The sequence below is a fragment of the Caretta caretta genome, chromosome 4 (assembly GCF_965140235.1).
Source record: "Caretta caretta isolate rCarCar2 chromosome 4, rCarCar1.hap1, whole genome shotgun sequence".
NCBI classification, from domain to species: Eukaryota; Metazoa; Chordata; order Testudines; family Cheloniidae; genus Caretta; species Caretta caretta.
The window spans coordinates 4,920,355-4,992,443 of NC_134209.1; positions in this window are offsets into that span (position 1 = coordinate 4,920,355).

Genomic DNA, 72,089 nt, shown 5'->3' on the forward strand with positions numbered 1-72,089 from the left:
TAAGAAATGCCAGCTCTCAGGGAAGTTGCCAATGAGCATCAGCAAAGTAGGGTGGGGTTGTGCTGTGGAAAACTACCCTGCTTGAAGGTTTTGTTCTTCTCATTTGGGTTCCTGCCCTTTCTCCCTCTTCCAGACATCGAGAGGCCAAGAGGAGCCAATTGAGCCCACCACTGATCCCATCTCTTGTGAGATGGCAAAGCAGCTTTGCATGGGAAGGAGGAGACAGAAGAGGCCGAGCAGCATGTGCCGGGCTGAACCAGCCACACAGAACCCCATAGTCTAGGTGGAGAAAGCCAAGCCCCGCCCCAGCCCTGCCGGACATGCTCCAACTGGAGCACCAGTGTGTAAGCGAGCAGCTCAGACCGCTGAAAATGGAGGATGCACACTGTAGGCTCCAGACCAGAAACAGCTCAAGCCCCTGACTGCAGAGCTCTGAGGCGCCGAGACCCAGCCACGTCCCTGGGGGCCTGCAGACATGCAAGGGAGTTCGGAGACTCTGGGAGTTTCCCACGCCGGGAACCCAGAGACCCCCAGCCCATGGCCTAGAGACATCTCCAAGGAAGTAACCTGGGTGAACTAGCCATTGTCATCCGCAGTGCTGGATCCCCACTGACTCAATGGCAAACACATTGGCCACGGACGAGGCCCTGGGCGAGGAGCCGGTGGAGTAACGAGGGCCTGGGTCCACCTGCCCTGGCTGCCATCCATCCTTTGGTGGCTGCCCACGTCCCCATTGACCCACTAGACTGCACAGCCCCAAGAGGAGGGGCAACCATCTTGCCTCTGAACTCTCAGCCAAACAGCCCTGCAGTGAAGGGCAGCTACACTGACTCCGGCCGTTGGGCCACACAGCATTGAGGGAGAGAGTAACCATATTGTCCGTTGCTATCGGACCACACGGGCATAAGAGACAGGATAGACATATGGACTCTAAGCGTTGAGCCACACAGCCCCGACGGAGCGGGCGGCCGCACGGACTCTGGTCGCTGGGCCACACAGCCCCGATGGAGCGGGCGGCCGCACGGACTCTGGTCGCTGGGCCACACAGCCCCGACGGAGAGGGCGGCCGCACGGACTCTGGTCGCTGGGCCACACAGCCCCGACGGAGCGGGCGGCCGCACGGACTCTGGTCGCTGGGCCACACAGCCCCGACGGAGAGGGCGGCCGCACGGACTTTGGTCGCTGAGCCACACAGCCCCGATGGAGCGGGCGGCCGCACGGACTCTGGTCGCTGGGCCACACAGCCCCGACGGAGAGGGCGGCCGCACGGACTTTGGTCGCTGGGCCACACAGCCCCGATGGAGCGGGCGGCTGCACGGACTCTGGTCGCTGGGCGACACAGCCCCGATGGAGCAGGCGGCCGCACGGACTCTGGTCGCTGGGCCACACAGCCCCGACGGAGAGGGCGGCCGCACGGACTCTGGTCGCTGGGACACACAGCCCCGACGGAGCGGGCGGCCGCACGGACTTTGGTTGCTGGGCCACACAGCCCTGACAGAGCGGGCGGCCGCACGGACTCTGGTCGCTGGGCCACACAGCCCCGATGGAGAGGGCGGCCGCACGGACTTTGGTCGCTGGGCTACACAGCCCCGACGGAGCGGGCGGCCGCACGGACTTTGGTTGCTGGGCCACACAGCCCTGACAGAGCGGGCGGCCGCACGGACTCTGGTCGCTGGGCCACACAGCCCCGATGGAGAGGGCGGCCGCACGGACTTTGGTTGCTGGGCCACACAGCCCTGACAGAGCGGGCGGCCGCACGGACTCTGGTCGCTGGGCCACACAGCCCCGATGGAGCGGGCGGCCGCACGGACTCTGGTTGCTGGGCCACACAGCCCCGACGGAGCGGGCGGCCGCACGGACTTTGGTCGCTGGGCCACACAGCCCCAATGGAGCGGGCGGCTGCACGGACTCTGGTCGCTGGGCCACACAGCCCCGATGGAGCAGGCAGCCGCACGGACTCTGGTCGCTGGGCCACACAGCCCCGATGGAGCGGGCGGCCGCACGGACTTTGGTCGCTGGGCTACACAGCCCCGACGGAGCGGGCGGCCGCACGGACTCTGGTTGCTGGGCCACAGAGCCCCGACGGAGCGGGCGGCCGCACGGACTCTGGTCGCTGGGCCACACAGCCCTGGACAGAGAGGGCGGCCGCACGGACTCTGGTCGCTGGGCCACACAGCCCCGACGGAGAGGGCGGCCGCACGGACTCTGGTCGCTGGGCCACACAGCCCCGACGGAGAGGGCGGCCACACGGACTTTGGTCGCTGGGCCACACAGCCCCGATGGAGCGGGCGGCCGCACGGACTCTGGTCGCTGGGCCACAGAGCCCCGACGGAGAGGGCGGCCGCACGGACTTTGGTCGCTGGGCCACACAGCCCCGATGGAGCGGGCGGCGGCACGGACTCTGGTCGCTGGGCGACACAGCACCGATGGAGCAGGCGGCCGCACGGACTCTGGTCGCTGGGCCACACAGCCCCGACGGAGAGGGCGGCCGCACGGACTCTGGTCGCTGGGACACACAGCCCCGACGGAGCGGGCGGCCGCACGGACTTTGGTTGCGGGGCCACACAGCCCTGACAGAGCGGGCGGCCGCACGGACTCTGGTCGCTGGGACACACAGCCCCGACGGAGAGGGCGGCCGCACGGACTTTGGTCGCTGGGCCACACAGCCCCGACGGAGCGGGCGGCCGCACGGACTCTGGTCGCTGGGCCACACAGCCCCGACGGAGCGGGCGGCCGCACAGACTTTGGTCGCTGGGCCACACAGCCCCGATGGAGCGGGCGGCCGCACGGACTCTGGTTGCTGGGCCACACAGCCCCGACGGAGCGGGCGGCCGCACGGACTTTGGTCGCTGGGCCACACAGCCCCAATGGAGCAGGCGGCTGCACGGACTCTGGTCGCTGGGCCACACAGCCCCGACGGAGCAGGCAGCCGCACGGACTCTGGTCGCTGGGCCACACAGCCCCGACTGAGAGGGCGGCCGCACGGACTCTGGTCGCTGGGCCACACAGCCCCGACAGAGCGGGCGGCCGCACGGACTTTGGTCGCTGGGCTACACAGCCCCGACGGAGCGGGCGGCCGCACGGACTCTGGTTGCTGGGCCACACAGCCCCGACGGAGAGGGCGGCCGCACGGGCTCTGGGTGTTGGGACACACACACTGCGTGGGAGGGCAGCCATTTTGACAATGGGCATTTGGCCAAACTACCCTGAGGCTTAGGGAAGTTATTTGATGTCAGCCATGGGACCTTGCCCCTTCACTCCTCAGACATCGCTCATCTGTCACCATGAGACCGACCCCATGACAGAAGACTTTTGGGGTCAAGATGCAAACGGGAGTCGAAACAAGGAGTTGCATGTGACCCCTCTAAGAGATCCTCCCACTCCTTTACCAATCTGGGGGTGTTTTATCTCCATGCACCTGCCTCAGGAATGGATTTGAGCAATTGGGGAATGTTCTGGGGCAGAGTGACCCATTCGGAAGTGGGTCACGTGACCCTCCAAGAGCTCCTCCCACTTGGGGTGGGCCTCAGCCCCTTAGGACCCACCAGAGAGGGGATTTCACCAAACAGGGTAAGTGCCATGGTGGGGTGACCTGCCCGCAAGAGGGGTCCATCACCCCTCCATGAAATCCCCGCACCGTCCTCTGCTAATCAGTCAGGGTTTCGCACACACGCTTTAGGCCATCCCAGAAGGGAAACATAACAATCAGACTAGGCAGTGCCCGAAGGTCTAGGCCACAAGGCGCCGATCTCTGGAGCTCCATGTTTGCGAGGCTGGCAGCATCGTCCGGGAAGTCGCAACACAACACTGCGGGGAAGAGCCCGTCTCGTTCCAAGGATGTCTTTTGAAGAAACCGTGGCCTAGACCTTCGGACTATACCTGTTCTGGATTGGTACACATTTCCCTTCTGAGATGGCCTAAGGTGGGAGTGAAACCCTCGCCAACTGCTAGAGGGTGGTGTGGGGACATTTTAGAGGGACCACAGGATCCTGTTGCGGGCAGGTCACTCCACTGCAGCACTTCCCTTATTTGGTCAAATCCCCTCTCGGGGTGGTCCTACGGGGCTGACGCCCACTTCAATTGGTAGAGGACACAGGGAGGAGTTCTCAGAGGGGATATACAACCCCCTTCTGCGTGGGTCACCCTGCCCCGCAACGTTCCCTGATTGGTCAAATCCAGTCTCCGGGTGTGTAAAATGCTGGTTGCCCCTGCCAAATTTTCCTAAAAGAAGGGAACAAAGGCATGTACCTTTTGGGTTATCTGTCAGGTGGCCATCTTGGACTTGGGAAAAGAAGCTGGTGACCTTTAGCCATTTCCTCTATTAGTTTGGGTTGGGGAGCACACTCCCACGCACGGATTGAATCCGCGTAGATAGGGTCTAACATCCAGGCAGAGTCGACGCAAAGAGGGATAGGGAGGGTTTTTAGTTAGGTCTACTCACCCGTTCCTGTGTCCATCATGGAGTCCCTCCCTGACGTCCAATGTCAAGAGAGCAGCAGCCGTCCATCGCTGTCCCTGCAAGAGAAGGGAGAGAGAACATCAACCTGACCTCCTGGGTGTAATTGTTTGGGAGACTGGAGCACTTCCAGAGTTCAAGTTTTGTTAATCCACCCCTTCTCTAGCCTAGCCTAGTCCTTTTCCCTCTCGTAAATAAAGTCTTGTTTGTGTGCTTACCACTGCCTGGCGTTATTTTCTTGTGCTAAGGCAAGTTCTGACAGACTGGCTTTACAAAGGGGACCATGTGGGAAGAATTTACTGTAAGATTCCCTGCATCTTCTGAATGGGGTTTGGGTTCTGCCCTTTTGAAAGGAAGGAAAAATCTTTCCAGGTGATCCTAGGGGGCTGAAACCCCCTGGGATTACTTAGTAATCTGTCCTCTTCACTACCATGTTTGTGACCCTCTGTGTCATAGGGAAGTAGCCCATGGCTCATTATGCATCTTTGGATTTAAAATGGACACGTGTGGTGTACAGACGAAGAAGGACAACTTTTCAAGTCCACTGTGCACAGAAATGGGATGGACACTTCAAGGATTGAATACAATGCTTTGATCTTCCATCTGTTCATTAAAGAAAGACAAAGGTGCAGATTTGGGAGGCTCGGCACTGACTTCCCCAGGATCATTCCTCTCTGCGTAATTCCCATGATAAATCTCCTCTCAAGGAAGAGCCTGAGGAAGTGTGATCAGGGGAACTACCCAGAGCACCAGATAAATCAGGGCCCTGAGCTGAGAAAAACCAAGCCTTGGAAAGAGGCCCAAGCAGCTCAGCCGTCTTGTCCTCTGCCGTCTTGTGTGTGTGTGCGACGTGCTGTGTGTTCCACGTGCAACGTGTCAGTGTCGTGTGTGTGTGTCTCAATGTCATGTGTGCCATTTTGTGTCATGTGCCATTTTGTATCATGTGTCATGTGGTGTGCGTCATGTGTGTGTGACATGTAGTGTGTGCGTGCGTGTGACGTGTTGTGCGAGTGCATGTGCGTTGTGTGACATCTGCGTGACATGATACGTGAGACATGCAACAAACTGTGTGCGACTTTGTGTGTGTGTGACGTACGTGCAACGTGCTGTGTGTCATTCAGTGTGTGTGACACGTGTTGTCGGTCGTGTTGTGTGTCGTGTTGAGTGTGAGACGTGTTGTGTGTCATGTTGAGTGTGTGAGTGTGACATGTTTCGGGTCGTGTTGTGTTGAGTGTGTATGACATGTTGTGCGTCGTGTGTGTGATGTTTTGTGTGTGACGCTTTCCATGTCTTGTGTGTGTGTCTGTGTGGTGTGTTATTTTTGTGTGTCGTGTTGTGTGCCGTTTTGTGTCATCGTGTGTGTGTGACGTGTGTGCGTCCACGCGTTCGACGTATTGTGCGTGTCCGTGTGGGAAGTGCGAAGTGGGATGGGTCAACTTGCCGCCCCCTTCCCCAACACTTTAGCCCCCTGTCGTAAACATGACCCTACCCCCTCCCCAGGGTGCTACTGACACTAAAACGACCTAAAAGACCCCCGACTTATCACTATTGGCTGCACCCCATTGCCACCCGCACTTCTATGCTGCTGCTGGCCAAACCCTCCCCCCAAAATCTAAACCCCACCCCCTACCCGTAACCCAACTGGAACCCTGACCCCATAACCTGCCCCCCAACTCGAAACCCCTGAACCAAAACTGTAGCCCAACCCTCACCCCAACCCTCACCTCCAGCTCTGAACCCAGCCCCCCGAAGCCTGACACCGCTTTAAGCCAGAGCCCAGTTCCCCATTCCCACCCTGGGCAACAACAGTGCAAACCACACCCTCCTGCCCCCCGCCCAGGAATCCTGCTTCTTACCACCCCTTCTTTGGAAATGAACCTTTTCTTCACTTGCATCCCACACACCTTCATTCTCCTTTGAGGGCTTATTTAGTGACAGGGGTCTACACAAGGCAACTCTTTGCTATCACAGCGTAACAGGACACAGAGAAGTGAAAACAGTGCAAACAACATTCCACGAGTTTTCAGGAGGTTTAAACACCCAATACAGTTGAACATTTAACAGTCGCTTTGATCTCTACTAACACACACATCCATTGGCCTGAATACACTCTGACACAAGCTGCTCTTTCAGCGTCACGCCTTGTACAAACATTACTGCAACAGCGTGTAGGGCAGCGTGACCCCCGGGGGTCTGTGAGCTGGTTTCAGGGCGTCCGCAGGACCCCGCAGCTTGGCCTCCCCGCCTGTTCCACCCACCGCCTGTGCTTCCCCGGAGGGATCTCCAGACTGTCAATGCTGCCCGGAGCTTCCCTTCCCTGCCAGGCCTGAGCAACCAGCGCTTGTAACCAGGCCACTCACAGCCTCCCCGCGGGGAGCGTATGGACACAAACCGGCTGGAGAGCAGTTAGGGCAGGAATCCCTGGAGACTCGGGGAGCACCTTCAGCGGATGAGGGTGACACACCCCGCAGGAGCTGAATTTCCCACTCGGGTCTAAGTCGTGCCCTGTGGATGGGGCAGCATGGTTGGGAGGCTCTGTTTGCTGCGGTGGATCCACTGGGGGTTGATGTCGTGGGGGTCGAGTGAAGACCCACTAAATTGACAGCAGAGCACTCTCCGGTCACCGTTGGGACTGCGCCGGGAACGGCAGGAGGAAGGTAAGTCGACCGAAGAGCATCTCCCGTCGACCCAGCCCAGTGTAGACACAGCAGTAAGTCGACCGAAGCGACGTCAAATCCAGCTATGTTATTCACGCAGCAGGAGCAGCGTAACTTAGGACGACTTCCTGCGGTAGGATAGAGTCATAAATAGAAAGGGAAGGCTAACCACCTTTAAATCCCTCCTGGCCAGAGGAAAAATCCTCTCACCTGTAAAGAGTTAAGAAGCTAGGAGAACCTCGCTGGCACCTGACCAAAATGACCAATGAGGAAACAAGATACTTCAAAAGCTGGCGGGAGGGAGAAACAAAGGGTCTGTGTCTGTCTGTGTGATGCTTTTGCCGGGGACAGAACAGGAATGGCGTCTTAGAACTTAGTAAGTAATCAAGCTAGATATGCGTTAGATTCTGATTCCTTTTAATGGGTGAGAAAATAAGCTGTGCTGAATGGAATGGATATTCCTGTTTTTGTATCTTTTTGTAACTTAAGGTTTTGCCTAGAGGGATTCTAGGTGTTTTGAATCTCATTACCCTGTAAGGTATCTACCATCCTGATTTTACAGAGGTGATTCTTTTTACTTTTTCTTCTATTAAAATTCTTCTTTTAAGAAACTGAATGCAAATTGATGAGGATTTTCACAAAACCTTCCCCAGGAAGAGGGGTGCGATGTTTTGGTGAGGATTTTTGGGGGAAAGACGTTTCCAAACGGCTCTTTCCTAATAAAAAACCCGGTTAGACTTTTGGTGGTAGCAGCGAAAGTCCAAGGGCAAAAGGTAAAATAATTTGTACCTTGGGGAAATTTTAACCTAAGCGGGTAAAAGTAAGCTGAGGAGGTTTTCATGCAGGTCCCCACATCTGTACCCAGCGTTCAGAGTGGGGAAGGAACCTTGACAGATAGACACAGTGTGAGGCCTGAGTTTCCCCTGCAGTCTGGATGCTCAAACACTGGCTTGGCAACACAAGTCAGCAAGCCCAGGCCACATAGAGACAGGCTCAGTGTGCAGTGTGGACAGACCCGCAGACAGCCCCAGTATTGTCAAAAGAGGAAATCCTGCCTGTGTTTTGACTTGCTGGTAGAAGAGCCGAGTGACCTTGGAGCTCACCGAGCTTCACTGACCAACGCAGCGCTCCAGCACCTGAGCTCTCGGGCTCCCTGCTGAAAGAAAAGCTGAAGGAGCGACCAAGGTCAAAGAGAGGTGCTCGTCTTTGGCCCAGGGCAGGGAGTCCCACCCTCAAAGCGAGAACATTTCTCTCTTTGTCTGTCTGAGTTGGGGCAGGAGTGATAACACGTCCTCTTGCATTGGCTGTTTCAGAGAGTAGTTTCTGACTGTCTTCTCAAAGACAGGGTGCGAAACAGGCCTCAAACCTGACTGAGTGGAAACAAGAACGATGCAGCTCGACTGAGCCAGCTGAGAATTGAGATGTGCCCCTGTGCTCGAGTGAGGGAATGACCTGTGAGGGGACTGGAAACCTGACCGGCCAATTCTTAACTTGCACTCTCTCCGCATCTTTCCTCTGAGTGCCGTCACGGTAGCTTCAATACTCCAGCACCGGGCGCCCTGCCAGCTCTGGGCCCGACAAGCTTTCCTTGGGATTGGATTCTGGAGAGCAGGGGGGCAGGGAAGCAACAGGTGCATGTGGCTCCGTGGTGAGGTTTTCCTTGCAAGATGTGTGTGTGAGTCTGTGTGTGTCGGAAGCACTGAGTGTGGCAATGAGTGAGGCTTCCAATCCTCTGGCTCTGCCGGGAGAAGGGGCAATTCAGGCCGTCACTGAGCTGAGGGAGGGAGATGATTTTCTGACAGGGAGGGACGCCTCCTCCTAAAGGTGCTTGGCAGGCAGCCCTCCTTCCCAGGTGCGTCCTGACAACACCCAGTTGAAAAGGGGCCCTCCCCAGCCCTCCTCAGCGTGGTGACAATGAGCGAGTGAGGGAGCGTGGGGGAGAGGGAGCGACGGAGGGGAGGGAGATGGCGTGAGCGGGCCGGGACCTCGGCGAAGGGGGACGCAAGGGTGTTCAGTTTTGTTGGGTGTGAAAGTTGGCAACTCAAGATCCAGGGGCAACAACTCCAACCTCCAAAGAGGCTGGGCAGGGGCAAGTCATCAGCTTGGAGGGGAGGGGTGGGTGGGGCAGTGACATCCCCAAGGCCTTTTGCAGGAACTCAGCCCATTGGGCAAAGGTGGTGGGGAGGGGGTGACCTCACCGAGAGACCCCGACATCAGCCGGGCAGGGCCGAGGTGCAGGGCCAGGGCAGTCTCGGAGACCCCCCCCCCGGCTTTGCAGCCGCACGTCTCCTTCTCCAGGTCTCCCCTCGAGGACGGGGAGAGAATTAGGATTCCCATCTGTGAGCGTGAGGAGGAGCCTCTGTGGAGTTTTCTCCTTTCCTACCCCTGGTTGTGCCAGAAAACGAACGTCCCTTGGACAAGGGCAGAGGCTCCGAGAGGTTTGGAACCTGTTGGGTCTGATGCACCTGCTGCAGGCAGAATTCTCGGCACAGAAAACACTGGCTTAAGGGGGCAGAATTTGATTTCCTACCTCGGACTGTGACCCTTGGAATCACTGGGGACCTGGGGGTTTATCCTTTTTGGTTTCCCTTTTGCTCTTTTCTCCTCTTCTCTTGCTTCTTTTCCCCCTTTTCCCTGCTTCCCTCCCCCGTCCAAGGAGGGGGTGTGGAGGCGTTGCTCTCATTGTGGGGGATCCTCCCAAAGAGGTGGGTGTGGATCTGAGAGTGATCCCCTCTGGAGATGGTGATGGGGCAGAGGGTTGGGGTGGGGGGTGGGGGTTAGGGCTCCGTCTGGGGGTGTGGGGTTCAGGGTGTGGTTGGGCATGAGGGGTTTGGGGTGCAGGTTGCCCCAGGGAGAGAGGACTCACCCCCACCCGAGCCCTCTCTTACCACAGCAGCTCAGGGCCAGGGGCGAGGCACCTCTCTCCTGGCCGCAGCACCTCCTGTGGGGCTGGTTTGGGGCTGAGGGAGGGGACAGGATTTATTTTTCCTAAGTCAAATGGGGGAAGGGAAGGAGTTACGCTTCATTTTTTACCGTGGAAATTGAGGTCCCATCTAATCTCCAAGACGCTATGGAAATAAGACACCATATCACATGGGGACCTCCCAAGAGCAGAGGGTGCGAGAACTCCAGCAACTGAGAGGGCAAGGGATTTACCGTCAGATTGTTTCAAATGCTGCATTCGTTGGCTGACATTTAACAGCAACGCTCAGCTAACATCGTGGAGAAAGGAATTCTCTGCTAAGGATTCAACATACCCCTTTGGCCAACTCCACCCCCTCCCTGAACGGAGTGTGCTCAGAACAACCCCCGCCCCGCCCCCCCCCCCCCACACACACACACAAAGCAAGGGAGGGGCTTGCTTGGCTTGTTTTACTTTTTATTTGGCAGCAGGTTTTTCAAAAAGCATTTCCTGCCCCTGTTCCCCATGGGAAGGAAGCGGATGGTTGTGGGGAAGGGAACCTCAGCATGGTAGAGCTGGGATTTGGGGAGAGGCAGAGGGAGGGGAGCGGGGGAGGGGGTGAAGGGCAGTTGCAGGGGAGGGAGGCTAAAGGGGGTCAGGTGGGGCAGCTGGGTGAAGGGTTCGGGGGGAAAGCTGAAGGAGGGCAGTTGGTTGTAGGGGGGGAAGACTGAAAGGGCAGCTGGGGAGGAGCCTGGGAAGGGGGGGAAGGTTGAGGGGACGATGAGGGGAGGGGGACTGGGGCAGTTGGGGGAGGCTGAAGGGAGTGATGGGGGGCTGAAAAGGTGATGGGAGGAAGGGAATATTTGGAGGGAGGCTGAAGGGGTGATGAGGAGAAGGAGAACTGGGGCAGAGAGACAGTTGGGGGGGGGCTGCTCATCCCCATGGGAGGGGAGTAGGAAGAGGAGCTGCCCTGGTATCAGAAGCTGTTTCTTTATTAGAACTTGGTACTTCCCTGTTCCTGAGCAGGGTCCTGGGATCAAAAGGTTCGACAGGGAACTAGAGAGATTCCTGGTGACTCGGTCCATCGATGGCGATTAGCCAGGATGGGCAGGGATGGTGTCCCTAACCTCTGTTTGTCAGAAGCTGGGAATGGGGCGACAAGGGATGGATCCCGGCATGATTCCTGTCTGTTCATTCCCTCTGGGGCACCTGGCACTGGCCACTGTCGGCAGACGGACACTGGGCTAGATGGACCTTTGGTCTGACCCCGTCTGGCCGTTCTTTGCTCTTCTGTTCTTATCACATGCTCAGTGACATCTGCAAGTTGCTGCCCTCACTCACCACCAGCATTTGCTCCCTGCAACCAAAGGCAAGGAAAATCCCCCTGAAGGGGGGAAATTGGAGGGGAGGGATGGGCAGAGGGACAAAACTGGGAGTGGATCAGGGTTTCAGACAGGGGAGCTGCCCTGCCAGATAGGTGCAGAAGAGAAAATCCCCAGATAGAGGGTGGCAGAGGGGATAACAGTTCCCACAGATGGGGTGAGCCATCAGCAGCCGTTCCAAAAGAGGGTGTGGTGGATGGTAGAAGGACTTGTGTTCCTCACTGGATGGTCCCTCTCAGCACCCCGTCCCCAGGGCTGTGGTGTGAAAGGCCCCGGGGAGCTCAATGCCCAGGGACCGCAGCTCTTCTCTCGCTGACATGGTGGACTGAGCTGCCAGTGGAAACTTGATTCAGGGAAATAGTTTACACCCTCCCCCCAAACCCCCTCAGCATAACGCAAACAGATACTTTGATAAGTGTTAACCCAGTTTCCAAGAATTCCTGGCCAGTTTCCGTCTCTATAACGTGTCTGCTTGGAGCCTCATAGGAGCTCCAAATGTGTCCTATCTGCTGTTCTGATTGCCTGAATTGGTCTCCCTGTCCTGAAACCCCTGGATTTCTGTTGTTCTGCATCTTTTCAGGACTGATTTCTAACAATGTTATTTGGATGACACTGTCCAGTGGAGCAGGAACCCACCGGAGGGGTCGGAATTCGGAAACCCCGGTGATCCAATCCCCTGGCCCGAGCTCTTTCATTATTTAGCCTCAGGGAACCAACTTCCACAGGAGCGCGGGAGACAGCCCCACCACACCACCGTGCTTCACACACTGACCTGAAACATGGGGACCCTGGTTCAATCCTTCCTCCCCTGCAGACAGTGGGGGGTGATGCTGGCAGCACCAGGTCCTGCTCAGGCCTCCCTGAGCCACAGATCGAGCCCAAAGGCAGGCTTGCCTCGGTGGCAGGACAGAGCAGAGGGCCCAAGGGGAGTGTCTGGGACTCCCTCTTCAGGCTGTTGCCCTGCCTGGGGAGTTGGCTCTTGGTGGGGGAAAGCAAACTATCGAGCTCCCAATCCCCATGGGGTGTGCCCTGGTGTGTAACACTCTGCCCTGAGGTTGGTACTCACACCCCGAGCTACGCGAGGCAGCTGGACACAGCCCAGGTGAGTGCTGTGAGAGAAGGGTCGGGCTCGGACACCTCCCCCTCCTCAGTCTCTCCCATTCAAGGGCTTGGCTGGCTCCCTGCCCAGTGAGCTGGATTTCATGTGTTGTATTGTACGGTGCCTGTGTGGCCCATGCACTGTACAGGGAGTTTTGGCACCTAACTCCGCTGTGTGGATCCGTGTTGTTCCTGTGATTTTCTAGCTGTCTAAACGCATGGCCTGTGACGCTCAGCATTGCCACACCTCCGTCCCGTCCTGGGCTGCGCCCTGTGTCACCAGTCAGCTCTCTGCAGAGCACAGCTGAGCGATTCCTGATTGACAGGGGTGTGTCCAGGACAAGAGACAGAGCACAGACTGGAAAGTGACACCTCTCAGCAAAGCCCAAATGCTCCTCCTAGAGGCTCGCTATTGCCTGTGGGTGCTGGAGGGGGACAATGTGATGGGATCCCCGTGAGGTGCAGCCTGGGACCAAGGGACCGCTGTGCCCCCTGAACCCTCTCCAGCCTGGGCTGTCTCTCCCAATGCCCTGCTAGTGACCAGCAGCACCCCCGCCAGGTGCTGTTATCACCCAGCTTGATCGCATGAATGCTCCCCGAGCCACTCCTGAGTCACACAGGGCAGGCACCAGCCGGATCCCCCCAGCTCCCAGCCCTGTATCCAAGGAGTAGGCTCTCTATAGTATGAATTGTTTCCCCACTTCGTCAGTGAAAAGTGGCTCGACACCAGCCTTTAATAACTGAGGAATTTGCCATCCACTTCAGGGAAACTCACTGGTCAAGTTGAACAGGTCAACACGTTTATTGGCAACAAAATAGAGATTTTAAGTGGTATGAAGTGAACGGCAAAAAATCCAAGTAAGTTACCAAAGGAAATAAACACCTAAGTGCACAGTCTGAACTCTCAACCCTCCTAGACTGGGCAACAACGAGACGAAGCCGTTTTTCTCCCCCTCCTGGATTTTGCAGTCCCTAGCACCCAGATTTCTCCCTTGGAATCTGGGCCAGTCCCCTCAGTTGGAGTCTCAAGTCTTCAGTGTCTTTCTTGCTTGCAGTGTCAGTGGGGGAAGGAGAAAGGCCACGCGTGGGCCCCTGGGTTTGGGTTTGGTTTTTGTATCCTCAGTCCATGTGCTTGGGAAGCCCCAGTCCAGGCATGTCTGGGGTGGGGGCTGGGCATTGCTCAATCTCCCAGCAAGGTGGAGCAATTCCCTTGCTCTGGCCTCATGCAGGTGAATCATTGAATGGGAGCTTCCTTGCTGGGCAATGGCTCTTGATGGGCTGTTTCACACCCCACCCGAGGGTTGCTGACCTTCCTTGCTGGTACCTCTGGGGAAGCTCATTTTGGGCTGATTCCACAACTTACAGCATGTTTCAGTGAAAACCGTCCAATTCTTCTCATTTCATAGGCACTGAGGAGACACAGATCTAGACAGAGAGAAGAGTGACTTTTGGCAGCTCCTCACCTTTCCCCTGATCCCCTGCATGGCCTGGTTTACATGTAACATCACAATTCAATCCAAGATGAGGAATATGGGGGTTACAGGGCACCTAGAGGAGTAGGATTTGATGTTTGCATTTTGCATAATGAAAGAGAAGGGATAATCATGTATTAAATGGATTGATGTATGATAGGATTTGACCATATTCTGCCCGCCACCCTTTCTGAGAGCAGGAAGGAACGGCCTCGTGGGCCATTGGTAAAGAGGCATCAGCCAGATTCTGATGTCTGAAGCTGATTTCAGGCAGAAATAGACCAAAACAGCCCTGGTCACCTTTTGTTTTAGGATAAGGTTTCATTATGGTATTTGCTCCAAGGTCTTGTTTCTTATCTGCATTACAAATTAAGTTGTAAAAAGAAAAGGAGTACTTGTGGCACCTTAGAGACTAACCAATTTATTTGAGCATAAGCTTTTGTGAGCTACAGCTCACTGTGAGCTGTAGCTCACGAAAGCTTATGCTCAGATAAATTGGTTAGTCGCTAAGGTGCCACAAGTCCTCCTTTTCTTTTTGCGAATACAGACTAACATGGCTGTTACTCTGAAACCTGAAATTAAGTTGTGTTTCTTCTCTGCATTGCAAACTAAGTTGCCTACGGTTCTTTTGTAATCCCTTTAGAAATCATATCATCCTTTCTAAAATGTTATCCTTTCTGAAAGTCTCCATCAAATTGTTTGGTGTGAGTGAGAAATGTGTGCATAGTTCAAAATAAAGGTGAAAAGCCATCACAAATGTCCAGATGGTCAAGAAGAAGTGAGAGACTTGGAAACATCAGGAGACAAACAGAAAACATCCATTGTATCCGACGCTAAACATGTTAGCAGCATTGATGACCTCAAAGGCGAGGCAGGCACCCTGAAGGCAAGACAACAAAGAAGAGCTAAGGATGGGAAGCCAACAAAACCATCAAATGATAATAGCAGAAAACCCAGAGATTAACCCCACTTAAGGACTAACGATTATAGAATGACATTGCAAAATCCATCGACGAAAGTGGGAATTTACAAGTCTAAAACTGGGGTGTTTTGCCATCAGACTCTGGGTTCAGTGCTGCAAAGCCTCGGAGCATGGGATCGCGACCGACAGAGCCCAACTCCTCGCTTGTGTTCAATCTAACTGGCCATCAGATTGACAAGAGCTACACCAAACTGGTAACTGTAAGACCATCTGCAGGACGTGTGTGTGTGTGTGTCTGTGTGATTAAATGCGTATGCTTACAGTTGTATTTTCAAGAAATGCGGCGTATTGGCTTTCCCCCTGAAAAGATCCTGTGTGCTACTTATCAGCATAGCACACTCCCTCAAGGTGTAGAGTGTCACAAACACATCTCATGACTCTGCCCCAAACAACTGGAACTAGGACATGAATGTGGAAGAAACAAGAAGAATTGTGTTAATGGTTTATTTACAGTAACTGGAAAGCAGGAAAGTAAAAGGAACTGCGAAGGAGCTTTCATAACCACAGTGTAGGGCAAGGGGACCCAGAGATTTTGAGAACAGTTTTCTCAATGGCACTAAAGCAACACAAATGGCCAGGAAGTAACCCAGGGAATTAATGAATTACCATCTCACTTGAAGAAAAGGAGTACTTGTGGCACCTTAGAGACTAGCAAATTTCTTTGAGCATAAGCTTTCGTGAGCTACAGCTCACTTCATTGGATGCATTCAGTGGAAACTACACTGGGGAGATTTATATAAAAAGAGAACACGAAACAATGGGTGTTACCATACACACGGTAACGAGAGTGATCACTTAAGGTGAGCTATTACCAGCAGGAGAACGGGGGGGGGACGGGACATTTTGTAGTGATAATCAAGGTGGGCCATTTCCAGCAGTTGACAAGAAAGTCTGAGGAACAGTGGGGGGTGGGGGTGGGGAGGAATAAACATGGGGAAATAGTTTTACTTTGTGAAATGACCCATCCACTCCCAGTCTCTATTTAAGCCTCAGTAAATTGTATCCAGTTTGCAAATTAATTCCAATTCAGCAGTTTCTGGTTGGAGTTTGTTTTTGAAGTTTTTTAGTTGAAGAATTGCAACTTTTAGGTCTGTAATCGAGTGACCAAAGAGATGGAAGTGTTCTCCGACTGGTTTTTGAATGTTATAATTCTTGACGTCTGATTTGTGTCCATTGATTCTTTTACGTAGAGACTGTCCAGTTTGACCAATGTAAATGGCAGAGGGGCATTGCTGGCACACAATGGCTTATATCACACTGGTGGATGTGCAGGTGAATGAGCCTCTGATAGTGTGGCTGATGTGATTAGGCCCTATGATGATGTCCCCTGAATAGATATGTGGGCACAGTTGGCAACGGGCTTTGTTGGAAGGACAGGTTCCTGGGTTAGTGGTTCTGTTGTGTGGTGTGTGATTGCTGGAGAGTATTTGGTTCAGATTGGTGGGGCTGTCTGTAAGCAAGGGCTGGCCTGTCTCGCAAGATCTGTGAGAGTGATGGGCCGTCCTTCAGGATAGGTTGTAGATCCTTGATGATGCGTGGGAGTGGTTTTATTTGGGGGCTGAAGGTGACGGCTAGTGGCGTTCTGTTATTTTCTTTGTTGGGCCTGTCCTGTAGTAGGTGACTTCTGGGTACTCTTCTGGCTCTGTCAATCTGTTTCTTCACTTCCGCAGGTGGGGATTGTAGTTGTCAGAACGCTTGATAGAGATCTTGTTGGTGTTTGTCTGTGTCTGAGGGGTTGGAGCAAATGAGGTTGTATCGCAGAGCTCGGCTGTAGACAAGGGATCGTGTGGTGAGCCTCCAGCTTTCACCCAGACCACACCACACGATCCCTTGTCTACAGCCAAGCTCTACGGTACAACCGCATTTGCTCCAACCCCTCGGACAGAGACAAACACCTACAGGATCTCTATCAAGCGATCTTAAAACTACCTGCTGAAGAGAAGAATACCCAGAAGTCACCTACTCCAGGACAGGCCCAGCAAAGAAAGGAACAGAACGCCACCAGCCATCAGCTTCAGCCCCCAACTAAAAGATCTCCAGGGCAGGATCAAGGATCTACAATCTATTCTGAAGGATGATCCCTCACTCTCACAGATCTTGGGAGACAGGCCAGTCCTCGCTTACAGACAGCCCCCCAACCTGAAGCAAATACTCACCAGCAACCACACAACAAAAACACTGACCCACGAACCGATCCTTCCAACAAACCCATTGCCAACTCTGTCCACATATCTACTCTGGAGATCTGGAGTACTGTGTCCAGTATGGGGCCCCACACTACAAGAAGGATGTGGAAAAATTGGAAAGAGTCTGAGGGAACTGGGATTGTTTAGCCTGCAGAAGAGAAGAAGGAGGGGGGATTTGATAGCTGTTTTCAACTGCCTGCCAGGGGGTTCCAAAGAGGATGGATCTAGACTGTTCTCAGTGGTAGCTGATGACAGGACAAGGAGTAATGGTCTCATATTGCAGTGGGGGAGGTTTAGGTTGGATATTAGGAAACACTTTTTCACTAGGAGGATGGTGAAACACTGGAATGCGTTACCTAGGGAGGTGGTGGAATCTCCTTCCTTAGAAGTTTTTAAGGTCAGGCTTGACAAAGCCCTGGCTGGGATGATTTAGTTGGGGATTGGTCCTGCTTTGAGCAGGGGAGTTGTTGGGGACACTGGGGCATGGCCACTAGGTAACTCGAGGGGATAGAAGACCACAAGCGTCGATGAAGCCCCCTCGCACTAGGCCCAGGTGTCCTTGCCCTCCCCCCCCCCCCGCCTGGAGGCACTCGCAGCAGCTCTGCGTACTAGGCCCAAGTGTCCTTGGCCCCCCCGCCTGGAGGCACTCGCAGCAGTTATGCTGAGGATCTGCAACAATATGTTGCAGAGTCAGACTGCCTGAAACTAAACAAGGCCGATCAGGGCAGATATGGAAGAACAATGCTGAATAAAGCAGCTTTATGTATAGTTTAACAAATGATACAGAGAACAAGGGAACTAGCTGGGAACTGGATTGGCTGGCTATATGGATACTTAGGGCAGCTTGCTATTGGAAAGGTATGCTGGGAAAAAGGATGTATAAAAGCCTGTGTAACTTCCTGCTCTGGGTGCAAGATTTGAGATCTTATTCTCCCTGTACCTTTTTGCAGCTGCAAATAAACTTTTCTGCTTCTCCACCCCGTTGTGATTATTGGGTGTAGCACACCGGGTAGCGAACCAACCTCAGCTGTTGTTTAGCCTCTCGGCACTGGGTGCCGGCAACAATAACAATTATCAAAAAGTGTCATGTTTTCTCTAGTGACGTGCTAACATATTTTGCCACCAGGATAAAGATGGAATAATTCTAATGAATTACCACAGATTTACATTGGTGTAACTGAAATTATGCATTCAATATCCTGTTTCAGGTTAGTAAAAATAAAAGAATGCTGTGGGTTTTGCGGACATGTACAATATACAGATTTATAAAAACAACATGAAAACAGATAGTTATGCCGGGGAAAGGGGAAGCCTTATTGAAGCTGGTGGGCATACCAGTTGTCCTTTATTCAGGATCAATGTAAAACAATCAAGCTCTTTTGTGGAATAGATGGCTGACTTAATAGAAGTCACCATCAAGTGAAGCTGGAATAGGAGTTGAGCCATACAGTGGAAGGGGCTTTCACTAGGGTCTGAATGCAAATGCAGGGGGATGGGGTTCGGGGCGGGGGGGAGGAAGAGAGGGAGTGTGACACCGCAGAAGCACAAAGGAACCCCAGAGAAGTATTTATAGTGTGATCTCAGTAAAAGTTGAGAGAGAGAGAGCTTTAGGGTAGACTGCTGGATAGAAAGAGGCTTGGAATTGTGAGCCAAGAAACTATTCCTGCTGTCGTTAGGGAAATAGAACTTTGGGTACATTCTTTGTAAATAAGCAGGATTGTGTCAAAAAAATACCTGACTCCATCATCCATTTCTCCCCCGAATGGAAACAACTCACAAGACCCAAAATAGTCACTAATTGCTCAGGTCAAAAGGGATAACAATATTGTGAATTCTTTTGTTTTCTGTTCTTACATAAAGAATAGACCTGCTTCAGTAAAGAACCATAAACACCGAAAATACTGTTTTGTTCTCTCAGAGCTAGCTCTCAGTAGATCTAGAAAATAAGAGTGTTTGTTGTTACACAATCCTTAGAATTCAATTATTTGCACAAATCATTTTAATTTTTCTCTGATTAGGATTTAAAAATAAGCAATTAGATAGTCTGTATAGTGTTTAGGAAATGTGTAGGATTAAAATCAGCATGTATTCTGTATACATGGCTTTACCATATATGCAACCTCACATCTACACTTCTAAGAGGACCACATTTCCTGAAGCAGTTTCAAACCACTTCAAGCTAGGACAGTTTTAAGCTACTTTATGTTTCAAATGTGAATGGTGTCCAGCTGTGTCAATTAATTTTTTTAAATTATGACCATGATCTAAGATCCACATTTTCAGAATTTTCTTACATCATTCATATGCTCGGATGAATAAGGTTGCTTTCCTGAACTGCAGTCCATATTTGGAACTGTCTTTATAGTTTAGACTCAACCACGCTTCTTAAACAGTTTGGAAGTTGTTCGATACTCCCTCGGGACCAGATTTAATCTTCTTTACACAGATTTGGGCCCTAGTCGGGGAGCGACGTACTCATGTAACTGAGGAGCAGAATTTGGCCCTAATATGGGTTCAGTGTCTCAGTTAGGCCTGTCTTTTTATCTTATCTATTGATATGGCATCCATCCCGAGAGTAGAAAAGCAGCTGTCCCATTTCAGACAAGATACATCAATACCTATATTGATTATTCACAATGGGGTTTTTATCTTTGTTGTACTGTTCCTTTTGAGAAATAAGAAATAGAGTAAAAGTAAAATGTACTTTTTCTCCCAAATCTATGTGCCATTCCTGATCTTGATTGAACAGGAGAGAGCGTCTTCCCTCTGGATTAAGAATCCAGCTGAGACAACTACCCCAGCCCCACACGTTCTACATGGGAATCCAAAGTCAGAGCAGTGGCGTTCAGTGAAGGGTAGCTGCTCTCTTTGAACATCCTGATAGATGAAATAAAGGACTGGGGGTCATCATTAAAAGTACCTTAAATGGGAGCTCAATCCCCAGAGCTATGATTGCCGAATCAGGAAAAAACAAGAAAGTATGTCCTCTCAGGGATTGGCACATTCAAGTTTACAAGAGAGACGATAAAGACTGGCCATGACGTAGAAAAATCAAAATTCAAGTTTGCAAGTAAGAAAAGAGCCTGAGTAATAGTCAGCTAAAGAATGGAAGGCACCAGTTTACCCAGGAAGTTACAAGAGCCTTTATTAAAATGGAGAGCTACTTTTGTCCTTCTGTCTGCTTGCTTCTGGCAAAGGTTGACTCAGGAATAGAGGGGGAATCTCTTGGGGTCCAGCAACTCTGCTGGCTTGGGAAAGTGTGCACTGCATCACCCACTAGTCCTGTACTTTTTTCTTTAAAAACAAACAATGAAATGGGGATGTTTGCACGACAATGATATGAATCGATGTCTGTATTTTTATATCTTTAGACGCCCAACAAATATATAAAAATCTGCATTAAAATAACAATTAGTAAGTTTGCAAAACTGAGCAATGGAAAGTTCGGAAACGCCAGGATTCAGGGAGTCTGAGTACTATGCACGTGCATTTTGACACAGTCTTTAATTGCACAATTGTACTATTTTTTTCCACAGGCCCCTCATTCAGTGACCATTGAAGTGTTGTTTGCTTTCAGACACTGTGTACATACTTCTGCAACGTGAACACATCAAGTCAGGTTCCAGGTCCCAGTCCTTCTCTTCCAGGGGCTCAGTAGCCAGGGCCCAGTATATCTAAAATATCAGGTAAATCCCTGGGATTAGGGTTGTGGCTGACAGGGCCTATTTCTCAGGCACCATGAAGTTTTCTACTCTAAGGATGAGGCTTGTCTGTGCATGTCATTCCCATGGCTTGTCTCCCATGTCATTCCGAGGATATTAGAGAGAAAAGGTGGGTGAGGGATAGGGTGACCAGATAGTAAGTATGAAAAATCGTGATGGGGGTGGGGTGGGATTGATAGGCGCCTAAACCCCAAATATCTGGACTGTCCCTATAAAATTAGGACATCTGGTCACCCTAGCTGAGGTAATATCTTCTGTTGGACCAACTTCTGTTGGTGAAAGAAATAACCATTCAAGGACCTGAAGGAGAACTCTGTGCAGTCCTTTCACCAACAGAAGTTAGTCCAATAAAAGATATTACCATGACAGATGTGAGTCATATTATTAATGTACTAGAGGAAGCTGCTCAGATACTTCATTGGTGAAAACAGTATAAAAACCTATATAGAATAAAGTGAAGGAGAAAGAGAGAGCCTCTTTCTGAGATTATCCTTTTCCTTCTCCCTAATGATCCTATTTGCTAACAAATATATACATTCTTAGTGCTGTTGTGGCTTTGTGCAGAAGTGCAAATTGTCTCAGTAGATTCTGATGTATTTTATCTTTTAGGCAAAGATATCGAAAACAGGGAATACAAACAACACATGTTATGCAAACCCACACCACTAGGTAGAAGCGGATATTTTGAGTTGTCATTAATTGAGAAATGCTTTCAAAAAGCGAAGTAATGTTCTTGGAATTCTGCTTTAAGCCACAAGGCACACAGCTAAGCAGAGTCATCTTTTGAGTGCTGGATCTTTAATTTTTTTTCCATACGAGAACCTGCTTAAAATCCCATTAAGAAACTGTGTTCTCTTCACTCGCCTATTGATCTGTGCTGTGACGGAAAAATATAATTGTCTGTCAAGAATGGCTTTTATTTGAAGCAGAGAGTTAGAAAACATGTGTGTAAAATGCTTTGAAGAAGAAAATCTCTCCATAAATGCAAATTATTATTATTGTTGTTATTGGGTCAAATTCTAGAGCAGGTATTTAGGCTCCTAGCTTCCACTGATTTCAGTGGAAGTTAGGAGTCTAAAGACCTTTGAGGAGCTGGGCCTCATACCCTACTCAGGCAAAACTTTGACTGACTTTAATTCAGCCTAGCCCTGCGTTGGGTTAAGCCCAATATCTTACTGTACATTGTACAGAAGCTTCTTGCTAGCAGGAGTCAATCTGCAGCTGTTTTTTCAGTAATGCTCTCAAGGTTCCTTCCCCACTCTGAACTCTAGGGTACAGATGTGGGGACCTGCATGAAAACCTCCTAAGCTTACTTTTACCAGCTTAGGTTAAAACTTCCCCAAGGTACAAATTGATTTTACCCTTTGCCCTTGGAATTTCCACTGCCACCACCAAACTTTAAGTGGGTTTACTGGGAAATGTAGTTTGGACACGTCTTTCCCCCCAAAATCCTCCCAACCCTTGCACCCCACTTTCTGGGGAAGGTTTGGTAAAAATTCCTCACCAATTTGCATAGGTGACCACAGACCCACACCCTTCGATCTTAGAACAATGAAAAAGCATTCAGTTTTCTTACAAGAAAACTTTTAATAGAAGTAAAGAAATCCCCTCTGTAAAATCAGGATGGTAGATACCTTCCAGGGTAATTAGATTCAAAACATAGAGAATCCCTCTAGGCAAAACCTTAAGTTACAAAAAAGACACACAGACAAGAATAGTCATTCTATTCAGCACAACTCTTCTCAGCCATTTAAAGAAATCATAATCTAACACATACCTAGCTAGATTACTTACTAAAAGTTCTAAGACTCCATTCCTGTTCTATCCCCGGCACAAGCAGCAGACAGACAGACACAGACCCTTTGTTTTTTCTCCCTCCTCCCAGCTTTTGAAAGTATCTTGTCTCCTCATTGGTCATTTTGGTCAGGTGCCAACGAGGTTACCTTTAGCTTCTTAACCCTTTACAGGTGAGAGGATTTTTCCTCTGGCCAGGAGGGATTTTAAAGGGGTTTACCCTTCCCTTTATATTTATGACAAATGCATTTTCTGTGTTTACCAGCTTTGTTTTCTTGCATCCCCTCAGTCATTTTGGGCCTTGTACAAAATGTGTCTAAATGGAATATTTATCATCCTCTCTGACTGTAATGTGTTTTAAGTGATGGTATATTGTCAAGCTGCATTCAGTATGGGTTGATCTGTTGATCCTCATTAGTGAGAGAAGTGTATTAATTACGAGCCCAAGCAGGATCCCACTGCTCATTGCTGCAGCTCAGCTTGCACTGCTGCAGAACACTATTTGTGTGTGTGCACAAGGCTTGTGTTGTGAAAACCTTGCCCCCTGTAAATACACTCAAAGTCAACCTCTGATCCAGCTCTTGTCAAATGCAGCCAGTTAACATCACAGTGACCACGGGTGTAAAGCTGTGGCCTCCTCCTTTTGAGGGTCTACTGTTGCCCAAGCTTTAAGTCAAGCTGAGGCAGTGTTTGGGGGATGATGTGCTAATTTATGAGCTCCTTGATGCCTGCACAGTGTTTGTCATGGCTTTGCCACACATACTGTTGTTCTGTTCTTGATCTTAATTTGTTCTGTGGCATTACATAGGTCATGGTGTTACTTGTCACATGCATGGACACTCTTCCCATCACTGGTCCGTCCGTAGTGGACTTATATGTGGATGCCTTGCCCGGATGTTAACAGCTGCAATGAGCAAGCATTATTACAATTACCTGTGCTCCTAGCTGATGCTGCATTTTGGAAAGGCCTGACTTTATGGAGCCAGGTGTAGACAGTGAGGGGTGCAGAACACCAGCACAGAGACAGGCAAACTCTCTGTGCTGACCATGCCCTTAGCTTCTTGCAGAGTGGCCTGCTGTTTATGTACTAAAAATGGAGTAGGCCTCAACTGTGTGCCACTGTATACTTTCCATCTTGTGCAAATGTACGAGTCCCCACTTTACACAATGGCATGGAACAGGGGCTGAGTCACATCAGACCCTGACTCAGGAAGAAAGTTCCCGAAATAGGTAGCACTATGTTAGTTATCTGCTGGTATCTGGTCAAAGGGGGATTTTTTGCTTGCTTTATTATCCTCTTGTCTGTTTGTTGTGCTGTTAATATGTGTTAATTAATGACAGTTAAGGCCCATCTTGTTCTCTGTTTGTACAGTTCCTAGCGCAATGGGATCCTGGTTTGTGACTGGGACTGTGAGGCTGTACTGCAATACAAATAATCACATGCTGATCTCCAGAAATATTTTTATACCGTGGCCATCCCCACTAGCTTAAGCGATTAGTCACGGAAAATGGAAGTATGTGAACCTGACATCTGCAGTTTAACTCAGTCCCCTTGTCTCCTGCACTGAGTGTTCTTTCTGCTCAATACACACTCAATGGTAGGCATACCCACAGAATAGGGTTATGAAGATGGGTCTCTGGGAGGGTTTGACTTCCTCTACCGTGGGATGCTATTGCAGGAAGAAGGTTTGCTGGGAAGAGATGGGGTCCGTCTGACCAAGAAGGAGAAGAACCTCTTCATGCACTGACTCAATGAAGTGAGCTGTAGCTCACGAAAGCTCATGCTCAAATAAATTGGTTAGTCTCTAAGGTGCCACAAGTACTCCTTTTCTTTTTGCAACCTTAGGAGAAGAGCTTAAAACTAAGTTCAGAGGGGGCAGGTGAAAAAAGCCACCAGGTAAAAAAAGTGGCCTTAATAGAGGATTAGCTGTGTGGGGAGAAGTAGATGTGGAAAATTGCAGTAGAATTATAGGAGAAATAAGAGGGAAATCCATGGGGGCATCTGCTTAACATCTTAGATGTCTGTACACACAAGCAAGGAGGAATAATAATGGGGAATAAACAGTAAGAACTGGGAGTTTAAGTACATAAATCTTAACTGAGCTTAACTGCATCACAGATACTTGATGGGATAACTCTCATGACTGGACTATTGGTATAGAGGGCTATAGCTTGTTGAGGAAGGACAGGCAGGAAAAGAGAGAGGACATATTGCATTGTAAACCTGTTCTGAGGTCAGAAGGAGGTGAGAAGCAGACCAGCTGAAAGTCTCTGAGTAAAGATAAAAGAGGGAATAAACAGGGGTGAGGTCCTGGTAGGGGTCTATTACAGACCTCCAAATCAGGAAGAGGAGGGAGAGGAGGCATTTCTAGAACAAACAGAAATATGCAAAACACAAATCCTGATCGTAATGGGGGACTTTACCTACCCAGACAGCTGCTGAAAAAGCAATATGGTAAAACCCCAAATTACCCAATAAGTTCCTGGAATGTACTGGGGACAATGCTTTGTTTCAGAAAATGGAGGAAGTAAGCGGGGGGACAGCCATTTTAGACGTGATTCTGACCAGCAGGGAGGAGCTGGTGGTGAATGTGAAGGTGGAAGGTGATTTGGGTGAAAGGGATCATGAAGGACAGGACAGGACAGCCTGAGAGGCCAGCTGCCTATCAGTACTGGAGCTCTTTGGAGAAAGGACTGGAGGAAGTGTTGAGGAAAGATTAAAACATGAATAAATTTGTGAGTGAGCGGGAGGTAACTGACGGAGGTAAGGGTCAGTATTGTATTCTCTATATCCATTCTATATTCACACACACATTTAGAAAGCATAGGCATACGGATTAGCTGTAATGTTCTCCATTTGTATGAGCAGAACCTCAGCTGCTGTAAACCAGTGTCCCTCTGTTGACTTCCTTGTAGCTGTGTTGATTTACACCAGTTGAGGAGTTGGCCTACAGCCTCTGGACCTGGAAACTTTCCTGAGAATCTGAGTTTCTAGGGAATGTTATGGGGGAGGTCTTCCTTCTTTTCTCCCAGTTGTTTTATGTTTGTTAATGGGTCCTCATTTTGTGTCTTCTGCATCCATGGAGCCAACTCCATCAGAGATAGGGGAAATTAGAACAAAAAATGCAGAAGGACTTCTCCTCTAGCTGTCTAAATGAAGCTCTGCTAATATCTTAAATGCAAGAGAACAAAGCATGGGGTCACATTTCTTAGCAACACTAGTGCTCCTCATCCCACACGGATGGGCAGTGTAGGTTACAGTTATGATTCCGTTTGCATCTGGGTGTTACAACTGAAGGATGCAATTTGCATAACGGATGGGCAATCACCTAACCTCAAGCAGTCTTTCCTGGGAAGGGGAAATCTTGTTAGTTCCTCCTTCATACTTGGAATGCTGTTACAATGGAGACAGATAAACACGGCATTTCAGATTTCTTGTGAAATATTAAGTCTCCTGGAGAATTTCTGCCCAGAGCGAAGAGATACATGGGAGATCAAATCCTGATTTTTTTAATACACCAGCTATTTCATTGTTCCCTAGAGTTTAAGGCCAGAAGGGACCATTAGATCATCTAGTCTGACTTCCTGTATTTCACAGGCCACTAAATTTCACCTAGCAACCCTACACTGAACCCCAAAACTTGTCTTGGACGAGAACATTTCAGTCTTTAGGAGACAAAACTGTTGTGTGCCATCAGCAGAGGACAGGAGAGACTGAGGTTCCACCAATGCCTGAGGCCCTTGCAATGGTCGAGAATTGATTAGGTCAGATATACTCAGATTATCCTAGCAGGTGATCAGTGCCCCATCCTCCCACTCAAAAGGCCCTGCCAATCCGACCAGGGGGAAATTCCTTCCCACCCACAACTCTGGAGATCAGTTGGACCCTGAGCATGTGAGCAGGACAGCTAAGGAAACAGATTCTCTGAATCATCTTAGACCCCTGGTCCACCCTACCAGGTGTCCCATCTCCTGCTATGGTCAATCCCTGATGCTTCAGATGAAGGTTGGAGGGACCCACCCCACCCCACTCACAGCATACACCTCGCCAATTGTGCATGGGGGTTGGAGGGGCGGGGGAATTCCTTTGTGACCTCTACAGGCAACTGTACAGGGGGGAGGGATAGCTCAGTGGTTTGAGCATTGGCCTGCTAAACCCAGGGTTGTGAGTTCAATCCTTGAGGGGGCCATTTAGGGATCTGGTCCAAAAGTTGGAGATTGGTCCTGCTTTGAGCAGGGGGTCGGACTAGATGATCTCCTGAGGTCCCTTCCAACCCTGATATTCTATGAACTAGATGAATTCCATTCCATGAGTCTTCTCTGCAAGTATTTAAACTACCATAAAATAAGATTAAAGGCTTTCTTCAAAACAAGGGGCCTAAACTGATTTAACTGGGAATTGGTCCTGCTTTGAGCAGGGGGTTGGACTAGATGACCTTCTGGGGTCCCTTCCAACCCTTATATTCTATGATTCTATGATAAAGTTAGGCTTCTAAATTCATACTGAGGTCTACAACATTGGCCTGATTTTCAAGAGATACCAAGCCCCAAAAGTTCCCAGCATAGGCAATAGGTACATCTGGGTGCTCAGGATTTTTGAAAATGAGGCTCTGACTAAGCAAAACTCTTAAGCATGTGCTTAGCTTTAGCTCTATTTCTTGGCTTAGAGTTAAATTATTACTCTGTATGCTATCAATTGACAGTAAAGAGGGAAAGGAAGATTATTTTACGTGGGGATCTACTTGAAAGGAGCAAATTTGCTTCATTATGATTTCCCCCCAAGCACACTGGGTAGTTCAGCAAACAAACCTGGTCATGAGGAGGAAGGAAGAGGATTTGCAGGATTCCCAGGTCTACTTCTCACAGTGTTTGGGCTCCTGCAGAATCTTTACTGGATAGTGAATTAAAGAGGCCAGCACCAATTTCTACTATCAGTGGTAACCAGCTGAATCCTTATATTTAATTTCAGGTGTTTATAATGAAGTTGTTTCCCTCCTGGCACATATGGATGACCAAGATAAGGGCAAAATTGCCCTCAGGATTGCCTTTATAGCCGAGACCAAGCTGGCTATCGTTCTGACAGTTCTGCTTGAGAAACTGCAAAAGGATGAGGTAGGGCAGTTTCATGAAATTACATCCGCTTTCCAGGTGTCCACACCAAATTCTGCCTGACTTCATGGGGGTACAGGGGACTGCACGGGGGTAATTCAGTGTAGAACTTGGCCTGGCGCACCATCAGTAGAATCAGTATTCGCCCTTCTGTCCTCAGGCGTAAATTCATTATGCAAAATGCTGTTCTTACAGATCAGGATGATATAATGCTCTATAAAGAGAGCATTGTCCTTTTACACACAGTGGAGTACATGGGCTGTAGACAGTAAAAGTACACGATCGGACTAGCAGTAATCTCTTCTAATAATACTTTGCCCTTCTTTAGCATCTTCGTCCAAAAATCTCAAAGCACTTCCCTAATACTAATGAATTAAGACTCATAGCAACCTTGTGAGAATGGGAAGCATTATCCCCATTTACGGATGACTTGTGTCACAGGGAATTAAGTAATTTGCTCAACACCATTTAGCAAGTTAGTCAAAGAATGTGAATAAAACCAGGTGAACTGACTCCCTGCTCTAAATCCTAGCCAGCACTCCTTTATTATGATGACATATTATTGAGATTATAGCATTGAAGGGACCCTTATCTATATAGTTTCTACTGGGGGAATTCTGCAACAAAAAATAAAAATGATGCGTACAATATTTTAGAAGTGCTGCAAAATTCTGCATATTTTGTTTGTCAAAATAATACAATATAATTACACCCGTTAACATTATTTTTGGTTACTTATTTCAAAATACCTGTCAGCAAGTATGTCTGTATGAATACAGACAACCAAAAGGATTCAGGAATTTTTTTTTGACAAACCAATTCCTTACTATGCATGTTAATAGAGAACTCTGAGTAATAATTCATTTAAACTCAATACAGAACCATATTTCTTGCACCCCTTAGGCGCAGTGCAAAGGCTTGGTAGAGTCAAGGGTAATGGAGGAGCTGAGGGAGAGGGAAGTAAATTGCTGGGAAGGAGCCTGGGTGTGAACTTGGAGCGTTGCTGGGTATGGGTGGGAAAATTATGGAACAGTTTTTTTGGGAGGGGCGGGGAGGAATTGTTAGGCAGCTCCCCCCATGCAGACCTTGTCTGACCCCTAACCTCTCCCATTCAGTAAGACACATCTGCCCCTGTCTCCATGTGTTCCTGCACACCCATGGGTCCTTGCACCCCCTGTTCACATGTGTCCCTCCACCCCCACTCAGAAACCCATTCCCCCCATCCCCATGTGTGTTAGGGGGCTTATTCCTTCACCCACTTACTTCCCTGGTCCTTCTCGCATGAACAGAGAGCAACAATACCCGAAGTCCAAAGGTGCAAACAATTCAATGTTTATTGGGTGAACTTCCAGCAAGCATGATTCCAGTTTCCTTCCTTAGTGCCCCCCTTCCCAGATCTGACACCACAGAGCCTTATACCTGTGTCCCTGTTCCCATTCCTGCCCTTAGCCAAACATGATTCCAATTTCCCCACCCCCATTCCCTGTTCCCATTTCCCCCTTCAGCAAAACATGATTCCAATTTCCCCACCCCAATTCCCTGTTCCCATTTCCCCCACCCACACACCCACCCCCTCACTTCCTGATTGACTCCTGACTATATAGTAAAACTCGAGTTTTGCTTAGCTATACCTTAACAAATCATTTTCCTGAAATTTAACTAACCAATCCTAACATATTGTAACAGGATTATTTAACCAATTATATCCCACCACCTTAATTAGTTTACACCCAGCAAAATTAATTATACAGCAGAGAGAAACAATCACAGAACCAGACAGAGATTATACAGACAAACAATGGGGAAATGGGGACTACAGTGATAGAACAAACACAGAAATGAGGATTTCACATCCCAGCTAGTGATAAGTGAGTTCTTGCCAGACAGGATGCTATCAAACTAAGTTTCCTTTTACATCTTCTAGGCCCTTCCCTTTCTCTGGAGGCGATAGGCATTATCAGGACAGGATTGTGTTCCTAACAGCCCAATAGCACCTTCTTTCAATGTGACTAGTTGGGAATGTGAGGAGGTGACCTGTCACTTCCCAGCTTATGGCTGCGTCTGCTGCTTAGCCAAAGGCCTTAGCCTAAGCACAGGGCCTCAGACTGTCACAGTAAGAGAAAGACCTTACACTGGCAGACAGTGATTTTGATTCTTTCTTTTATACCTCTATAACTAGCCAAGTGATAAGAATACACCTAAATGCTTAGATTATAGGCCTTTACAGACAGGCCTGAACATCTATATCCTAACAATGTGTCCCTGTACCCTCTCTCCCTGTCCCCATGTATCTCTGTGCCCCCAGCCAACCACCCCGTCCTTATGTAGCTCTGCACCTCCTCCCCCATCACTATGGGGCCCTGAACCTCCCTCCTCCTCTAACTCTGTGCCTCCACTCCCATTCAGCCCCTGCCCCAGTCTGTTCTCCCCCACTAGCCCTTATGCGCCCCTGACTGACCCCACCCCAGCATCCCACACTGTCTGTCTCCCCATAGCCCCTGTCTGCTGACCTGGCCTGCTGTGAAGAAGACAGGCTCTCTCTCTTCCTTCGCTGATAGGGAGTTGCTGCTTTGTTCTATTGCCACAGCACCCTTTGGTGGGCAAAAGATGGAACGGCAGCAGCATTTCAGCAGAAGCTTTTTACTGTGCAAAAAAATAAAAATATGCGGGGCTCATTTATTATGCACATGTGCAGTAGTGCAGAATTCCCCCAGGAGGAATATTCAGACCCCTTTTTTCCATTGATTAACACTTGCATCCGACAAAATCCATTTCTCTATTAAGGGCCAAGACAGAAGGCATTTTAGTTTCCATTAAAGTACTAGGAGGCCAACTGAACTGCTTGTCTTGGCCTCCGACTCCTTTAATTATTTGAATTACTTGATTAATTATTAAAAGAAAAGGAGGACTTGTGGCACCTTAGAGACTAACCAATTTATTTGAGCATAAGCTTTCGTGAGCTACAGCTCACTTCATTGGATGCATTCAGTGGAAAATACAGTGAGGAGATTTATATACACACAGAACATGAAAAAATGGGAGTTATCATACTCACTGTAAGGAGAGTGATTAATTATGTTAATTCATTTGATTAATTACTTGAATTACTTGAATTATGTAGTGCTTATGTATTGATAAGTTATCAGTGACAATTTTCAATTAAAAAAATCCTCCTTACATTTAAAAATGAATGGAAGGGGCTTCTCCCCAGCGGAGCTGTCTGTTATGATTGCAGTTTGCAGAAGCATGCCTTTTAAAGCAGAACCACTGGAACGTTTAGCCAATCAAGAGATCTGATGCAGACCCCGTCCGACCCCTAACCTCTCCCATTCAGAGATCTGATTGGCTTTGAACATTCCAAAGTGGGTTATGACCTTGGCATGCAGGTCACACAGATGTCTAGACTCACAGGAGACCGAGATGGAAAAGACCTATTGGATCATCCAGTCCATTTCCCTGCTAATGCAGGAGCATTCCCAGCAGCCATTTTCCAGTGTTTTGGCCAAATTAATTTGAAAAGCCCCTAAGGACTGAACTTCCGCCTCTTTCCTAGGAAGACTATGTCATAACCTAATAGCCCTGTCTCACAGTTGGGGCATTTTTCCTGTTATCAAAGTCTAAATTGAATGTCCTTTTTTAGCTTACTCCCATTACTCCTACTTTTACCGAAATGTATTATCCTAAAAAATTCCTCTCCCTCCTTGGTGTTCACACCCTCCAGGTAGTTGTATGGTATTATCCTCTCTCCCTCCGAGTCATCCCTTGGCCGCATCGGACACAGACAGCTCTTTCCGTCTGTCTGCAGAAGTAGGGGTCTGCTCGGGCCCAACCTGAACTGGCCCCCGGCCCACTCACCTCACCCTGAGAGGCTGAATCATTTTCCATCCTGGTCCCAACCCTTCCCCCCAGACCGGATCCTGCCGCTGCATCCTGCTCCTGGGGCTGGTGCAGCGGCCACTGTGAGCAGCAATGGCTCCATCCTCTGACACGGCCCCTGCTGCGCTGGGTCTGTGCTGTAGAGAGAGAGGGCGATGCTGTGACTCCTCGGCATCCTCGCTCCACAGCGCGGGCAGCGCAGGAAGGAGGTGGTGGCTGGCAGGAACACGCAGTCACGGTTGTGCCGATCCCAGGGGCTAAAGGAGGAGAGCCGTCCTGACCCCACCCCAAGAGGATCCAGTTGTTTTCTCACCCAACCTGACCCGGACGCCTGTGGTCAGGTCCCCTAGGATATGGGTCAGGTTGCAGGGCTCTATCCAGAAGTCATTTCTGCCAGCCCCCTGCATTCTTTTTTGCTCTCCCAGGAATGACTTCCCATTTGTTGATCTCTCTGGGAATGTGGTGCTAGAAAAGGCACTCCTCCAGCTGCAGTCACAGCTCAGCTGAACAGAGAGGAACTGTTGTCTTCCTGCTTTGTGCCATGAGCCCTGTGTGTAAAAGACCCAACCCACCTGGCTCTTTGTGGTAGCCATCACACCTTGCATATACCTGTTGACTTTGTTTTCCACTGTCACCCCCAGGGCACTTGTTGCTTCCCACTTTTCTCCCTCCCACTATGTCAGTTACTTCTATGTCCTCTCCAGAGGTGCTAGTTTGCAGTTTTCTGAAATGAATCTTGTTCTCTCCTCAGGCTTTTCATTTCTCTGTGTCCCGCTTTATTTTTTCTGGGTCCCAACTGATCCTACAACTCCTCCATAGTTAGTATCATCTGTGAAGTTCTACACTGATGGGCCGCATAAAAGACACCTTCGAGCATGCTACTGTCCGTGTGGACCTCACGGCTGAGCTCATTGCCCCTGGGAGCTGCTGAGGACTTACTGCGGGTATACTTACTGGGTATTTTCTATTCCACATTTGCAAATTCTGCCTGGAGCGGCTAGAGCAAGGGCAAGGTGCTCATTTTTATTGTTTGTGCTGAATAAATGAAACTGGATAAGGGGGCAGTGAAGGGCGCTTCTTCTGGCTCTTGTCTCTCCAGGAAGATTAAACAATGTCACTTGCTCGGCTGCTTCTGAAGCACTGCTGAATGCGGTGCGTGTGGAGGGCAGGGCACGTTTTACGCCAATTAAGCCGCCAATTAGGGCAGGGGCTTATTAGCCAAATTACTGTCTGGTCGGCAAGAAAAACTTTTCCCAATTCTTCTCCTTTATGTTTTGTCCCCAGCAAAGCAGAGTAGACATTTACTGTGCCCTGGAGAAAGTCTTACAGCAGGACACCCAGGGCCTGGAGAGAAGGCTTCTGGAGAAAATAATAACACTAGCCTCCAACCACATGAGAGAGACTCAGGTAAGTTAGTTCTCCCGAGATACCAGTCAAAGGATCCAAAGCTTTAACTCATTCAAACTCTCTTTTTGGGGGATAAACTATATACTAAAATGAAAATGTATTCTTCTGTTAGAGGTCCACACCTTCCTCCAGACCAAAGCCCAGGTCCTAGACAGCACTTGTGCACATGCATAAGATGGGACAACTCACATGCTGACAGTTACACATGTGCTTAAGTGCTTTGCAGGATCAGGACCTGAGACACATGATCTCAGACCCAGAGACAGGCCTATGGTGTCTTAAGGAGCAAGTCTTTCCCGAAGTCTACTCGGGATTTCATTATTGATACTGATTTTATGTGGAAGGCACTCTGATACTGCAGTGATAAGTGGCAGTATAAAGCCCCAAGACAGACAGAATCTGAGCTATCTCCAAAAGAAGCAGCATTGGATTTAGAATATAGTTTGCCAGCAGGAAAACCCCTGCTGGAAAAATCCCTCTCTTGTTCCAAAGGAAGTCAGCCTCCTTTTTGGGGACAGTTTATTCCAGGAAAGCTCTCGGAATATCTTGAAGCTGCCCAGTCTGTGTCTCACTTACCGCCTCAGGGAAGGGCAGGGAAAATATCATGTGACTGTGGTGACCAGTCACCCAGCACAAGTAGCTAACAGTGAATAGGCTAAGGAAGCAGCTTGCAAGCAACTCAAAGGCCGAAAACTGTTTAGCCAAGTGACTCGAGGAATATTTATGACGAATGACTCTACCCTCAGAAAGTTGGGTTGGTTCATTCACAACTTGTGCACAGAAATAAGGACTTGACTCATGTAAAGAACTCTGGCTAGTGCAACCGGCTTCAGTCACCTCAGTCTCTCTCTTTTGGTTTTTGTTTTTAGGAAGCAACAAATGAACTAAAAGTGGCAGCTAGCAACACCTTAGTGACTCTGGCACGCTGCTATTTCAGTGATGTCATGTGCGAGCTGCTGTATCGTCTGGAGCTGCCTGAAGAGTTTTATTTACGTTGGGCAACCTGTCATCCGCCTATGGTACGGTCACTTCCCTCTTTTCTTTCAAGGTTATTGTTTTTCATTTAAGGACAGGGGATTGTCTCTCTACCTAAAAATGTTACCGCTAAACAGAGCTCTGTTTGAGTGTGTGTGTGTGTGTAGAAACACAAGATTAACTGCTGTTGCTAGTTCTGGCCTCCAGACCATGAGCCATCCAGCCGGAGGTGCAAGCTCTAACTTATGCCCCTGAGTGAAGTACCTTAAGGATGGGAATGAGTGGAAGATCAGGTCTAGTGGAGCTCTTCTCCACCCCACTTCCCATCCCGCCCCAGTGCTCTCTCCCCTTACTCTGGGAGTGAGTTGGGCACTGGGCACAGCTGTACACTTGTGGAGGATTCCCCTCTTCAGGGTGAATCCCCCACTGGCTTTCAATGGCTGCTTTAAAGCCATTCTGCTCTGCTTACGCAGCACCAATGGCCTCGGAACCCATAGCATCCTGCCCCACGGTGTTTCTAAGTGTGTTGTCAGAAGGCAGAGAGCAGCTGATTGTCTGTCTTCCTTCTCTTCTGGCCTTTCTCTGCAGCTCTTGAGTGTATCCCTTTTGTGGGAATGATCCTGAACGTCATGATCTCCATGCTGGAGTTAGTCAAGGACAGCAGGATGAGACAAGCATTTTGTGGTGGTAAGTGCCAGCACTTCCTGTAGGTGCCCCAACTGGATATTTAGGGGGTCTTGGTACAGATTTAAGTGACTGACCAAGTTTGCAAACAGGCCCTGAACTGTGCTCCCTTCCCTGGATTGCACCAGGTGCTGCATTCCTTGGCCCCCGTGGCACTCAGTGAAGTTGAGAGTGCTCCTTACTTTGCAGGAGCTGCTGAACATTTGTAAGTTCAGGCCCTTTATGACTCACGCATATCGTTTAAAATAAACAGACACAAAGGCTGAAGCTGCCCCTCTGCCAGGAGGCTCCTGGGGGAGGAGGTGAAGGGAGCAGATTTCATTACTGTACATTTAAAAATCCCCTGTTTCCCACTCCTCCACCCATTCTCTCTCCTTAGTTTCTTCATCATCATCATCATCTCCTTTCACCCTCTTTCTCTGTCTTCTCTTCTTCTCCACTTCTCTCTTCCTTTGCTTTTCAGGTGATGCTCAGTAAGGGGTTAATCCTGTGCCCTTGAGGGAAATGGGACTTTTGCCATCCACTTCATGGAGAACAGGATTGGACCATAATTCATCTTAGCAAGGACACTAGATACACCTACTTTTAGGGCAAAGTGCTCCCCACTACCTTCAAATCCCAGGAAAGCCAATGGCAGTTAGGGGCACTAAACATCTTTCAGACAAACTGTAACTCAAGATGAAATCATACAGCGTTCGGGTTGAATAAATAATAACTGCAGAGGACGCGAGTCTTCAAATGATGGTAACTGAAAAAAGATGGAGAGATGTACAAAGAAAAAAGCCTGTTAAGAAACAAGAAATGGAATGGGGGAAAGAGAAATAGCTCCAAATTGATATGGGATTTCAGCATCTAGTCCTGCACTGAGCAGTAGCTGCCATGGAATTGGAGTAAACGATAGGCCTGGGTGTCTTCTCTGAGAAAGCAACTTCTCATTACTACTATGTCCTTTCCACATTGCCTGTCTTCTCTCCTTCCTTGCAGTTCTGGAAAAATGCTCAAGGGCAGTAAATGGATATTTTACTAACTGGGGAAAGTGCCCATTCCCCAGAATGGGTGAATCACAATTCTGCAATGCAATTCTTCCCTTATATTGTCATGTGACCAGCAACTGGCTGATCTGTGAGGAGCTGGAGGTGAGAATTGCTGGCTTTCTAAACATTTAGCGGAAATTGTGATGTTACATTCTGTGCGTCTGGCACTCTTTGTGATGATGGCATTTAATGGTAGGTCCTTTTGGATGGAACAGATTGTCATGTAAAACATCGAAAACCCATACGTTTATAATGTCACCACATCATGGAAATTCGGTCTGTACCCAGTGTACATGGATTCTAGATTCGTGCACCTAATGTGCAGATGAACCCGGGAGAGTGGGCTAAATTAATTCCTGGTCTAAGTCCATTCAGCCCCAGTGGAGTTACAACAGGGATGAGTTGGCCTCGAATGCATACTAATCTGGGGAAATATTTTACCTGGTCTACTTGTGAGGTGCATTAGAATATAATCCTGACACCAACCCTACGAGTCTCGGTTCTTTACCAGGAAATATTGGGATAGGACCGTTCCGACAGTGGAACAAGGGAAATTGCACTCATTAGAAGTAGAAAAGGTGTGCCTATTGGAAGTTATTGAATGAATTCGTAGAAACATAAATTCTGTGTCTCATCTATGCAGCTCAAGCAGGCCATCATCAAAGCCCTTGGTCCCATGATGAGCCTCCTGCTACACAGAAAGGAGCCGCAAAATCCGATATTTAAAGAGATCTCATGGCTCCTTGAGCAATATAAGGAGGAAATGGATGTTTTGCACGTCACCAAGGTGAGGTGCCGCTCATGAAGGTAACTGTCTCTGTGTGTGCATGTGTGAACTGCAGGAGGAATTTGCTGCCAGTGGGGTTTCCTGGTCTAGATAGTGTCTTGTTAGATAATAAATATGCACACAAGTTCTGGGTTTATACACATGGTGACCCAGGCAACAAGATTTCTAGGGAACTGCCTCTGATGAAAAGCATCCTCTGTTTCCTGGGGAGGAGGAGAAGGAGATAAAAAATAAAACACCTGCACAACAAGATACTCCCTCTTTGTGATTTCCCAAAACATCCTGTCAACTCTGTGTCTCTCTTTTAGATCATAAGCTCCTTGGGGTACCATAGGCCCCAATCACAACGGGGTGGAGAAGCAGAAAAGTTTATTTGCAGCTGTAAAAAAGTCCAGGGAGAATAGAATCTCAAATCCTGCACCCAGAGCAGGAAGTTACACAGGCTTTTATACATCCTTTCTCCAGCATACTTATCCAATAGCAAGCTGCCCTAACTATCCATCTAGCCAGCCAATCCTGTTACCAGCTAGTTCCCTTGTTCTCTGTATCATTTGTTAAACTATACATAAAGCTGCTTTATTCAGCATTGTTCTTCCATATCTGCCCTGTTTGCCTTGTTTAGTTTCAGGCAGTCTGACTTTGCAACATATTGTTGCAGATCCTCAGCATAACTGCTGCGAGTGCCTCCAGGCGGGGGGACCAAGGACACTTGGGCCTAGTACGCAGAGCTGCTGCGAGTGCCTCCAGGCGGGAGGGGGGGCAAGGACACCTGGGCCTCGTGCGAGGGGGCTTCATCGACACTCGTGGTCTTCCATCCCCTTGAGTTACCTAGTGGCCAAGCCCCAGGGTCCTCAACACTAGTGAAACAAAACTGCAGGAACTGAGGGGTGGGGTGTGTCTTTAGTGGCTTGGCAGCCCTGAGCCAATACCCTGAGCCCCGAGGGCCGGCAGCTCTGGCAGGGCAAGGGCAGGGCTATCCTGCCCTCAAGCCTCCATCTTCATCCAGTGCCCTGCCGGGGCAGCCCCGGAGAGGGGAGCTCAGTCTCAGGGGCACATTCACCCCTTTGCTGTGGGACCCTGTCGGTGCCGCTCGTCGTGCTGGCTTCTGGGACACAAGTGCCCATCCTGCAGGGCTGAGCCCCCCCGACAGCTGATTTCACACAAAGACCCTAGCACCCCTCATTGCAAGCAGCTGTTCAGAGATCCCGCTCCCAGTCCAAATCCTGCCAGGGCTGAACCAGCAGAGCGGGTACCTCCGGGGGCAGGTCTCATCCCCAACCCAGGGTGAAGTGCCGGGGGCAATGGCAGATTAGCCACTGAGCCTGTGCCCAGGGGTTGCCAGGCAGACAGGGCAAGGAAAGCCCCCACATTCTGATCCCACTCCCTGGCGGAAGCCGTGGGGGGAGGGCCGGAGAAGCCCCTAGTGCCCCCTGAGCCCGCCCCGTGCTGCAGCCCTGGGACGGGCCAGGCCTCTCCTCCCCAATGGTAATGTGGGCAGAACAGCTGGTAGTGGCCCCTACACCATGGCATGGCTAGCTGTGCCTCAAGCAACCAAGCCCCTTAGGCCTGTCAACACCACAGTTCGGCTGGCATACATTGCCTTGCATTCACCTCGCTGTGCCCAGGTCTGCACTCAAATTTCTCTTTGGCCAATGTAATTGCTCCCTTACGGTGATGCAGTAAAACCACCTCTCCAGATGGCATTGGCCTACATCTACCCGAACCATCCTCCAGCAGCTGTCCCGCAATACCCCATTCCCTGCAACAGTGACCGCAGTGGCCATGTTGTAAACTCCACGCAGCACCCCTCGCCCCATGAAGTGATTCCTGCACTGCAGGGAGCCTGGTCTGCTCCCCGGAGTTCCCTAAACCCACAGCTCATGGTAACTTTACTCTCTGTGAGGCCGTTGTGACGTTGCACTCATATGCTTTATGAAAATATGCTTATTAACAGGAATATAACATGCCTGGAATATGCTTTATGCTAAATGCCCCATGTAACATATCATTAGAAAGCTTGTAATCTACTAAATGTGTACTACTAGGGGCAGATTGGGGGCATCCCAGGTGCTGGGGGAGGAGGCCCGGGACCCCACTCGTGCTGGGGAGGGGGCTGCAGTGCGCAGCCTGGGAGTGGGACCCCTCCCCAGCACGAGTGGGGTCCCACGAGTGGTCCTGGGGGGTGGGCACAGTTCCCATTGGCCAGGAACCTCAGCCAATGGGAGCTGCGGGGGGCAGGGCCTGAAGGCACAGGCAGAATGGTGTGGAGACACCCCCCCCAACCCCTCTGCCACCTAGGAGCTGCAGAGCTATGCTGGTGGGAGCTGGGGAGCCCCCCATCCCGAGGTAAGCCGCCCCGCATCCCTCAACCCCCTCCTGCATGAAAACCTCCTAAGCTTACTTTTACCAGCTTAGGTTAAAACTTCCCCAAGGTACAAACTATTTTACCCTTTTGCCCCTGAACTTCCACTGCCACCACCAAACTTTATCTGGGTTCCTGAGAAAACGTAGTTTGGACACGTCTTTCCCCCCCAAATCCTCCCAACCCTTGCACCCAACTTCCTGGGGAAGGTTTGGTAAAAATCTTCACCAATTTGCATAGGTGACCACAGACCCAAACCCTTGGATCTGAGAACAATGAAAAAGCATTCTGTTTTCTTACAAGAAGACTTTTAATAGAAGTAAAAAGGAATCACCTCTGTAAAATCAGGATGGTAGATATCTTACAGGGTAATTAGATTCAAACAGAGAGAATCCCTCTACGCAAAACCTTAAGTCACAAAAAAGACACACAGACAGGAATAGTCATTCTATTCAGCACAGCTCTTTTCTCAGCCATTTAAAGAAATCATAATCTAACACCTACCTAGCTAGATTACTTACTAAGTTCTAAGACTCCATTCCTGTTCTGTCTCCGGCAAAAGCATCACACAGACAGACACAGACCCTTTGTTTTTCTCCCTCCTCCCAGCTTTTGAAAGTATCTTGTCTCCTCATTGGTCATTTTGGTCAGGTGCCAGTGAGGTTACCTTTAGCTTCTTAACCCTTTACAGGTGGGAGGATTTTTCCTCTGGCCAGGAGGGATTTTAAAGGGGTTTACCCTTCCCTTTATATTTATGACAACTCGCGACTGCGCCATACAGGAGGCCTGTGATATGTAGGGGGCCAGATGAGATGATCTAAGAGTCTCTTCTGGCCTTCAAGTCTCCAAATCTCTGCAAAACCGAGTGCGGCACATTGAGCATCCTCTGATGGTTCCACGTGTGGCCTGCGTGAACCCTTGCACGACCACTGAGTGTGTGGGGGTGACCCAGGGGGAGCAGCTCAAACACGCACAGGAGCCGGCTCGGGGCAGGACATGAGCCCTGCAGGGCAGGGGTGGGGGTGGCAGTGACATCACAAGGGCCTTTTGCAGCACTCAGCTGATTGGTGAAAGGAGGTTGGGAGGCGGTGACCTCACAGAGAGTCCACGACAACGGCCAGGGAGGACAGGCTGCAGGGCAGGGGGATCTCAGAGACCCCCGGGGCTTTGCTGCAGGGAGTCTCCTTCTTGAGGTGTCTCCTTGAGGACTGAGAGAGAATTCAGGGTCTCGTATGTGAGCGCGAGGTGGAGCCTCTCTGGAGTTTTCTCCTTTCCCACTGCTCATTGAGCGAGAAGACAGACGTCCCTGTGGAGAAGGGAAGAGCCCCGGAGAGGTTTGGTACTGAGGCAGCCTGATCCACCCAGTGCTGGCCAAATTCTCGGCACGGAAAACAGGAGGTTAAGGTGGGACAATTTTCCCCTAGCTTGGCCTTTGTCCCTTCGAGTCCTTGGGGTTTGACTTTTTTGGTTTCCCTTTTCCTGCTTCCCTCCCTCCACTGGCAAGGAGGGGGTACTCTGTAGCCCTCATGGTGGGAGGCCTCCCAAAGAGATGGGACAGGAAGCGTGCTCTGAGAGTGATCCTCACCGGTGACCTGAGCCATCCCTGGGCCATCTGGGGAACCCTCAGCCCACCGCCAGAATCTCCACGCTGATTGGCTGAGCAGGGGGTCTCGTGGCAGGGGGGAGACTCAGGACTTTGTTGTTCTCGTTTAAGGCCCAGCAAATAAGCCAGAACCAATTATCTGCTTGGTGAATTGTTCTCCTTCTCGCTGCTGATTGTCTCTGAGCCGTTCCTGGTTCTCGCTGGTGTTCTCGTGCTTCTAAAACACTTGCTGAAGAATCAGTGTGAATGGTTGTTGGTCTGTAGCTCATTGCAGATCCCTTTATTCTGATCATTCAGTGTGTGAAACTCCAGACTGATGGTTCGTTTGAAAGTCAGGACACCCGGGTCCTGTTCCCAACTCTATCCCGACAGGTTGTGTGATGGAAGACAAGGCCCTTCGCCTTTCTCAGCCTTTGTTTCTCCTTCTGTCAGTTGGGGAGAACAATCCTCTCACACCTGCCTCCCGGTGGGGGGAGGCTGGGGAGCTGTGGGGACCTGTTTGAGAGCGTCACTCGGAGCAGTGTATCGTAGGAGGTGTCCTGTCGGGTTGAGTAATTCCAGAGGATGATGTCGTGCAGCAGAAGCCCGTTTTCCCAACCTGGCGTGACACAGCTTTGCATGGGAACCGAACCAAGGGCGCACACAGGTCCAGAAGCCGGCGATTTCTCCTTTGGCCACTAGATGGCGCTGTAGGCTCCCACTTCCCCCTTCTCCTGGTCAGCGCAATGGGGGTTAGTCTCCCCAAAAAGAACGCCCGTCTCGCTTTGAACGTCCCTTGATGTGCACCCTGTGGACTGTCGGGATACGTGTCCAGAAGTTGCAGGGCTTGTTTCATGGTGTACACAACGACAATCTTTCTTCCTTTCTAGACGTGACGACCTTTTTGGTCAAGATCCTTGATTATTCGGGGACTTATCCCGGAAGACCCAAAGTATTTGGGACATAAGACTTGTCTGGAAGGGCGCACAGGGCGAAAGTGTTTTTGGCCATAGCAGGTGCCTTGTCGCAAGGATGACGTCCATCCCCATTCCAAACGTGTTTTGTGTGTGATGTGTTGTGTGTCATGTTGTGTGTCATGTTATGTGTGTTTGTCTGTCTGTGTGACGTGTTGTGTGTCATGTTGTGTGTGTGTGAGACGTGTTGTGTGTCGTGTTGTGCAACGTGTTGAGTGTGTGTGTGTGTGTGTGGTGAGGTGTTTGTGGTGTCATGTGACGTGGTGTGTGTGACGTGGTGTGTGGGGGTCTGTGTGTGTCATGTTGTGTGTGTGATGTGTTGTGTCGCGTTGTGTGTGTGCTTGTCCGACGTGCAACGTATTGTGTGTTTGATTCGCGATCTGCAATGTGCTGTGTGTGCGTGCGACATGCGACATGTTGTGTGTCCGACATTCGACGTGTTGTGTGTGTGACATGCAACGCGCGATGTGTTGTGTGTGCAGGTGTGACGAGCAACGTGCGATGTGCCATGTGCGAAGTGTTTGTGCAGCTTGAGGCATGCAATGTGTTGTTTGTGTCCATGCAACGTGTGACATGCGATGTGTTGTATGTGTAACGTGTTGTATGTCATGTTGTGTATGTTGTGTTTCATGTTATGTTTGTCGTATTGTATGTGTTCTGTGTCGTGTTGTGTGTGAGAGAAACGTTTTTGTATATGTGTGACATGTGTGTGTTTGATGTGTTTTGTGTCTTGTTGTGTGTCGCGTTGTGTGTTTTTGTGTGTGTGATGTGTTTCTGTGTGTGTGTCGTGCGATGTGTTGTATGTATCCGTGCAACATGCGACGTATTGTGTGGGACATTAAGTGTGTTTCTGTGTGTCTCATGGTGTGTGTCGTGTTCTGTTTGTCATCTTATGTTTGTGTGTGAGATGGGTTGTGTGTCGTGTTTTGTGTGTGTGTGAGACGTTTTGTGTGTGTGTGTCGTTTTGTGTGTGTGTGACGTGTGTCATTTTGTGTGTCATCTGGAGTTGTGTAGATTGTGTGTGTGGTATTGTGTTTGTAGTGTCATATGACATGGTGTGTGTGTGAGATGTGTTTTGTGTAGTGTTCTGTGTGCATGACAAGTTCTGTGTCGTGTGTGTTTGTGTCTGTCTGTGTGGCGTGTTGTGTGTCGTGTTGTGTGTATTTGTGTGTGTGTGATGTGTTGTGTGTGTCGTGTTATGTGTGTGTATGTGTGAGACGGGTTGTGTGTCTTGTGTGTGTGTGCATGAGACATTGTGTGTGTGATGTGTTGTGTGTGTGTTTGTGTGTGTGACAGGTTTTTGTGTGTGTCGTGCGGCGTGCAATGTGCGACGTGTACATGAGTGTGTTTGACAATGTGCAACATGTTTTGTGGGACGTGTGATGTGTTTCTGTGTGTGTCGTGTTGTGTGTGTTTCTGTGTGAGTCGTTTTCTGTGTCATGTTGTGTGTGCCGTGATATGTGTGTGTGTGACGGGTTGTGTGTGTGTGTGTGATGTCTTGTGTGTGGTGTTGTGTGTCGTCTAGAGTGTTGTGTGGATTGTGTGTGTGGTATTGTGTTTGTGGTGACATGTGACGTGGTGTGTGTGTGAGACGTGTTTTGTGTAGTGTGTGTGTGACATTGTGTGTCGTGTTTGTGTCTGTCTGTGTGATGTGTTTTGTCATGTTGTGTGCCATGTTGAGTGTGTGTGTGGTGTTGTGTTTTTGGTGTCATGTGATGTGTTGTGCGTGACGTGGTGTGTGTCATGTGTGTGTTTGTGTCTGTCTGTGTGACGTATTCTGTGTTGTGTGTGTGACATGTGTGTAGTGTTTTGTGTCTGTGTGACATGGCGTGTGTCGTGTTGTGTGGTGTGAGATGTGTTTTTGAGTGTGACGTGCAACGTGCTGTGCGTGCGTGCAACGGGCAGCGTGTTGTGTGTGTCCGTGCTATGTGCAATGTGCATCATGCGACATGCGACGTGTTGTGTATGTGCCTGTGACATGCGATGTTTTGTGTGTGATGTGCAACACGTGACATCTTGTGTGTGTTACGTGCAACGTGTTGTGTGTCCGTGCTACACGTGACATGTTGTGCATGACATACGACGTGCTGTGTGTGCGTGTGTGACACGCGGGGGACATGTGTGGAGTGCGACTTGCTGGGAGTGACGTGACGTGCGACGTGTTGTGTGTATGTGTGCAACGTGCAACGTGTTGTGTGTGTCTGATGTGCGACATGTTGTGTGTCTATGTCCAATGTGTGACAAGCGATGTGCGACGTGTTGTGTGTGCGGCGTGTGGCGTGCGGCGTACGATGTGTTGTTTCTGTACGTGCGACACACACCATGTCACACACAAAATGTCTCATGACACACAACACTACACACAACCCATCACACACACACAACACACCACTCACCACACAGACACACACACAACACTCTAGATTACACACACATCACGTCACAAAACACCACACACACACCACACCACACACAACACGAAACAAAACACATCACACACACATGGAACACAACACTCTGGACGACACACAGCACACACACAACACATCGCACACACACAAACACGTCTCACACACACGTGTTGTGTGTCGTGCTGTGTGTTTGTGTGATGTTGTGTGTGTGAGATGTGCGATGCGCAATGTACTGTGTGTGTGACGTGCTATGTGAGCGTGCAACGTGCTGTGCGTGCGAGGTGAGATGTGTTGTCTCTGTGCGTGCGACACACACCACACAAACGGCACACAACACAAAACAAACACACAACATTGCACTCAATACATCACACACACAACACACCACACAGACACACACACACAACACAACACACAACACGTCCCACACACACTGAATACAACACTCTAGACGACAGACAACACATGCACAACACATCACACACACACAAACACGTCTCACACACACAAGTGTTATGTGTTGTGCTGTGTGTGTGTGACGTGTTGTGTGTGTGAGATATGCGAAACGCGACGTGCTGTGTGTTTGATTTGCGATATGCGATGTGCTGTGTGGGCGTGCGACATGTGACATGTGACGAACGACGTTGTGTGTAATGCACAGCACTTTGTGTGTGCGACGTGCGATGTGTTGTGTGTGTGAGACGTGTGACGTGAGCTGTGTGGTGTGCGTGACTGTGACGTGCGACATGTGACATGCTGTGTGTGCATGCGAATTGTGATGTGCGGTGTACGACACGCGTCGTGCGGCGTGTTGTGTGCGACGTGTGACCTTTGTATGTGAGGTGCGACGTGTGACATGTTCTGTGTGTGTGTCTGTGTGGTGTGTTGTGTGATCTGTTGTCTGTCGTCTTGTGTGTGTTGTGTGCCATTTTGTGTGTCGTGTTAAGTGTGTGTGTGGTGTTGTGTCTGTGGTGTCATGTGACGTGTTTTGTGTGATGTGGTGTGTGTGGTGTTTTCTGTCTGTGAGACGGGTTGTGTGTCGTGTTTTGTGTGTGTGTGAGACGTGTTTGTGTGTCTGACGTGCGACGTGCTGTGTGCGCGACGTGCGATATGTTCTGTGGGTGTGACGTGCGAGGAGTTGTGGGTGCGAGATTCGACATTTTGTGTGTGAAGTGCGACGTGTTGTGTGCCCGGGCCCGTCCCCTCAGTTGCAGTCTCAAGTCTTCAGTGTCCTTCTTGCTGGCAGTGTCGGTGGGGGGAGGAGAAAGGCCAAGCGTGGGCCCTGGGTTTGGGTTTGGTTTTTGCCCCCTCAGCCCGTGTGCTTGGGAAGCCCCAGTCCAGGCGTGTCTGGGGGGGGGAAGCGTGGGGGGGGCATTGCTCAATCTCCCAGCCCGGTGCAGCAATTCCCTTGCTGTGGCCTCAGGCAGGGGAATCACTGAGTGGGAGCTTCCTTGCTGGGCAACGGCTGTGGATGGGCTGTTTCACACCCCACCCGGGGGTTGCTGACCTTCCTTGCTGGTACCTCCTAATCTTTCCCCGGATACATGGAAACCATGCGTGCAAGGTAACAACACAATTCAATCCAAGGTGAGGAATATGGGGGTTACAGGGCACCTAGAGGAGTAGGGTTTTATGTTTCCATTTTGCATAATGAAAGAGAAGGGATAACCATGTATTAAATGGATTGATATAGGATAGGATTTGACCATGTTCTGCCCGCCACCCTTTCTGAGAGCAGGAAGGAACGGCCTCGTGGGCCATTGGTAAAGGTGCATCAGCCAGATTCTGATGACTGTGAAAAGGCCTCACAAATGTCCAGATGGTCAAGAAGACGTGAGAGACTTGGAAACAGCAGGAGACAATCAGAAAACATCCACCGTATCCGACGCTAAACATGTTAGCAGCATTTATGACCTCAATGGCGAGGCAGGCACCCTGAATGCACGACAAAGAAGATCTAAGGATGGGAAGCCAACAAAACCACCAAACAATAACAGCGGAAAACCCGGAGATTATTCCCACTTGAGGACTAACGATTACAGAATGACATTGCAAAATCCATAGACGAAAGTTGGAATTTACAAGTCTAAAGCTGGGGTGTTTTGCCATCAGACTCTGGGTTCAGTCCTGCAAAGCCTCAGAGCATGGGTTTGCGACCGACGGAGCTCAGCTCCTCGCTTGTGTTCAGTCTAACTGGCCGTTAGATTGACAAGAGCTACAGCAAACTGGTAACTGTAAGACCATCTGCAGGACGTGTGTGTGTGTGTGTGTGTGTGTGTGTGTGTGTGTGTGTGTGATTAAATGCGTATGCTAAGAGTTGTATTTTCAAGAAATGCGGTGTATTGCCTTTTCCCCTGAAAAGATCCCGTGTGCTTCTTCTAAGCATAAGACGTTCCCCCAAGGTGTAGAGTGTCACAAACACATCTCATGACTCTGCCCACAACAACTGGAACTAAGACAAGAATGTGGAAGAAACAAGAAGAATTGTGTTAATGGTTTATTTACAGTAACTGGAAAGCAGGAAAGTAAAAGGAGCTGAGAAGGAGCTTTCATAACCACAGCGTAGGGCAAGGGGACCCAGAGATTTTGAGAACAGTTTTCATAATGGCACTAAAGTCACAGAAGTGGCCAGGAAGTAACCCAGGGAATGAATGAATTACCATCTCACTTGAAGAAAAGGAGTACTTGTGGCACCTTAGAGACTAGGAAATTTCTTTGAGCATAAGCTTTCGTGAGCTACAGCTCACTTCATTGGATGCATTCAGTGGAAAATACAGTAGGGAGATTTATATACAGAGAGAAGATGAAACAATGGGTGTTACCATACACATGGTAACGAGAGTGATCACTTAAGGTGAGCTATTACCAGCAGGAGAACGGGGGGGGGGGGGGAAACCTTTTGCAGTGATAATCAAGGTGGGCCATTTCCAGCAGCTGACAAGAAAGTCTGAGGAACAGTGGGGGGTGGGGGTGAGGAGAAATAAACATGGGGAAATAATTTTACTTTGTGAAATGACCCTTCCACTCCCAGCCTCTATTCAAGCCTCAGTTAATTGTATCCAGTTTGCAAATTAATTCCAATTCAGCAGTCTCTGGTTGGAGTCTGTTTTTGAAGTTTTTTAGTTGAAGAATTGCAACTTTTAGGTCTGTAATCGAGTGACCAAAGAGATTGAAGTGTTCTCCGACTGGTTTTTGAATGTTATAATTCTTGAGGTCTGATTTGTGTCCATTGATTCTTTTACGTACAGACTGTCCAGTTTGACCAATGTACATGGCAGAGAGGCATTGCTGGCACATGATGGGCATATATCACATCGGTAGATGTGCAGGTGAACGAGCCTCTGATAGTGTGACTAATGTGATTAGGCTCTATGATGGTGTCCCCTGAACAGATATGTGGGCACAGTTGGCAACGGGCTTTGTTGCAAGGATAGGTTCCTGGGTTAGTGGTTCTGTTGTGTGGTGTGTGGTTGCTGGTGAGTATTTGCTTCAGGTTGGGGGGCTGTCTGTAAGCAAGGGCTGGCCTGTCTCGCAAGATCTGTGAGAGTGATGGGCCGTCGTTCAGGATAGGTTGTAGATCCTTGATGATGAGCTGGAGAGGTTTTAGTTGGGGGCTGAAGGTGATGGCTAGTGGCATTCTGTTATTTTCTTTGTTGGGCCTGTCCTGTAGTAGGTGACTTCTGGGTACTCTTCTGGCTCTGTCAATCTGTTTCTTCACTTCCGCAGGTGGGTATTGTAGTTGTAAGAATGCTTGATAGAGATCCTGTAGGTGTTTGTCCGTATCTGAGGGGTTGGAGCAAATGCGGTTGTATCGCAGAGCTCGGCTGTAGACGATGGATCGTGTGGTGAGCCTCCAGCTTTCATCCAGACCACACCACACAATCCCTTGTCTACAGCCGAGCTCTACGGTACAACCTCATTTGCTCCAACCCCTCGCACAGAGACAAACACCTACAGGATCTCTATCAAGTGATCTTAAAACTACCTGCTGAAGGGAAGAATACCCAGAGGTCACCTACTCCAGGACAGGCCCAACAAAGAAAGGAACAGAACGCCCCCAGCCGTCACCTTCAGCCCCCAACTGAAACCTCTCCAGCACAGCATCAAGGATCTGCAACCTATTCTGAAGGACGACCCATCACTCTCACAGATCTTGGGAGACAGGCCAGACCTCGCTTACAGACAGCCCCCCCAACCTGAAGCAAATACTCACCAGCAACCACACAACAAAAACACTAACCCACGAACCGATCCTTCCAACAAACCCATTGCCAACTCTGTCCACATATCTACTCTGGAGATCTGGAGTACTGTGTCCAGTTTGGAGCCCCACACTACAAGAAGAAGGTGGAAAAATTGGAAAGAGTCCAGTGGAGGGCAACAAAAATGAGTAGGGGACAGGAACACATGACTTATGAGGAGAGGCTGAGGGAACTGGGATTGTTTAGTCTGCAGAAGAGAAGACTGAGGGGGGATTTGATAGCTGCTTTCAACTACCTGAAAGGGGGTTCCAAAGAGGATGGATCTAGACTGTTCTCAGTGATAGCAGATGACAGGACAAGGAGTAATGGTCTCATATTGCAGTGGGGGAGGTTTAGGTTGGATATTAGGAAAAACTTTTTCACTAGGAGGATGGTGAAACACTAGAATGCGTTCCCTAGGGAGGTGGTGGAATCTCCTTCCTTAGAAGTTTTTAACGTCAGGCTTGACAAAGCCCTGGCTGGGATGATTTAGTTGGAGATTGGTCCTGCTTTGAGCAGGGGAGTTGTTGGGGACACTGGGGCATGGCCACTAGGTAACTCGAGGGGATGGAAGACCACGAGTGTCGATGAAGCCCCCTCGCACTAGGCCCAGGTGTCCTTGGCCCCCGCTCCTGCCTGGAGGCACTCGCAGCAGCTCTGCGTACTAGGCCCAAGTGTCCTTGGCCCCCCCGCCTGGAGGCACTCGCAGCAGTTATGCTGAGGATCTGCAACAATATGTTGCAGAGTCAGACCGCCTGAAACTAAACAAAGCCAAACAGGGCAGATATGGAGGAACAATGCTGAATAAAGCAGCTTTATGTATAGTTTAACAAATGATACAGAGAACAAGGGAACTAGCTGGGAACTGGATTGGCTGGCTATATGGATACTTAGGGCAGCTTCCTATTGGATAGGTATGCTGGGAAAAAGGATGTATAAAAGCCTGTGTAACTTCCTGCTCTGTGTGCAGGATCTGAGATCTTATTCTCCCTGGACCTTTTTGCAGCTGCAAATAAACTTTTCTCCTTCTCCACCCCGTTGTGATTATTGGGTGAAGCACACCGGGTAACGAACCAACCCCAGCTGTTGTTTAACCTCTCGGCACTGGGTGCTGGCAACAGCTTTTGGCATCCCTGGGTGGGCGATGAGGCTGCTATTTAGCCTTGCCCGGACCCCTCCTGGAGGTCGAGGATTGCGGCGAGAACCGACGCCCAGCGTGCACTGGTGAGTTCATCGGGGGCCTCGGAGGAGACGCGATTTGATCGACCCCAGAGGGCACGACGGTGCAACGCACTCATATAGTGGAGAAGTAGTTGTGGATGATGGTGAGGAACCGGTCCCTTGGACATGGGGGAGGAGCAGCTGCGGACGATGGTGGGGAACCGGTCCCTTGGATAAGGTAGGAACCTTTTGAAATCCGGATTCTATGCTCTGTTGGATCCTGGGGATGCCCAGAGTTACCCTGTAGGTATGGGACAGGGACAGAGCTCGGGGGTTAGGGCACGGTGTACGCTCCTAGAATGCATTCTAGCAATCTGGAAGGTATTTGGTGCGGATCCGATGACTAAGAGCCAATTAAAACGATTCTGTACAGTTGACTGGCCTCAATATCAACTGGAGGACCAGGAGTGGTGGCCACCAGGAGGGTCAATTAATTACAACATGATCCTCCAATTAGTTTTGTTTTGTCAGTGAATGGGTAAATGGAATGAACATTTGTATGCACAAATGTTTATGGCTTGAAGAAACAGAACAGAGCTGTAATTCTGCAGAGCTGTAATTTGACTCCGACTGGTTCGGTAGTAGCTAATGTTAGTCCCCAGACCCCCACCCCCACTGTAATGGCAGAGCCGATGTCCCCTTCGGCCCCCACACCCCCACCTTATAAGGGTAGGATGCCTCGGGTTACAGAGATTGCCCCCTCAGTGGGACTCTATCCTTTGCTTACCAAGACTGTTGTGGCTTGCCCAGGGGCAGACGGACGTCAGGCTACCACTATGCAAGTTTACACCCATGTGCCATTCAATCCAATAGACCTAGCAGCTTTTAAAACACAGGCTGGGGAATTCTCCATGAACCCAAGCTGGTTTATTTCAGTCTTTGAGGGGTGCCTCCGTAGTCACAAGCCGGATTGAGATGACTGTAATATCCTCCTGAGAACCCTGTTGTCTGAGGTGAAGAGGAATCAGGTTACAGCTAAGGCAAGGGGAGCGACAGCTTTCAAGCGAAAAAAAAAAAAAAAAGAAAGGAAGCTATCTGTCAAGTTCCTACCCCAAGTAATCGTAAGTGGCTCAGGGCATTTCTGGGTATGGCAGGCTTTTGCAGGATATGGATCCCAGAGTTTGGACTGTGGGCTAAACCCCTGTACGACAGTGTAAAAGGAGCAGATCATGACCCCTTCTATTGGACCCCAGAGGCTGACAGGGCATTTAAAATCCTGAAAAGAAAATTGATGGAAGCTCTGGTACTGGGCCTGCCGGATCTCTCGAAGCCGTTTCAGTTGTATGTACATGAACAAAAGGGGGTGGCCCTAGGAGTGCTCACACAGCTGTTAGGAGCATGGAGACGTCCCGTGGCTTATTTTTCTAAGCAACTGGATCAGGTTGCAAAGGGTTGGCCGGCATGTTTATGGGCGGTCACAGCTACTTGCCCTAGTGCTTGAGGAAGCGGAGAAGCTAACATTGGGAGGGGTTATGCAAATCTATACTCCCCATATGGTCCGAGACTTATTGGCTGCAAAGGCAGGGCTTTGGCACACCCAGGCTCCATTGCTCGGTACCAGGCTAAGCTGTTAGAGAACTCTGAAGTCACCTTACAGCCTTGCCCCTCCCTTAACCCAGCCACCCTCTTGCCAGAAACAGAGGAACAGGAACATGACTGTTTAGAAATCATAGACGCCCAGTACTCCAGCCGTCCGGATTTAAAGGATGCACCCCTCCCAAATGCAGATTATGAGTGGTACACTGATGGTAGCAGTACTGTAATAGATGGGCAAAGAAGGGCGGGTTATGCTGTTGTGACCCTCCATGACACTGTGGAAGCTGAAGGTTTGCCTGCTGGGACCTCTGCCCAGCTGGCCGAACTAATAGCCCTGACCCGTGCACTTGAACTGTCAAAAGGAAAGCGGGTCAACATTTTTACTGATTCAAAGTATGCTTTTGGTGTGCTGCATGCTCATTCTGGCCTATGGAAGCAAAGGGGAATGCTGACAGCCCAAAGCTCCCCAGTCAAGTATGGGCCCCAAATCCTCCGGCTCCTAGAAGCTGTAAAACTTCCCTCGGAAGTGGCGGTGGTACACTGTAAAGCCCATCAAAGGGAGGATCAAGATGTGGCCAGAGGTAACGCCCGGGCAGATAGAGAGGCTAAGCATGCTGCCACCCTGCCATCCCCTCAGGCTGAGAACGCCCATATGCATGCCCTTATCCCATCAGGAGGGGAGCTTCCAACCCCTCAGTACTCTGGGGAGGAGAGGCAGCTAACTGACAAACTCGGTCTCCGGGAAAAGGAGGGATGGCTCCATTCCCCAGAAGGGAAGGTCCTCTTACCAAAGGGCCTGATCCGGCCGGTGCTGCAGAAACTACATCAAACCACTCATGCTGGCAGGGAAGCACTTATCCAGCTAATGGGAAAATACTTTATCACTTCCGGACTCCAACCCCTGGCTGCCCAGGTACAAGCGGACTGCTTAGTCTGCCAAAAGAATAATCCCCGACCGGGACATCCTGTGCCACCAGCTGCCCTGGAACCCACTCCGGGCCCCGGACAAGTGTGGCAAATAGACTTTACTGAGTTTCCCCGGACCCCAGGGTTCAAATATCTCCTTGTCATAGTGGATCGGTTCAGCGGATGGCCAGAAGCCTTCCCATGCCGTAATTGCACTGCCAGGACAGTGGCCCTCAAGTTTGTTAAGGAGATCATTCCTCGCTTTGGACTCCCCCAGTGGATGGAATCTGACAACGGGACACATTTCACGTCAAAAATCATTCAAAGCATCTCACATGCTTTACAGATCCCCTGGAAACTCCATACGCCCTGGAGACCGCAAGCCAGTGGGGTAGTGGAGCTTATCAATCAGACCCTTAAACGGCATCTCTCAAAAGTGTGCCAAGAAGCCTCACTGCGATGGCCTGATGCTTTGCCCCTCGTCCTGCTCCGTGTCCGCGCTCTCCCAAAGGGTAGATTAGGGCTTAGTCCCTTTGAAATTATGTTTGAATGGGCATGGCCTATGAATGGCACCCCGGTTCTGTCAGGGGAATGGGAGCTGGGTAATGTTTTTTTGTCTCAGTATATGTGTTCCCTGTCTGCTGTTCTCTTCTCTCTTCACAGGTATACCAAGGATTCCCAGCCTCTCCCCTTGGACTCTCCCGTCCACTCCTTACAGCCGGTGACTCCGTGCTTGTTCGTACCTGGAAAGACGAGCCTCTCCAGGAAAAGTGGAAAGGACTCTATACCGTCCTGCTGGTCTCCCATACAGCGGCAAAGACCGAGGGACACAAGAACTGGATCCATTACTCTCGTCTGAAGGCAGTACCCGCCCCCTCGTCAGCGGAACAGTGGACCGTCCAACCTGCTGACTCCTCATCTAGTGACGATCTCGGGCTAAAGCTACTGTTTAAGAGACACAAATAGCGGGCACCTTAATGCTAAATGGGCCCACCCAGGTACTGGAGACCCTGGGTTGGGAAGACTCGGGTGATAATTAATTGGGTAACATTGTTATTCTCTCTATTGGTATTTCCAAACTGTGCATATCGGGAGCATAACTCCTTTGTTTTGCTTGCGCACCATGTTGCTAATTTAACAAACCAGACTGATTGCTGGGTATGTGCTCCGACTCCACTGTCCCCCAAAACGGGAATGCCCCTTGACATGCTGCCCCTGACCCTAGCAGAATAAGCCACCCCCAAAGAGCAGGAAAGAATGGACTTGCCGATCTGGAACAAGACCCCTTTACAGCCACCTCTCAGGACCAGGAGTATTCGGTTGCAGTACTCACTGAGGGAGTGTTATGTTTTACCCAAAGCCAATCTGATCACTATGGGCGTCCTGTGGGAAAAAGCTCCTGTGTTATTTACACAGTGGGCTGATGGGTATTGGATAAAGACCAACAGGGGAGGCCAGCAGTGTGGGTGTAATGGTTCCTCTCCTTTTGGGGAAACTCTTACAAATAATCTTACCACAAAAAAAGGGTTTGGAAATATAACTTGCCGTCCAGTTAATATCTCCAACGTAGCAAGCCAATGGTGGGTTTGTAGTGGTCCCTATGGCGAGTGTAATTTGAACGGCACAGTTAGAAATGCCCCCACTTGTACCCAATCAGGAGGATGGGATGCCCCCCTAGGGGCATATGAACTGGAAAAGCAGCCTTAAATAGCCCAGGAATCCCCTTAAGAAACAGCCCTTATTGGGCCCTACAGGGTCACTATTTTGTATGTGGCCGAAAGGCTTACAAGGTGCTGCCAGCCAACTGGACAGGTAGCTGTTATATAGCTCGTGGAGTTCCTCATCTTTCCATAACTGCCACGCTGCCCAAAGGAAAGATTAGAAATGCCCGAGACACCTCTGTTGAGTCACGAGAAAAGACCCTGCGGCGACTGACTACGGCATTGGAGGGCAAGATGAAGAATCCCCTCACAACCGAGAAGCTTGTAGGGTGCTCTGTACTGGGAACAGCACCACTGTTTACCGGGCCAGCCATGGCAGGCATAGGCCGCTATACTGTAAGCCTGCAAATGGTACTTGAGAAGGTGGCCTTAGAGTTAGAAGGCTCGGTTAGTGATTTAGGGTCAGCAGTAAAAACATTAAATAAAGAGGTTCAGCAGCTCAGGACGTTTTCCCTCCCAAACAGGCTGGCTTTGGACTATCTCTTGGCATCCCAAGGAGGGGTTTGTGCCCTCGTCGGGCCCCGCTGTTGTGTATATGTCAATGATAGCAGTTATGAGATCTATGAAAAGGTGGTACAGGCTGAGGCCCATGCCCGAGCCGGAGCACAGGTTGCCTACACTGCCCCAGAGAGCGATTGGTTGCAAACCTTGTTTTCAGGCTGGGGTTTGTCGTCTTGGCTGGGTGGTTTATTTAGCCTGTTATTGAAACTTTTCTTTCCTGTATTGCTTGTATTACTGGTATTATGCTGTGCAGACTCATGTGTTAGGGCCCTTTTGCAAAAGTTAATAAGTCATTCTCTTCAGGGCTATCACAGAGTGCTTATGCAAAGTCCTATTGTAAAGAAATAAGTAGCCCAAGTGAGAAAACTCAGAGCCAAGGCTGTTGAGTGTTCTCAAAGGAGGGAGTTGTTGGGTACACTGGGGCATGGCCACTAGGTAACTCGAGGGGATGGAAGACCACGAGAGTCAATGAAGCCCCCTTGCACTAGGCCCAGGTGTCCTTGGGACCTTTTTGCAGCTGCAAATAAACTTCTGTTCTCCACCCCGTTGTGATTATTGGGTGACGCACACCGGGTAGCGAACCAACCCCAGCTGTCGTTTAGCCTCTTGGCACTGGGTGCCGGCAACACTGTCCAACATTAAAGAGGTGAAACAAGGCTGGCAGTTTGGGCTGCTGGACAGAACAAGCTTTCAGGCCGAAAAGCCAACAACCTTTCTCTCCATTTCAGCAAAAAACAACATTCAACAAACCCCCACAAAAACAGGCACCTGAAAAGTCCTGCCCCCGACTTCACCTTTCCAAGGTCTTCTCCGCACTCTCTCCCGCCCCGAGTGAGAATCCGACCCCTTGACCAACGCACCACAGTGAGACCCGAATGCAGCTCTCCCTCTGCAGGCAGGATGGTGGAGAAAAACACAGGTGAAAAAACCCTCCCGGCTCAGCTGCGCAGGGAGCCTTGGCAAGGACGTGGTGGAAAGGTGACGCCGGGATCTCTCGCACGGGAAAGGAGACTCGGGCCCGAGTCCAACCAACCCTTTGGGAACTCGAAGGAAGCTGCATCCCACAGGCGTTTCCACAGACCAGCCACCAGCCCCACACCCAGGCCGGAGGGGCCGGGACACGGGAAGGGGCAGCAGCCAACGCCCCCGGTGGGGAGGGCTGGGGCGGGAGCTGCAGCCAGGCCCCTGGACCCGCAGGGAGACGCAGACCCTGACAGCAACCAGCCACGTTTGCCCACGTGTGTGTGTGAGACACGTCTGTGTGTGTGTGATGTCTTGTGTGTGTGCTGTGTGTCGGCCAGAGTGTTGTGTTCAGTGTGTGTGTGCTGTGTTGTGTTTCGTGTTGTGTGTGTGTGTGTGGTGTGTGTGTGTGTGTAGTGTTGTGTGACATGTTGTGTGTTGTGTTGTGTGTGTTCAGTTGTGTGTCATTTTGTGTGTCATGTTGAGTGTGCGTTGAGTTGTGTGCCGTTTTGTGTGTCATGTTGAGTGTGTGTTGTGTGGTTGTGGTGTCATGAGACGTGTTGTGTGTGATGTGGTGTGTGTCGCACGCACAGACACAACACATTGTACGCCGCACGCACAACATGTCACGTGTAGCACGTCACACACACACATCGCACGTCACACGCACAGCATGCTGCATGTAGCACGCACACACACAAAACATTGCACGTTCCATGCACACACACACAACGCGTCGCCTGTTGCATGATGCACATCGCACACAGCACAGTCACACACAACACCTTGCGCGTCGCACACACAGCACCTCGCACCTCACACTCACAAACGCGTCTCACACACGCACAACACGACACACACCACATCACCCAGACAGAAAAAACTACAAACATGTCACACATACAGAAAGACACGCAACACGACACACAGCACGTCACACACACACAACACATCACACAACGCGTCTCACACACACAACATGTCACACACACACCAACACACACAAGATGACACACAACATGACACACGCGTCACACAAAACACGTAACATGACACCACACACACAACACCATACAGACACTGAACATGACACAAAACGGCCCACAATACAACACAAACACACATCACACACAACACATCACACACACACCACACCACAAAGACACACACACAGTACGTCACACACACACACAACACTACACAACACACGTCTCACACACCCACACCCACACACCACGTCACATGTCACCACAAACACACAACCACACACAATCCATACAACACTCTAGACCACACATGACACACACACGACACACAACCCATCACACACACACATATAACACAACATGACACACACACAATACAACACACACAGAAACAAATCGTATGTCCCACACAACACGTCGCACGTTGCACGGATACACAGAACACATCGCATGCACACATGTATGCAAGTCGCATGACACACACACAGAAACACGTCACACACAAACACACACGTGACACACAACATGACACACAACACATCACAAACACAAACACTTCTCTCACACACACACAAGATGACACAGAACCCGTCTCACACAGACACACACAACACAACATGTAACACACAACATGACATACAACACGTCAAACATACAACACATCGCACGTCGCACATCGTAGGGACACACACAACACATCACACGCCACATGTTGCACGTCACACCTGCACACACAACAGATCACGCATCGCACGTCACACACACAACACGTTGAATGTCGGACACACAACGCGTCACACGTCGCATGCACACTCAGCACAGCACACGTCGCACATTGCACGCCACACTTCGAACACACAACACGTCGCGTGTCGCACGTTACACACAAAAACGTTGCATGTCGCACACAGATGTTGCACGTCGCACATCGCACACACAACACGTCGCACATCACACAAACACACCATGCGTCACAAACACAACACATCACACACACACAAACAGGTCTCTCACACGCACAACATGAAACACAACACATCACACACACACAACACAACACACAACACGTCACACAGACACAAACACACACAACATGACATACAACATGTCAGACACACACCCCCACACGCCACATGACACCACAAACACACCACACACACACACCACGTCACACACATACAAACACACAATACGACACACAACACATCACACAGATAGGCACAAACACATACAACATGACACACAACACGACACACCCAAGACTACACAAAACACATCACACACACACACACACACACACACACACCATGTCACATGACACCACAAACACAACATCACACACACACTCAACATGGCAAACAAGAAGACGCACATGTGAAGTGTGGGGTGCGATGTCTTCTGTTTGTGTGTGCGACATGCAACATGCAACGTGCAACGTGAGGCGTGTTGTGTGTGCGTGACGTGCAATGTTTTGTGTGTGTGATGTGCGACGCAGGACGTGTTGTGTGTGTGACGTGCGATGTGCTCCGGGTGGGGTCTGTGTGTGTTTCTGCACAAGCTGATTGCGATGTCCCGGAGGCCAACAGCAAAGAGGGTTCGGCGTCCGCTTTCTTGCCCTGCCGTCAGTCTGCCACCGGGCTGGGGGGACAGCGGCTGGGGACCCCAGGAGCTGCTGAGAGATGCGGAGGATCCCTCGGAAGGGAGAAGACGACGGGAGAATCAGACTCTTCCAGCAACGAGCCACATTTGCCCAGTGCTGACGCTGTCAGGCCTCCGCATTTTGGGCCAGAAACCAACAGCCAAATCGAGCTGGAAAATTGAAGCACTTGCAAATGGCCCTTGTAGCGTCTCACCAGACCGTCGGCGACCGTCTGGGGGTGAGCTGTGGGCTCCCGAGAGGTAGAATCCAGGGCCTGCCTCTTCGCTTCCCACGGCCAGGTATTTTCAGCCCCCAACAATGAGGGGAAGAACAGGGAGATGAAAAGCCAAAGAAAGTTTCAAGAGTTCTCCTTCCTGGCTGAGCTGGGGGCGCTGTCCAGGTCACGGATGGTCATTCTGGGGAGGGATGTGGGTCTGGTCCACTTTGCAGGCGGTTGATCTGGGGAAGGATGTGGGTCTCAGATATCTGGAGGATTGGCCCAGAGCCCAGTCTTGTGGGGGCACAGCTGGTGGTCCTCATCCGCGTCTGTCTGCCTCTCTTCTGCCAGAGAAGGCAAGCCAGGCGAGTACGAATAATGATGCTGTCAATAAAATGGAATCAAGTTGTGGATGTTTTTTCTTTGAAAAAATATTTTCACACTTTTCAATCAGCCCCTGGTAGTTCCTAGGAGAAATGTGAAGGACGAGATCTTGGAACAGTTCCCTCTTCGTGGGAGCAACAGCTGGCTGGGGTTTTGGCTGCTCAGGCTTTTGTTCCCTGGTTTTACCCACTGTGGTTTCTTTTGCATGGATTTCATGTACCTGTGTGTAAGTTTTTGCCCAAAGGCACACAGCTGTACAGGTTTTATCTACAATCTTTACAAGTTGAAGTTGCAGATGGAGGGAGCTCCCAGCAATGGCAGCCTTAAGGGGGTGGATGGCTAGAAGCTGGGGGACTGGATTGGGACCCCCCAACACTGACTGGCCTCTCTGTCCTGCAGTTTTAGTCCGCCCAGATTAGCCTGATTATCACAACAAAATTTTGTTTCTCCTGCTGCTAACAGCCCACCTTCATCGATTGGTCTCGTTAAGGGTTGTTATGGCAACCCCCATTTTCTCGTCTTCTCTGTATCACTATATCTATATCTTCCTGCTGTATTTTCCCCTGCATGCATCTGATGAAGTGGGCTTTAGCCCATGAAAGCTTATGCTGAGATAAATATGTTCGTCTCTAAGGTGCCACAAGTCCTCCTCATTCGCTTTTCCTGACTGATTGTGCTGGGGGCTCTGCCTGGCTCCAGCGCTCCGGTCCCTCAGCGACCAAGGCCACCTGGGAACCCTGATCGATTCCAGCTTCAAGGAGTGCTGAGATCCATCTGTCTCTTTCTGTGTCTCTGTCTCTCTCTAGGAATAGCCTCCTGACCCTGCCTCCTGTGATCAGTTATAGTTTGCTAGCCCCCCACCCCACCTCCATGGGTGTTTTTGGCTTCTCCATTCACTCTGCAGCAACGCTCCTTGTACCCAAGCTAAAGATCCCTACAGCCCCAAAAATCTTCGGGGGTTTGCTCAGCAAGTGGGTTACTAGAAGAATGGTTGTGGGGTGAAGGTGGGGATAGGGAGGTGTTGAACCTGGGGGCAGAGGAGGGTGGCAGATTAAGGTGTTGCTCAGCCCAGCCCGCTGAGTCCAAGGACATATGAGGGGACCAGCATTAAATTGCTGTTCGATCCAGCCCACTGAGTCCCGGGACACATCAGGGGTCAGCTTGCGAGTGCTGATGACCAAGTCTTCTCTGACATGCTATGTTCATGTGTGTGTGCCTGTGTGTCTGTTCATGTTCATCACATTTGGGGGCTGGAAGACCCCAGCCCTGCGGAACCGAGGTCCTGCAGGGTAGCTCCATTGGGAGGGAACTTGCAGAAGGAAGGAGTAGCGATCCATAGGAAAACACAAGTGACAAAACAGCACATTGACAGAATTGCAGAATCTCCCCGCACCAGAAGAAAAATCCTAACAAATGGGCGTACCCCAAGGTAAAGGGCAATTCTGGTGACAGCTCATTTGGGGCTTGTTTGGAAGGGGGATGGACGTCATTCTTGTGACAAGGCACCTGCTATGGCCAAAAAGACTTTCGCCCTGTGCGCCCTTCCAGACAAGTCTTATGTCCCAAATACTTTGGGTCTTCCGGGATAAGTCCCTGAATAATCAAGGATCTTGACCAAAAAGGTCGTCACGTCTAAAAAGGAAGAAAGGTTGTCGTTGTGGAGACCATGAAACAAGCCCTGCAACTTCTGGACACGTATCCTGACAGCCCACAGGGGGCACGTCAAGGGACGTTCAAAGCGAGACGGGCGTTCTTTTTGGGGAGACTAACCCTCATTGCGCTGACCAGGAGAAGGGGGAAGTGGGAGCCTGCAGCGCCATCTAGTGGCCAAAGGAGAAATCGCCGGCTTCTGGACCTGTGTGCGCCCTTGGTTCGGTTCACATGCAAAGCTGTGTCACGCCAGGTTGGGAAAACGGGGTTCTGCTGCCCGCCATCATCCTCTGGAATGACTCAACCCGATAGGACACCTCCTACGATACACTGCTCCGAGTGACACTCTCAAATAGGTCCCAACAGCTCCCCAGTCTCCCCCCTCCGGGAGGCAGGGGTGAGAGGATTGTTCTCTCCAACTGACAGAGGGAGAAACGAAGGCTGAGAAAGGCGAAGGGTCTCGTCTTCCATCATACAACTTGTCGGGATAGAGTTGGGAACAGGACCCGGGTGTCCTGACTTTCAAATGAACCATCAGTCTGGAGTTTCACACACTGAAGGATCAGAATAAAGGGACCTGCAATAAGCTACAGACCAACAACCATTCACACTGATTCTTCAGCGAGTGTTTTAGAAGCACGAGAGCACCAGCGAGAACCAGAAATGGCTCAGAGGCAATCAGCAGCAAGGGGGAGAACAATTCACCAAACAGATGGTTGGTTCTGGCTTATTTCCTGGGCCTTAAAGGAGAACAACAAAGTCCTGAATCTCCTCCCTGCCACTAGACCCCCTGCTCAGCCAATCAGCATGGAGACTCTGGCGGTGGGCTGAGGGTTCCCCAGATGGCCCAGGGATGGCTCAGGTCACTGGTGAGGATCACTCTCAGAGCACGCTCCCTGTCCCATCTCTTTGGGAGGCCTCCCACCATGAGGGCTACAGAGCAGCCCCCTCCTCGCCAGTGGACGGAGGGAAGCAGGAAAAGGAAAACCAAAAAAGACAAACCCCAAGGACTCCAAGGGACAAAGGCCTAGCTGGGGGAAAATTGTCCCACCTTAACCTTCTGTTTTCCCTGCCGAGAATTTGGCCAGCACCGGGCGGATCAGGCTGCCTAGGTACCAAACCTCTCCGGGACTCTTCCCTTCTCCACAGGGACGTCTGTCTTCTCACTCAATGAGCAGTGGGAAGGGAGAAAACTCCAGAGAGGCTCCACCTCGCGCTCACATACGAGACCCTGAATTCTCTCTCAGTCCTCAAGGAGACACCTCAAGAAGGAGACTCCCTGCAGCAAAGCCCCGGGGGTCTCTGAGATCCCCCTGCCCTGCAGCCTGTCCTCCCTGGCCGTTGTCGTGGACTCTCTGTGAGGTCACCGCCTCCCAACCGCCTTTCACCAATCAGCTGAGTGCTGCAAAAGGCCCTTGTGATGTCACTGCCACCCCCACCCCTGCCCTGCAGGGCTCATGTCCTGCCCCGAGCCGGCTCCTGTGCGTGTTTGAGCTGCTCCCCCTGGGTCACCCCCACACACTCAGTGGTCGTGCAAGGGTTCACGCAGGCCACACGTGGAACCATCAGAGGATGCTCAATGTGCCGCACGCGGTTTTGCAGAGATTTGGAGACTTGAAGTCCAGAAGAGACTCTTAGATCATCTCATCTGGCCCCTTACACATCACAGGCCTCCTGTATGGCGCAGTAGCGAGTTTTGGACCAAAGCAGACTCCAGAAAGGCATCTCATCAAGGGATGGAGGAAGCACCACTTCCCTTGGGAGTCTGGAGGAAATTGATGCTGTGGGGGGCAGGGAATTGACCCCAAGGCCACACTTGTGAGTCTGTATCATAACACACATGCACAACAGCACTGCGCGAAGTATGTACACGTCACATTAACTCTGATGTTTCTTAACGTTTACAGGCCTGGTCTCCAGAGTGTTCTTTGTGTTTATAGATTGATTTTGGGGAGAGATGCAATCATTTAGTTCAGAGTGGGAGCCGTGTTAGTCTGTATCAGCAAAAAACAAAAACAAAACGAGGAGTAGTTCTGGCACCTTAGAGACAAACAAATGTATTTGGGCACATTTGATGGTGTGGCTGATGTGATTAGGTCCGAGGATGGTGTCCCTAGACTAGATATGTGGACAGAGTTGGCAATGGGTTTGTTGCAAGGATCGGTTCCTGGGTTAGTGTTTTTGTTGTGTGGTTGCTGGCGAGTATTTGCTTCAGGTTTGGGGGCTGTCTGTAAGCGAGGACTGGCCTGTCTCCCAAGATCTGTGAGATTGAGGGATCGTCCTTCAGAATAGATTGTAGATCCTTGATCCTGCCCTGGAGATCTTTTAGTTGGGGGCTGAAGCTGATGGCTGGTGGCGTTCTGTTCCTTTCTTTGTTGGGCCTGTCCTGGAGTAGGTGACTTCTGGGTATTCTTCCTTTCAGCAGGTGGGGATTGTAGTTTGAAGAATGCTGTCATAAATATAAAGGGAAGGGTAAACCCCTTTAAAATCCCTCCTGGCCAGAGGAAAAATCCTCTCACCTGTAAAGGGTTAAGAAGCTAAAGGTAACCTCGCTGGCACCTGACCAAAATGACCAATGAGGAGACAAGATACTTTCAAAAGCTGGGAGGAGGGAGAAAAACAAAGGGTCTGTGTCTGTCTGTGTGATGCTTTTGCCGGAGACAAAACAGGAATGGAGTCTTAGAACTTTTAGTAAGTAATCTAGCTAGGTAGGTGTTAGATTATGATTTCTTTAAATGGCTGAGAAAGGAACTGTGCTGAATGGAATGACTATTCCTGTCCGTGTGTCCTTTTTGTAACTTAAGGTTTTGCCTAGAGGGATTCTCTATGTTTTGAATCTAATTACCCTGTAAGGTATCTACCATCCTGATTTTACAGAGGGGATTTCTTTACTTCTATTAAAAGTCTTCTTGTAAGAAAACTGAATGCTTTTTCATCATTCTCAGATCCAAGGGTTTGGGTCTGTGGTCACCTATGCAAATTGGTGAGGATTTTTACCAAACCTTTCCCAGGAAGTGGGGTGCAAGGGTTGGCAGGATTTTGGGGGGAAAGACGTGTCCAAACTACGTTTCCCAGTAAACCCAGTTAGAGTTGGGTGGTGGCAGTGGAGATCCAGGGACAAAGGATAAAATTAATTTGTACCTTGGGGAAGTTTTAACCTAAGTTGGTGAAATTAAGCTTAGGAGGTTTTCATGCAGGTCCCCACATCTGTACCCTAGAGTTCAGAGTGGGGGAGGAACCTTGACAAATGCTTGATAGAGATCCTGTAGGTGTTTGTCTCTGTCTGAGGGATTGGAGCAAATGTGGTTGTATCTTAGAACTTGGCTGTAGACAACGGATCGTGTGATGTGGTCTGTATGAAAGCTGGAGGCATGTAGGTAAGCATAGCGGTCCAGGATAGGGTGGTGTTTATGTGACCATCACTTATTAGCACTCTAGTGTCCAGGAAGTGAGTGTCTTTTGTGGCCTCTCCTTCTGCCCCTCCACCCCTACCAACATGATACAGTTCTGCGGTGACTTGGAATCCGACTTTCCACGTCTCCGACGGAAGGAATATTTCCAACACACCTCTGAACAACACACTAATCCACAGATACCTTCCGACCAACACGACAAAAAGAAGGATTCTGCCTGAAGGTCGAAACAGCCAGACTGGACTTCAACTTGAGTGCCTCAGCCGACAAGCACGGACTGAAGTGGTGGAAAAGCAGCATCACTTGGCCCATAACCTCAGCCGTGCAGAACACAACACCGTCCACGGCCTCAGGAACAACTCTGACATCAGAGTGGAAAAGGCTGACAAAGGAGGTGCTGTCGTCATCATGAATAGGTCGGAATATGAACAAGAGGCTGCTCGGTCGCTCTCCAACTCCACATTCTCCAGCCCATTCCCCTCTGATCCCACTCAGGGTGACCAAGAGACACTGCACCATCTGCTCAAGAAACTCCCTAAAAAAGCACAAGAACAAATCTGCACAGACCCGCCCCTGGAACCCCGACCAGGGGTCTTCTATCTGCTACCCAAGATCCATAAACCGGGAAATCCTGGACGCCCCGTCATCTCAGGCATTGGCTCGGGGTGCTGGTCGCTCAGGGCCTGAGGAGAGAGTCGACACAGCCAGATACTCCTGCTGTCTGGATGCCAATGCCTGAGAGGATTTCATGGCAGTCTCTGACGAGGGGGTTCAGGCTCCAGCGCTCTGCTCTGTTTTCCCAGCCCTGTGCAGGGGGTTGTTTCCAGTTTCAGAAATGGGGCAATGTTCACACACTCCCAATGGGTCTTTGCATAAATCAGGCCCTAAGCCAGGGGCAGGCAAACTTTGGCCTGATGCCAAATCGGGTTTCAGAAATTGTACGGAGGGACAGTTAGGGGAGGCTGGGCCTCCTCAAACAGCAAGACATGGCCCGGCCCCCGCCCCCATCTGACCCCCGCTTCTCGCCCCCGGACGGCCGCCCCGGGCCTCCGGCCCCATCCAACCCCTCTGTTCCCTGAGGGGCTCCAGATCCCCCTGCCCCTAACAGCCCCACACTGCCCCATCCAACCCCCCCCTCCTTCCTGTCTGCCACCCGGACCTTCTGCCCCATCCAACCACCCCTTCTCCCTGACCGCCCCGGGACCTCCTGCTGCTATTCAACCCCCTGTTCCCCGCCCTCTCACTGCCCTGACCCCATCCGCCCCCCAGCCCCTGACCCCCCAAACTCCCCTGCCCTCTACCCCACCCTGCTCCCTGCCCCCTGACCGTGCTGCCTGGAGCCCCAGGACCAGCCGCCGGGCCGCACCGCACAGAGCCCCGGGGTCGGCCAGGCTCGTTGCCCCGCTGCCCGGAGCATGGGCCGGCGGCGCCGGGAGCGGAGGCTGCGGGGGGCGGGGGACGGCAGGGGCACGGCCGGGGGCTCTCCAGAACGGCTCAGAGCCCCCGGCCCCCCTTCTGCCCCCCCCCCGCTCCCCACATGTCGCAGCCACCCCACCCAGCTGAGACACCCCACCCCACAGACCCCTCCCCTCCCTACAGCCCCCCACAGCCATGCTGTGTCCCCCTGGGGGCGGCCATGGTGCTGCCCCTCCCAACCCAACCCAACCCAACAGCCGCAGCCATGCCATTGACCCAAGTCCCCGATCCAGGTCCCCTATAGCCTCTCCCTCCCCCACATCCCTGCCAGACCCAGTCCCCATCCCGACAACCCAATCGCCCCCTGTCCACAACCCCCCTTTCCTCCTCCCACAGCACCAGTCCATCCCCTACCCTCCCACAGCTCCCACCACACAGACCCCTCCACCTCCCAGCTGGGCCCCCTCCCCGCCCCCCTGCCACCCCACCCACCCCGTCAGACACCCGCCCCCCCGCTGGTCCACCAGGGTTTCCCCAAGACCCACCAACAGCTGTGAATGGTGTGGGGGAGAAGGTGTTGGTATTTGGTTGTGTATTGGGATTTTGTGTACGTGTCAAGGCTTGTGGGGGCTTTGTGCTGGGGGAGAAGTTGATCCCTGATTTGGGGCCGGGGCTTCTCTGACTCGGGGTCCTATGAAGGGAGCCAGCCAGTCAGGCCGTGGCACAGGAGCCAGCAAACAGGGCTGTAAACAGGGGAGTCTGAGGGGGAGTTTGTCTTGTGGTGCTTGTTTGGGGTTTGTTGTTGCTGTGGGGGGTGGGGTTTGGGTGTTTCCCAGGTGAACAGGATTTAGGTGGGAAGGCGATGACAGACACGGAGGCAGCGGTGGGAGTGACTCATGTCGTGGAAGACACAATGGAGATGACTGGCTGTGGAAGCTGCCGTATGTCCATGATCCTGGAGGGGGGACCTGGTAAGAGTTTTGTCTGCATGAAATGCCGTCTGCTCGAGCTGATGGAGGAGAAGATCTGAGGTTTGGAGATGCAGGTGGAAAGTCTGGTTGAGTTTAGAAAGGGGTTTGAGCAGATGATGGAGCAAAGACATGAGGTATCTGAAGGGAAAAGTTCTCACTTGCAGATGGAAGCAGGACTGAGGAATTCTGAGGGGAGACTGCTGGGTGAGGGAAGTGGTCAGTGGAAGCATGTGACTACAAGAACCAGGCAGAGGAAAAGACGGGCTCGTGAAGGAGAAATAGAGCTCAGGAATAGGTTTTGAGAGTTGGAAAATGAAGAAGGGGCTCAACAGGTAGTCACTGAAGGTGGAGGGGCAAGGAGGAAGAGAAGAGTGGCTAGTCCTATAGGAAAAGGGGAAGAGTCAATGGAGACTACACCAAATATGAGCCCCAGGAGGATACAGGATGGGTAGAAGAGGATTACAAGGGAGAATAGGAATGGAAAGAACTTGCAGCTAGAGGGAAGAGGGGATAGACTGGAGAACAGCATCGTCACCAGGGAAAGGCAGGGCTATGTGATTGGGGACTCTTTACTGAGAAGACAAGACAGGCCTGTAACCAGAGCTGATCCAGAGAATAGAAGGGTGTGCTGTCTTCCAGGTGCTAAGATACGGGATGTAGATCTGAGGTTGAAAAGGATCCTAAAGGGAACGGGAAAGAATCCCCTAATTATCCTTCATGTGGGAACAAATGATACAGCTAGATTCTCGCTGGAAAGGATTAAGGGAGACTGCTAGGCTGGGGAAGACGCTTAAGGAAATCGAGGCTCAGGTGATCTGTGGTGGGATTTTGCCTATTCCTGGAGAAGGTCAACAAAGGCGTGACAAGATTATGATTGTCAACAGATGGCTCAGGCAGTGGTGCTAGAAGGAGGGCTTTGGGATGAATGGCCACTGGGAGGCATTCCTGGACAGAGGACAGTTCTCTCAGGATGGACTTCATCTGAGTAGGGAAGGAAACAGACTTCTAGGATGGAGGCTGGCACAACTGATTAAGAGAGCTTTAATCTAGGAATCTGGGGGAGATGATTGGTTGGGGAATGTCCAGGTAATCTCCATGCCGGATTTTAGCCTTGAGAGGGAAGAAAAGAACGTAAGAAAGGATACAGCCGTGGGTAGGAGAATGGCTATAAGGAGGAAGGTCAGTGTGGACACCAGTCTAGTAGGTTCTGCTGGCTGTAGAATGACCGTGCCTCATTGGGTAAAGAAGGTGAGGGAGGCCAAACAGCAAAAATGAAGATGTTTGTACACCAATGCGAGGAGCCTTGGTAACAAAATGGAGGAACTAGAGGTACTGGTGTAGGAAGTGAAACCAGATATTCTCGGGATAACAGAAACAGGGTGGAATAGTCGTCATGACTGGACTACGGGTGTTGAAGGGTATGTGCTCTTTAGGAAAGACCGAAATAAAGGTCAAGGTGGTGGAGTAGGATTGTCTATCAATGAGGAGGTCGAATGTAAAGAAATCAGCGATGGAATGGAGAAGACAGAGTCCGTCTGGGCAAAAATGACATTGGGGAAGAAAACGACTTGAGCCTCCCCTGGGATAGTGCTTGGAGTCTGCTAGAGACCGCCGGGATCTCATGTGGATATGGATCGAGCCCTCTTTAATGTTTTTAATTAAGTAAATACTCATGGAAACTGCGTGATCATGGGAGACGTCGCACGCGCGCACAACACGACACACAACCCGTCACACACACACAAATCACACATAACACATCACACACTGAACAAAACACTCAAGACAACACACACACAACCACGTCTCACACACACATGACACACAACGTCTCACACACAGAGACACGTCTCTCACACACGCCGACACACATGCAAGGCACACGACGGCTCTCACACACGTCCACACACAAACGCACGACACATAATGTCGCACACATGCCGACACACACACACATGCCGACACACGATACTGACACACATGAAACCGACAAACACACGACACAGACAACGACTGACACACACACACAAGACACACGACGTCTCACACACACACACACATGACGTCTCAAACACACACACAACTTCTCTCACATAGGCCCACACATGACACGCCCACACAACACACACCCACACACGCCCACACAACACACGCAGAACACATGCCCACACACACGAGACATGCACAACACACAACACACCACACGACACGCCCCCCCCACAAAACACAACACAACACACAACACAACACACGCCCACACCCACACACCACACACAACACAACACACGCCAACGCCGAGAGACACACACCACACACAACTCACACCCACACACGCCCACACAATGCACGCAGAACACACGCCCACACACACGACACATGCACAACACACCACACGACACGCCCCCCCACAAAACACAACACAACACACAACACAACACACGCCCACGCCCACACACCACACACAACACAACACACGCCCACGCCGAGAGACACACACCACACACAACTCACACCCACGCCCACACACACACCCACCCACACCCACCCGCCGACTCACGACGACTCACACACAGCGAGACGGGAAACACACTGACACACACGACGTCTCACACGCCCACGACACGACACCGACACGCGACACACACACAAGACGGCAGAGGACACGACACCGAAATCACACCCCGGAGACGACCCCCCGCGGGGGCGAGAGCGGAGCGGGGACGGTCGGGGGAACTCGGTCTCTGGGCGGCGCGTGGGGCCGGTGTGGGCGGGAGGGAAGAGGGCGGCAGGGCCGAGGGCGAGATTCCCAGCCCCCGTCGAGCGCTGGGGAGCGAGGGCTCCGGCTCGGCTCTCGCAGCGGCTCTGGCGAGGAATGGTGCCGGAGCTCTCGCCGGAGGGGAACGCGGCCGGAGGGGCCTGAGCCGCTTGGGCCTCTTTCCAAGGAGGCGGAACCAGGCCTCCGCTCTCTGCCCGCTGCAGACCCGGCTGCCAGGTCGGCGCTTCCAGTTCCTCGTCCGCACTCGCCGGCTTCTCGTGTGTTCGCCAACTCGCTCTCTCCTCTGCTCTCCTGGTGCCGTCTCCCTTTGTAGGACACGGGTAGGTGTGCATTCCCACAGGTGAGGTCTCGGGAGCCATGGAGAAGTCGGAGCGGAGGAAAATCATGCAGGGCAGTAGAAAGGCTGCTGAAAGTACCTGAAGAGACAAAGGGAATGAGAAGGGGGAAGTCCAGACTAAGACAGGAGTCTAGTGTAAAGAGAAACAACGGGAAGTCTAAGCTACAGAAACTCTTCAAGTTGCCCAAAGACATTTAGGATGGGAAATTACTTCTTGAATCCAGTCTCTTTAAGATCTTAGGCTTAGTATGTGTGTGTATTTGTATTTGCTTAGTAATCTGCCTTCTTCTGTTTGCTATCCCTTATAATCACTGAAAATCTGCCTTTTCTAGTGAAACTATTTTTTGTTTATTATTATTATTATTATTATTATTAAACTCAGTTTGTGCAACGGGTGCTCCGTGAGGAAATGATTTGTGTGTTACTCCAAGGGGCCGCCCGGTGTCACTGTTGCTCCATGAGGGAAATGCTTTGTGCTATACCTGGTTTAGCCACCCACTGTCACTGTTGGTCCAGGAGGGAAATGGTTTGTGCATGACCTGAATTGGCCACACACATCACTGTTGCTCCGGGGGGGGGGGATTATTTGTGTGTTACTCCTGAGTGGCCACGTTGTGTCACTGTTTCTCCATGAGGGGAATGCTTTGTGCCTTACTCTGTGTGGCCACCCAAGACAACACACACATCACACACAAAACATCACACACACAAAACACAACAGACGACACTCACACACACACACACACAACGCGACACCGACACACACAGAGAGAACACGTCACACATACAGAAACACGTCTCTCACACACACACAACACAGGACACCGACACACACAAACAACATGACACACAAATAAAATGACACACAAAACAGCACACAACACAACACACAAAAATCACACACAATACACGACACCGACACATACACACACACACACACGAGGCGAGGCACAAAACGGCAGACAACGTGACACAGAAATCACACACGACCCCGACACCCACACACAATACAACACACAACACCTCACATGACACAAAACGGCACACGTGACACACACACAACACGATGCACAAAACATCGCACACAAAATATCACACACCCACACACAACACGACACACACACAGACAACACGACACAAGACACACAAAACGGCACACGACACGAGACACAAAAATCTCACACAACACGACACCGAGACACACCACATGCCCACAAAACGGCACACAAACGACACACATCGTCACATGCACACAACACGGCATACAACATGGCACACACACACTCAACATGGACCACAACACGCACACATAAACACGTCTCACACACACAACACGTCACACGACACACGCAATATGACACACACAACACGTCACACAGCAGAAGGTTTCATCGAGGAGGAGGATGTCCCGGCGCCAGGAAAACAGACGACAGGGACATGGTCTAACACAAGCTTGTAGGTGCAGAGAACAGGACCCCTCAGCCGGGTCCATTTTGGGGGGGGCAGTGAGCCAGACAACCCCGTCTGCCCTTCACTCCATGTCTCCAGCCAGCCCCCAACTGAAACTCCCCCCAGCCCCTCCTCCTCTGGGCTTTGTCCCTGTCCCCGGCCAGGAGGGGACCCGATTCCTTTGTTCCCTTCAGCTCTCACCTCACAGGGGGGAAGGGCCCAGGGCATCAGGTGCCAGGAAAGAGGGTGTCGGCCATTCTCTGTGTCCAGACCCCTGCACACACCTGCCCTCCAGAGCTCTGCAACGATCATACACCCTTACCCCACCCCCTAGATCCTTAAGAACTGCATAGGGGAAACTGAGGCACCCCCACACAATTCAGAGGAAACATGAAGTCCCGCTTCATCACAGATGACTCCAGGAGGTGAGTTGCTTGCTATCCTACCATGTTTTTCTCTGTCTCTCCTCTAGTATGTTGGCCATCACACACACTCTGTCTCTGTCTCTCTCTCCTCTCCTCTCCTGGTGCCAACGATGACCAGGCCCCGGGTGCCTTGGCCCCAGTGCCCCGCCTGTGCTCCATCTCTTCCTGTATCTGCCTCGCCCCTTCTCCCAGCCCACACTGTCCACCGCTGCCTGGATGATTTCCCCCTCTCCTCCATTGCACCCCCCTCTGTGGGGTCCCTGCCACTCACCGTCTGCCTCCTCTCCTCCACCCCCTCCCCCGCTTCCCCACGGGTCACTCTGGGGGCCGGTTTTCTTCACCATCTTCGTGCATGATCTGGAGGATGGGATGGATTGCACCCTCAGCAAGTTCGCAGATGACACTAAGCTGGGGGGAGAGGGAGATACGCTGGAGGCTCGGGATAGGGTTCAGAGTGACCCAGACCAATTAGAGGATTGGGCCAAAAGAAATCTGATGAGGTTCAGCAAGGACAAGTGCTGAGCCCTGCACTTAGGAGAGAAGAATCCCATGCACTGCCCCAAGTATGTGAATCCCATGCACCGCCCCGAACTGACCCTCCCGGAGCATCCTCAATTCCATGAAACAGCTGTTCTGCGGTGGGCAGGAAGTGCTGGGAAGGAGGGTGGGGAGTTGCTCAGTGGGGGTGTGTCTCTCTGGGTGGGGTCTGTGTGTGTTTATGCACAAGCTGATTGTGATGTCACGGAGGCCAACAGCAAAGAGTGTTGGGCGTCAGCATTCTTGCCCTGCCGTCAGTCTGCCAACTGGCTTGGTTGACAACGGCTGGTGACCCAAGGAGCTGCTGAGAGACGCGGACCATCCCTCTGTCAGCAACTTCTTGAATCAGCTATTTCCACAGGTGTTTGAGGAACAAAAGGATGAGTTTTTACAGAAGGTAATTCCCAGATTCTTTCCCTGCTCATTAGATCGCACACGACAGGTCGGTGCCTCCTTCTCCTCGGGACGGGTGGGGGCGGGTGTGGCAACAGGCAGGTCTCAGCGTTCCCTTTTGATTTGAAAGTGGCCATCTCTCAGGTCTCCTCCTGCTTCAGCCTGTCAGGTTCTTTGGAGGCAGATTTAGATGATTTTATCTTTCAGCAGACTAGTCGGGGGGAATTTCCATGGATCGAACCAAAAGGGAAGATAACAAAACTCGTGTAGAATTTAGATTGAGATCTCCATCAATCGTCTTTCCCTTGGAGTTGCCCCTAATGCACTCCTTGCCTTCAAGTTGGGAATAGAAACCCTTTGTCTCCTGTCATGACTGCCAAAGAAATGTGTATTGAGAGAATATCGATCTCAGAATTTACAGGATTCAAATGCCCATAAATGAGCTCAAATAATGCAGAAGAAATGAATCTTAGATATTGAAAGTGATACAGCTCCACTCCCATCCCCTGGCTGTCATCTTGGTAGTTCTCTCAGAAAGAATCTCATGGCAATAGGTCT